Raw genomic sequence first — 72089 nt, forward strand, 5'->3', positions numbered from 1 at the left:
ACCTTTACCATGCAAGATCTATTACAATTTGTAAGATCCTCAGGGCAGGAATTTGTCAATGTTAGTTATCTGTAAAGTACCAAAGGCTCCTGGGGCACTATATAGAACAGAAATCATCCCTTGTAACTTAGGGTAACAGTAAAAAATGGGAGTGGATAGAGAAAGCCCTTTTTCTCCCTCATGCATACCTACAAACATTTTGCATGTGAAATGGGATGCCAGTCCGGACAAATAGCATGAAGGACACAGTGTTCCTTAAATGCAGTTCACAGATATTTATTTTTGGCAACTTGGGTTTTGACATTATTAAACAAGGAAAACAAAATCCCACTGCTTGGCCTTTGCAAAAACTCCATTTGATGCTAAGTAAAGCCTTAGCAGTTCCTTCCTGACAAAATCTGGAGGCAAAAATACCTGCTATTTATGGGAACAAAAACCTCCCCAGCATAATCACAAAAGATTTTTTTTCAAGCTGAATTGCCCATTATCCCCCCCAAAAGGGTCTGGTTTTATTTCCTGAACTATTTACCTACAGAATATAATTTAGTTTTTGTCTAAGGATGAACCAAACTAGGAACCAAACCAGGGAAATGAAAAGGAGAATAATGAATGCAAAAATGTACTGATTATGCTAAGGACTATCTCCCTAATGAAAGATACGCATACTACTAAAATAATAACAGGCTAAATTTTAGAGTACTTACGTTTAAGATTTTGATCCTTTAAAGGGAACTATGAAAGCAGAATCTCTGCACCTCATGGAGATCCAGTGACCCGCGTAGTTTCCTTCGCAGGGCCAGGACCTTAATTCTTACACAGGTAAAAAAGCCACTTGAACCAGGGGCTTAGCAAAATAATATTTGAATTTTAATTTACAAATAGTATTTTAAAATGTATATTTTAAAACATTGAGCTGAGTTATAGTTGTGATGATAATTTTTAAGACTGCAGTAAGATTTGATAAAAGGTGTTTTACATGTATGTGAAGATCATTCTTAAGATCCATTGATTTTAAGAAATAAAACCCTATCCTTAAAGACTTACAAATGTGCTATACATTAGCCTCCATAAGTAGTTCCATTGATTGAATGGGTCTATTCACATTGGGTAAAATTGAGCTCATCAGAAAGTTTTTGCAGGATTGGAGCCTAAACCTACATCATATGTAAAGAATATACATACTGGGGCAGATCCTCAGTGCTGAAATTCACTCGACTTCAGTGGAACAAGGATAAATTTCACTTGGCCCAATGTGCGTGTTGTTTTCCCTGTTTTCTTTTTAAGTTGTTTCATGCATATATTTTGTGTCTGAGATCTGATCTTTAAAAAGATGTGCAAGTTTTTTCACAATAAAAGTTCAAATACAAAATAATAGTTGCTGTGAGCATTTTTTAAGGAAATGCTTGTATAGTGTTTAGAAAGCAGAAAAGTTCTGTGTTTCTGTATGTATGCATGTAGGAATTATCATTAGTGACATCATAACAATAATTCATATCTAGATTTCTCTTTTCATCCCCAATGATCCCAAGCACAATACAAGCTACAGTGCCTGCTCATATTGAAAGTATTTTTCATAGAAAGACTTTCTTCTGAACCTGATCCAAAGCCCTTTGGAGTCAATTGGAGTGTTTCCATTGACTTCAACGAACTTTGAATCAGGCCTTGTGACCAGAATTTCATTATAGAATTGCCTCTTTACTGCCCTTCCCCCTGCTTTTTTTTTTTTTTTTTTGGACTAGAGGATCAACAAGCCTGACACTTCCTCACAGCTAGCCAAGAGTTCAAAGAAGCAACAGAGAGAGCTGACTTCAGCTGTGGCTGCTGTTACTCTCTTTTTTCCCCTAACTCTGTGCTGTTTCGAAAAGGCCAGAAAACGAGGAGCAAACCAAGACCTCCTGTTGCATTTTTATTTTGCCGGTAGATGATGGTGCTTCATTACAAGGGATTAGTGTACTGGAAACCAAAGTGGGATCAGCATTCTGTCTGCTAATTTGACTTCTTATAGCCCAGTTCAAACCCCATGATTGTTATACTGTAGTTTAGACCAGCATTTGTCAGGAAACTTCATGCTAATCAGTGTGAAAGTCTGATCAAATGGAACAAGGTAATTCAGGACTTTTGATATTCTCCAGAATGGGAAGATTTTCACTACTTGTCATATCTACATTAGGGAATTTCTCTAAAAATTTCCTAACATGTCTGATACTGGCATCCATGTTAGTAACACTGAATGTTGTAGTACAGAAAGGCCTCTAACTTCCCCAATACTCCACATTATGTAGACATGCTATAAACTGTGCTGTATATCTACCCAGAACAGCTCTGCACTACAGGTCCACATGCAAATAGAGACAGCTATGCAGGCAAGTCCTGAGGCACTTTACAGATTAATGCAGATTATGCAATGAGGAGTAACAGTTAATTTGAGGGAAGGGTTTTGGATCAGACTACCGTGTCTACACGCTGCAAGTTAAATCGGGCGACCGGCATTTTAAAATGGAGACCGGCCATGAATATGCTAATCAAGCATTGGATATTTAAGTCCCGCTCTTCATTAGCAACTTCGGTACGCATCATTTGCCTCCCTAGTCCAAACTAGGGGGCAAGTATAGACATACCCTAACAGATTTATTAGGGCATAAACTTTAATGGGTAAAACTCACCTAACCAGATGAATTGGAGTGGAAGTTACAGAAGCAGGAGTATATATAAGGAAGAAGTTGATTGTGTTAATGAAGCTAATCAAGTCAGGGTGGAGGTGGGTCATTAATAGCATTTGGTCTGGAGATGTGAATATCCAGAGCAGGGAAATTGCCTATGTAATGCATTAGCCAGTTGAGATCCTTCTTCAGTGCTAAGCTGATAGTGTTGAATTTGCAAATGTATTCCAGTTCACCTGTCTCCCTTTTGGGTCTTTTTATTATTATTTATTTTTTTATCGACACACCCTATGAAATAAGATAATACTATTATTCCCATTTTCCAAATGAAGCACAGGAACACAGAGACTAGGGCTCAAATCCTTAGAGCTACTTGAGGCCTCTCTGAGAGTAAGGTGCCTAATTACTTTTGAGAATCTTGGCCCAAGTGACTTGCCCAAAGTCACTCAGGAAGTCTATAAGAACATAACAAAAGAACATAAGAAGGGCCATACTGGGTCAGACCAAAGGTCCATCTAGCCCAGTATACTGTCTACCGACAATGGCCAGCACCAGGTGCCCCAGAGAGGGTGGACCGAAGACAACGATCAAGCGATTTGTCTCCTGCCATCCTTCTCCAGCCTCTGACAGACAGAGGACAAGGACACCATTTTATCCCCTCGCTAACAGCCTTTTATGGACCTAACCTCCATGAAATTATCTAGCTTCTCTTTAAACTCTAGTATAGTCCTAGCCTTCACAGCCTCCTCTGGCAAGGAGTTCCACAGGTTGACTACACGCTGTGTGAAGAAGAACTTTCTTTTATTAGTTTTAAACCTGCTACCCATTAATTTCATTTGGTGTCCTCTAGTTCTTCTATTTAGGGAACTAATAAATAACTTTTCTTTATCGGCCCTCTCCATACCACTCATGATTTTATATACTTCTATCATATCCCCCCTCAGTCTCCTCTTTTCTAAACTGAAAAGTCCCAGTCGCTTTAACCTCTCCTCATATGGGACCCATTCCAAACCCCTAATCATTTTAGTTGCCCTTTTCTGAACCCTTTCCAAGGCCAAAATATCTTTTTTGAGGTGAGGAGACCATATCTGTACACAGTATTCAAGATGTGGGCGTACCATAGTTTTATACAGGGGCAGGAAGATATTCTGGGTCTTATTTTCTAACCCTTTCCTAATAATTCCTAGCATTCTATTTGCCTTTTTGACCGCTGCTGCACACTCTGTGGAAGTTTTCAGAGAACTGTCCACGATAACTCCAAGATTTCTTTCCTGATTTGTCATAGCCAAATTAGCCCCCATCATACTGTACGTATAGTTGGGGTTATTTTTCCCGATGTGCATTGCTTTACACTTATCCACATTAAATTTCATTTGCCATTTTGTTGCCCAATCACTCAGTTTGGTGAGATCTTTTTGGAGTCCCTCACAGTCTGCTTCTGTCTTGACTATCCTAAACAGTTTGGCATCATCCGCAAACTTTACTACCTCACTGCTTACCCCTTTCTCCAGATCATTTATGAATAAGTTGAAAAGGATTGGTCCCAGGACTGACCCTTGGGGTACACCACTAGTTACCCCTCTCCAATCTGAAAATTTACCATTTATTCCTACTCTTTGTTTCCTGTCTTTTAACCAGTTCTCAATCCAAGAAAGGACCTTCCCTCTTATCCCATGGCCATGTAATTTACACAAGAGCCTTTGGTGAGGGACCTTGTCAAAGGGTTTATGAAAATCTAAGTATACTATATCTACTGGATCCCCCTTGTCCGCATGTTTGTTAACCCCTTCAAAGAACTCTAAGGGTATGTCTACACTACCCCGCTAGTTCGAACTAGCGGGGTAATGTATGCATACCGCACTTGCTAATGAAGCCCGGGATTTGAATTTCCCGGGCTTCATTAGCATAAGCGGGGAGCCGCCATTTTTAAATCCCCGCTGCTTCGAACCCCGTGCAGCGCGGCTACACGGGGCTCGAACTAGGTAGTTCGGACTAGGTTCCTATTCCGAACTACCGTTACTCCTCGTGAAATGAGGTGTACCGGTAGTTCGGAATAGGCACCCTAGTCCGAACTACCTGGTTCGAGCCCCGTGTAGCCGCGCTGCACGGGGTTCGAAGCAGCGGGGATTTAAAAATGGCGGCTCCCCGCTTATGCTAATGAAGCCCGGGAAATTCAAATCCCGGGCTTCATTAGCAAGTGCAGTATGCATACATTACCCCGCTAGTTCGAACTAGCGGGGTAGTGTAGACATACCCTAACAGATTAGTAAGACAGGATTTCCCTTTACAGAAACCATGTTGACTTTTGTCCAACAAATTATGTTCTTCTACATGCTTCACAATTTTATTCTTTACTATTGTTTGGACTAATTTGCCCGGTACTGAAGTTAGACTTACCGGTCTGTAAGTGCCAGGATCGCCTCTAGAGCCCTTTTTAAATATTGGTGTCACGTTGGCTACCTTCCAGTCATTAGATACGGAAGCCGATTTAAAGGATAGGTTACAAACCACAGATAATAGCTCAGCAATTTCCCATTTGAGTTCTTTTAGAACCCTTGGATGAATGCCATCCGGTTCTGGAGATTTGTTAACATTACGTTTTTCTATTTGTTCTAAAACCTCCTCTAATGACACTTCAATCAGGGACAGTTCCTCAAATTCATCACCCACAAAGGACGGTGCAGATTCAGGAATCTCCCCAATGTCCTCAGCCGTGAAGACTGAAGCAAAGAAATCATTTAGTTTCTCTGCAATGGCTTTATCGTCCTTGATTGCTCCTTTTATAGCTCGATCATCTAGGGGACCCACAGGTTTTTTGGCAGGCTTCCTGCTTCTAATGTACTTAAAAAACATATTATTTCTTTTTGAGTTTTTGGCTAGCTGTTCCTCAAAATCTTGTTTTGCTTTTCTTATTACATTTTCACACTTGATTTGACAGTGTGTATGTTCCTTTCTATTTATCTCACTAGGATTGGACTTCCACTTCTTAAACGATACCTTTTTGTCCCTCACTGCTTCTTTTACATGGTGGTTAAGCCACGGTGACTCTTTTTTAGGTCTCTTGCTATGTTTTTTAATTTGGGGTATATATTTAAGTTGGGCCTCTATTATGGTGTCTTTAAAAAGTTTCCATGCAGCTTTCAGGGATTTGGCTCTAGTCACTGTGCTTTTTAATTTCTGTTTAACTAACCTCCTCATTTTTGTGTAATTCCCCTTTTTGAAATTAAATGCCAGGGTGCTGGACTGCTGAGGTGTTCTTCCCACCACAGGAATGTTGAATGTTATTATATTATGGTCACTACTCCCAAGCGGTCCTGTAACGGTTATATCCTGGACCTGATCCTGCGCTCCACTCAGGACTAAATCAAGAATTGCCTCTCCCCTTGTGGGTTCCTGCACTAGCTGCTCCAAGAAGCAGTCATTTAAGCCATTGAGAAATTTTATCTCTGCTTCTCTTCCTGAGGTGACAGGTATCCAGTCAATATGGGGGTAATTAAAATCCCCCATTATTACAGAGTTCTTTATTTTGGTAGCCTCTCTAATCTTAGCATTTCAATGTCAGTATCGCTGTCCTGGTTAGGTGGTTGGTAATATATCCCTACTGCTAATTTCTTATTATTGGAGTATGGAATTACTATCCATAGCGATTCTATTGAACATGTTGATTCACTTAATATTTTTATTTCATTTTATTCTACATTATCTTTCACATACAGTGCCACTCCTCCACCCAGCCGGCCTGCTCTATCCTTTCTATATATTTTATATCCCGGTATGCTTCTGTCCCACAGATTTTCCTCATTCCACCAGGATTCAGTGATGCCTATTATGTCAATCTCCACATTTAATACGAGGTACTCTAGCTCACCCATCTTATTAGTCAGACTCCTAGCATTTGCGTACAAGCACTTTAAAAATTTGCCAGTGCTTATTTGTCTGCCCTTCCCTGATGCATTGGATTCCTTTGTATGTGGTTGTTTGTCTGCTCTGGCCCATGGTTTGCCCTCTCCCCTCCTCTCTTTCTGACTACAGATTAGAGAATCTCTATCAATGGATTCTCCTCTAAGAGAAGTCTCCCTCCGATTTACGTGCATCTCCGCACCAATCGGCTTTCCCCCATCTCTTAGTATAAAACTGCTCTACCGCCTTTTTAATGTTTAGTGCCAGCAGTCTGGTTCCATCCTGGTTTAGGTGGAGCCCATCCTTCCTGTATAGGCTCCCCCTCTCCCAAAAGGGTCCTCAGTTCCTAATAAATCTAAACCCCTCTTTCCTACACCATTGTTTCATCCACGCATTGAGACTCTGAAGCTCCGCCTGCCTACCTGGCCCTGCGCATGGAACTAGAAGCATTTCTGCGAATTCCACCATAGAGGTCCTGGATTTCAGTCTCTTTCCTAGCAGCCTAAATTTGGCCTCCAGGACATCTCTCCTACCCTTCCCTATGTCATTGGTACCTACATGTACCATGACCACCGGCTCCTCCCCAGCACTACACATAAGTCTGTCTAGATGCCTCGAGAAATCCGCAACCTTCTCACCAGGCAGGCAAGTGACCATACGGTTCTCCCGGTCATCACAAACCCAACTATCTATGTTTCTAACGATCGAATCACCCACTACTAACACCTGCCTCTTCCTAACTGTTATTTCCTCCCCCTCAGAGGTATCCTCAGTGCGAGAGGATACCGCAACATCCTCTGGGAGGAGGGTCCCAACTACAGGATGGTTTCCCCCTGCTCTCACTGAATGCTCTGTTCCCTTGAGACTTTCATCCTCCTTAAGTGCACTGGGGCTCTTAGACTGGAGGTTGGACAGTACTACAGTGTCCCGGAAAGTCTCATCAACATAGCTCTCTACCTCCCTTAGCTCCTCCAGTTCAGCCACCCTGGCCTCCAAAGCCCGAACTCCTTGCAACGGGTGCACACATACGCCACCCGCCCACAGGGCAGGTAATCATACATGTTACACTCGACACAATAAACAGGATAGCCCCCACTCTGCTCTGGGCTTCTGTCTCCATTTTTCTAATGAATAAGTTTAAGTATAAACTGGGATTCTTTTTAAACCTCTGGAATATAGATTATTCTAAGAGTTATGTTTTAAAGAAGGTCAGAAGTCACTAGTGCCCTCTAAACTCCCTCTCCAAACTCTCCTGTTAGCTGTTCCTGGTCGTGCTCTCCCTGGTCGCTGAGTCACAGGCTTATATAGCTCTGGTAGCCCCTCCCCCTGACTGAGGCTCAGCCAATTAACAGAGGCTTTTAGATTTCAAACCTTTTAGAAGCTCCTTCAAACAAGCAAAGCAAACAAACAAACAAACCAAACAGACAAACACAAGCTCAGCACACTGCAAATAACTCCCCCACACACAAACACACACTCCAGACAGCCACTTACCACAAGGGTCCTGTTTTTACTCCTCTTTTACCTGGAGAACTCCCTCTCCAAACTCTCCTGTTAGCTATTCCTAAAGCAGACAATTGTACAGGAATATGCCAAATCCCAGGTTAGCACTAAACCATTCTTCCTTCCATTAATTCAAGATGAATCATGTGGTGAACATGAGACGACGCTGGAGGACGGAAGGACTTACTGCTTATCATAGAATCATAGAACATGCTTCCTCATGGACATCCCCAAAGAGTTATGTGCTCCACAAGTCCTGTGCTATAACAGTCCACCATCAGACCGAAGCTAGGAGGATAAGGCTGTCTTGTTTCTCAAGTTTCCAGAGAACTATTTTGCACAGATCTCGTCCCATGTCTGATCATTTTGTTTTCATAGGGCTTTTCCCCCCCTTTTCTTTTTGTTTAATTTCTTCCTTCAAAATGAAAATATATAATCTTTATGGAAATAAACTGTGATGGTTTTCCTTCCCTGTATATATACATTCACCTTACAAATGGATATGCAGATATACACATATGTGTTATAAACACACACAAACATGCACATAAGTAGAAACATAAACCAAAACGTTATAAAGCAAGCAAGGTGAAAATGGATTTGAAGATACTGTTTTAAATAGCTCTCAAATGCAGGGCACACTTCATAAACTGCAGATTGGCTTCCTGAATAAAATATGAGGACTTGTAGCTCTATGACTATCTATCTCAGCTAGTTTTAAAAAAAACTGAGGAAAATTTCTAAATAGGCCATATACTCTCTGCAAAGAAATAAACAAAATAGCCAGCAGTGACAGTGTTTGCTTTTCATGCGGTGGAACTGTGTGCAAATACAAGGCATAACAAATGTCAGTTCCTCATTTGCAAATTAAGATGTAAAGGAAATGTCTGTGACAGTACATGCAACAGTTCATATTTGAAGTTTGGCACAGTGAACAGACAGTCACAGAGGAACTGCAGTTGCCTAATCCTTTCTTTCTGCCTTCCAGCTACTAGGGAGGAGGGTGGAATTTAATAAATATGTGATGAGGAAAGGCTGTGAAAGGCTGGCATATCTTCTCTTCTGCAAGAACTCATCTTCAGAGATAATTAACTAGGTGACAATATACAATGTGCCATTAACAAGAGCATTCAAGTCATTTCTGGACTTAAGTACAATTTTAAGCCGCTTATCAGATTTTCATTTCTGAATCCATTCAGCTGTCAGGCTTACATTCTGGCTCTTTATTGAAGCTCACATGGGAATCCAAACCTTCTAATTTTCTATACAGATTCATTTCAGAATCAATTAGAGTTGGTGGCAGCCTTGTCCCTGTGTGCTAAGGGGATTAGCTGGGCACTTGCTCAGCTGATGCTACCTTTGAATGCACATTCAACCCTCCATCAAGAATGAGCTTTTTTTTTTTTTTTTTTTTTTTTCCAGAGGACTCTGAGTCAGTTGAAGCACTGAAACCAACAGATGGCAGATAATCACTGGAACAGTCTCCAGTTTTGTCAGGAAGGAAAAAGTGATATTGCAAAATCTCTCCCTGGTAAAAAATTGTGGCCTGCCCAGCTTAAAAATAACACGAAAATCAACACATGTCCCATCAGGACTCTCAGCCCCAACTCAGATCTATATATTGGGAGTGACTAATCTCTCTTTAGCTACCACCAGAACTTCCTAGTGCTCCTTTTTATTTTCCCTGCTCTAAGTCCCTTTAAACTGAATCTCTGTATCTGACCTTTGGCCATCCTTCCACCCCTGGATTATTCACTTCTCCATTACTTATTTTAGCAGGTTCAGCTTGTCTTCCCTAAACACATGGCTTTTCTTTTCGAGCAAACACTTCAGAGCTAGAAACCATCTGGAACTGTTGTCCACTCTGTTTAGTTTCCAGCCAGTTGAATCTTTATTCAGTGCCTCAGATCATCGAGGAAATGTTTTAATAAAGTTTGTACAGTGGATTTGCTGTGCTGAGTCTTTCAGCTCAAAGAGCATGGGTACAAAATGTTCCTCATACGCTTCTGTTATGGCCTAGTTTTATAAGATGCTGAGCACCAATTAAGAAGTATTGAAAATCACTCCATTACTTACCTACTAGATTTCAGTACAGTTTTCTATGTTTCATCTGTATGATCCTACTGCTACTGACTTCTGGGAAAGTAGCATTGGACATTCACTGACTTATGTGAGAAATACAATTCTAGCTAACTGAAAAATAGAGTGCATTTTCAAAATAGCTGTCAGGCTTTCCTTTCTGAGGATATTCTGAACTCTATTTTTGAATATACATCCTTTCTGTTTTTACTTTCCTGACACATTCTTTTTGACTAGCATGCATTTCAAATGAATAATGGAGAGGTCATTACTTGCAGGCATAAAGTTAGGGATTTTCCTGAATCAAAAAAGCATGAAATATACTGCTTAAGTCTACATACTTAAGGGGAAAAAATTGTGAACAAAATCAGCTTAAATGATATGGATATGCAATGGCCTAAATGTTCAAGGAAAATAAAATCACATAGTGAATTGTATTTTTATTATCTTTTGCAGGCTCAAAAGCCCCCTTCAATTCTCAGCTGGAATCCATGTGGCTCAGTAGGTTTGCATGACTGTCATATTGCTAAACTAATCATATTTAATGTGCACAGTCCAAACGTGAATAGATCTAGAGGTGAGCTTTTGTGAAATAGCTTTTAGAACAAGGAGAGGTAAAGAAAATAATGTTTGTGTTTTATTATTTGTAATGATACTTGATTATTACTACAATTGAAATTGATGGCTCTGTTCTTTTATAAATATATGCATGTGAACATGCACACACTCACAGCCACAGTCTTTCTTACTAAGACTATACAGGAAATATATGTTAATTTGGAAATGATCGTATTTCACATACACTACTTTTAAATAGGGTGTGTGATTTATAGAATTTAGATCTGCTTGTATTAGATTAAGTTTTAGATCACTATTAGATCACTGTTTGCCTACTATTTTACATAGATAAAAATGTATAATAATGTGTAAGCCTTTTAGCATGGGAAGAATGTGTTATTATTACACTCACTTGCAAATCACTGTCAGTTTAAAGTGAAAGAACAATATTCTCAGGACAATATTGTACAGAATGATGTTACCGAGATAGAAATTGTAGGTCCCAGATCACACAGAAATGGGAGGCAGAACTTACGGATTGCTTTTATTTTCCTTGTCATACATATCTATAGGTTAGAATCTCAGTCAGTGTAATCAGACCTGGCTCTGTTGGCTTCAGTGAAGCTACACTGGTTCATACAACTGAGAAATTGGCTCATAATGATCATCATAGGAGCTAGAGTGACAGCCCTTGAGGCTGAAGCCTGTCATAAACCAAGAAGAGCCAAGCAATCTAACTCATGCTGCCCCACCAACGTACAAAAAACTTGATCTGAATAGCACTGCGGACCAATTCTTTGCTGCACCTTAAGAGTACCTCTGACAGTGGTGCTGGAACTTTTTTAAGAGTGGGTGTGCTGAAACCCGGTCAGTTTTCCATTGAAGGAGTGCTGCTGAAAGGGTCTAGGTGTCATAGTGAACCACAAGTTAAAAATGAGTCAAAAGTGTCACTGTTACACTGTTGTAAAAAAAGCAAACATGATTCTGAGATACATTAACAGGAGTGCTGTGAGCAAGACACAAGAAGTCATTTTTCTGCTCTACTTTGTACTGATTAGGCCTCAGTTGAAGTATTGTGTCCAGTTCTGGGTACCACATTTTAAGAAAGATGAACCCCATCTTGGTTTCTGCCCCCCATCCCCAGAGAGCAAGAGAAAGGCAGTCAGCCTTTGATGCCCTGGGAACGCAGGTGTGCTGCCTGTCCCTGACTCTACCATAAACAGAAACCAGACAGTAAATGGGCTAGCTGATGACCCGGGGCCTCCCGTCGTCCTGATGGCTAGTACCAGTAATTGACACGCCTGCACTGTCCCAGGAGAGGAATCTTCGCCCATCACATACCAGAGGTGCCCATTGTCTGCATTTTCCCAGGTGTGAATTATGCTTTGCACCCTTTGGGGGAAACTTGGTGTTCAAAGCCATTTTTCCTAATTGGCCACTTGTGACCAGGAAGAAGCCTACCTGACCCAAGGGGTATAAAGAGGGGTTTAGTAGCCCACCCCATTTGAGCTCCAAACATCTATACCTGCTGGCAGGTATTGATTGTCTCCCGAGGTCTGTGGGACGCCCAACCTCATCCAACTTCTTCTGAGGGATTGAGAGAAAGACGCTGGCCACGCCAAGTCTGGAACGCAGGGGTGAGAATTATACCTGCTAGGTGTCCATTTTGCATGCATTTAATAAGAACTCAGAGAACCAAAAGGGTTTCATGGTACCTGTAAGTGAATTATTAGTGTAATTTCCGTCCTGTCCTTTGTAGTGGCTGTGATATCTGTAACACAGCAGTAGCATTTAACAGCTAAGTTTACCCTGTAACAATAAAATAGTAACTGTTTAAGCTTTAACCTGACTCCTTCAGTTGCTGTAACAGAACCAAGCACAATTTAAAAGAACTTCAGCAGATCGTAAGGGACAGATATAGGGAGAGCTTGAGCGTTGGATTGTGTCGCTTCCAGGGGACAGATCCGTTGGGGCATCTCTCAGCCTTCCCAGGCTGCCCGCTGCGAAGGGATCGTGTATCCTAGCAGTAAAAAACTGAGGTGTAATAAGCTCTCCCTGTAAACTTGTTGGGGTGCCCATCAACCTCCTCCAGGTTGCCTGCTGCGAAGGGACCCCGGTCTCAGCAGTTGAAGTCTCGGGTGTATAACACACACACATACCACTCACTGCCCTGAGCGTTGGCTGACAGATGTGGAGAAATTGGAGAAGATCCAGAGAAGAGCAGCAAAAATGATTAAAGGTCTAGAAAACATGAGCTATGAGGGAAGACTGAAAAATTAGCCCATTTTGTTAAGAAAATAGAAGACTGAAAGGGGACATGATAGCAGTTTTCAAGTATCTAAAAGAGTATTACAAGACAGGAGGTAGAAAAATTACTTTCCTTGGCCTCTGATGTTAGGACAAGAAGCAATGGTCTTAAACTGCAGCAAGCGAGGTTTAAGTTGGACATTAGGGCCGTGTCCAGACTCAGGGGTTTTTTCGGGAAAAGTAGCCTTTTCCCGAAAAAACTTCCCCTGCGTCCAGACTCAAGCCGCGTTCTTTCGAAATTATTTCGAAAGAACGCGGCTTTTCTTTCGATGGCGGTAAACCTCATTTCACGAGGAAGAATGCCTTCTTTCGAAAGTTCCTCTTTCGAAAGAAGGAGTTCTTCAATGTAAAGAGGCCGTCTTCGAAAGAGAGCATCCAGACTCGCTGGGTGCTCTCTTTCGAAAAAGATCCACCTGCAGTCTAGACATAGCCTAGGAAAAACTTCTTAACTGTCAGGGTGGTTAAATACTGGAATAACTTGCCTAGGGAGGTTGTGGAATCTCATCACTGGAGATATTTAGAATAGGTTAGACAGACATCTAGACAGTGCTTGGTCCTCCCATGAGAGCAGCGTACTCGACTCGATGACCTCTTGAAGTCCCTTCCAGTTCTAGCATTCTAGTATTCTATGATTTTATGATTCTATGTCTATGTCCCCTCCCCCAGAGTTGGGGTCAAGAGCATTTCTCCAGGAGTTAGGGTCTAGGAAAAGGGGTAAAGAAGCCAAGGCTGGGGCCAGCAGGTAGGACCCTAGGTGTGACTGGCAGTTGAGACCTCAGATGTGGGCCTGGCAGCATGCACATTAGGGCCAGGAGCTGGGACCCTATGTGGGAGAAGGCAGAAGCAGAGTCCTGTGTACAGGGCTAGGACCCTGCATTTGAGGACAGGAGTGGAGTATGGTCATGGTCTGGCAGTCAGGACCCCATGTGTATGGCTGGGAGTGGAGTCGCACATAAAACCTGGAAATGATGCACCCTTCACCCCCCACCCATAATTCCTGTGCCTATGACTCTACACAGAAATTGGTAGCCCATGGCAGTGAGTCTCAGATTCTGAGTCTACAGATTTGGGCTCATGAGAAGATGCTAAAATTAGCCATGTAGACATTTGGCCTAAGAGTCTAGGCAAAGGGAGGGGATGAGGGCTATAGAGTCCTCATTACTGTTCAATAAGAAGTAGTTCATCTGGCTAACAAAATTTGCAGTTGAAAGGAGCCTGTCTACCTGAACATTTATTTTGCCACAATCTGGAGTGTGCATCTGCCCCCTGCTAGCCTGCCATGGGGAGGTGGACCTTGCTGAAGTGTATCAGCACTTCATTAATGTGCTTAGAAGCAAAAGGAAGTAAGAAATTAATTAGGTGGAGAGAAAAATTCAGTGAGATTTAGATTCAAAAAATGAAAGCTAATACATCTGTGAGAAGACAAGCCTTGAGGGCGGGGGGCTGGACTCGATGACCTCTCGAGGTCCCTTCCAGTCCTATTATTCTATGATTCTATGATTCTAAGCCTCTTTTCCCCCCTCCCCCCCGCAAAAAAAACCGAAATACTCAATGGGATGGAAAAACCTAGAAAGCAGAAATGCTGGTACCTCTAAGGAATCAATTAGACATCATTTTCCCATATATATTGTGGCAGGAAAATTAAAAGGACAATGCAATTCTGGACTATATGTGCAGAGGTATTTAGAATAGGTATTTAGAACTGGAAAGTAATAGTTCTTCTCACTCTATAGTTGTGGTGTGATCACATCTGGAATATTGTATTCTATTCTGAGCATCTCATTTCCAGTACCATATTGACAAAGTAGAGGGAGTTCAGTGAACGGCCACAAAAATGATCAGGCGTTAATGTGATTGATTTAGGATGAAAGATTAAAGGAAGTGAATTAAGTCCTCTGGCCACCAATAAGGCCAAATTCTCTGCCATGGGAAACATCAAGGATCTGGAGGAATTTTTTAAGTTAGCTAAAGAATAATTGCATGAAACTCAGGAAAGAAAAAATAAGGTTTAATAGATGAAAAAATTAGGAGATTTTGTCCTCAAACACATCCTTGTGGTAAAGGCATTGGACAAACAACATAAATGGCACCACCTCTGGAGTACCTCTTCTGAGGCATAATCATCTGGGGCGGATGGGAGAAATAAGCTATATTTACTGTTTATATGATGCAACACTTGCCTCACCATTTTGTCAAATCAGTTCCACTGTCCAGCACATGGAAGGGAGGAGTCATGCAGCACAATAACTTTCCCTCTATACTCTCCCCACAGCTGCTTCCCATATATTTACCACCAATTATATGTGAACAACTTGCATCAGCCTAGACTTTGGGGGATCTTTTATTTAAGACACATCCACAGGTTTAGCTTGAAAAATATGTATTCTATGCAAAAATACAACACAAGAACTTTAATAAAGGTGCAAAAGTGAAGCATTCAGGAAATGCCAGACATATGGCTGACTGTTTAGCCTCAGGTTTAATGCCTTTCTATTCATGCATCATGGTAGTCTTTAATTACATGGTCACAAACTTTTTTTTCCCATCCCACATAGCTCCAGTCTTAATGTATATGACAGCTGTCACTTAGGGGCTTCTTGCCAAGCCAAGGTCAATATTTCTTCCCCACCCTGGGTCTCCCAGCTTCAAGTTTCAGTGCCCCCTTTCATGTTTCTTGCTCTAATCCATTCCCTTCAGACCCCAGGTCCAGCTCTAGGTCCCTCTGCTTTTGAATCAGGGAGCTCCTCCTCACTGCCTAGACACCAACAAAGGGAGGATTGAGATCACATGAGAGACAAGTTTCCATACTCTCAGTTACAGTAACTAGTGCCACATCAGCCCCTAGCCACTGGTAAGAGTATTGGCTCAACTTCCCCTACCATATTTGAAATTTAAGTCCTCGCTAACAGAAAGCATTGAGTTACATTACTTTTAAACCTCTTCTTTTGATGTGAATTAATGTAAAATTGGATTTTTCATTGATCCTTTAAAATTGAAAAATAGCAACTTTTCAAAACAGATATTGCCTTGGAAAAGAGTCAGGTTCAACGAACTTACAAAGTTGAAAAAGACTGAGAAAAAAGCTTCCAAACTGATGAAATGTTTTGTTTTGACTTTTCAAAATAAAAAATTCCCGTTCCAGCCCAATATTTCTTTTGGTTTCAAAAGTTAAGATGATTAGACTAAAAAAGGTTATGAGCAAAAAAGATCAAAGTTGAAATATTTGTGACTATCAAACAAAATGTTTCAACTGACCTTGAATTTGTTTGGTATTTCAAGATCATAGATATTTCTGAGATCCTAATTTTTTGTCCAATGCAAAGGGGAAAAAAATCACACTCTTCTATATATCTGCAGGATGAGAAAACTGGTTCACATGCTACTGTGAATCCTTAAAATAATGTCTTAGGTTCAAAACTCTTCAGCTTCTCTCAGCACTCTCGAATGATATAGAAAGAGAAAATTAAATGTGCAAATAGATTTTTGATGCTCTCAGTCTTTTTACTTTAAGCGAAAATAACTTTGCTTTTTTAAAATACCAATTTAGCTATCCAATATCCTGACACTGATTTATACTTCAAATAGTTCACACCTTAAAGAGGCAATAATGGAAGAGAAAATATCCCAATTTGTTAAAGAAAGACCAATGAGACTATTGAAACAAGAAAAGATCCTCTTTTTCTTTTTTTTTTCTTTTTTGGAGAAAAAGTACAATTATTTGAACTACATTTTCTTCATTTCTTGGGTACATCTGAACTAACTGTGCTCATGTGGATAGGATTAAAATTATCCTGTGGTGGCAGCTCATTGAAATTAGCACATTGAGTGGCCATAGCTAAAGAATTTCTTCCTCACAGTGAAAAGATTGATAAAAAATGACAGATACATCTCACTTGTAAAACTTTGAATGTGTTATAGTATAAAAAAACACAGAAATAAATGCAGTGTTTTCCAGTTTTAGCTATGTGGAACTAACTGATTTTGTTTCGCAAGGATCAGGTGAAAGTTTTCCTTGGTTCAATTCTATCTGGACTCACACCTGCTATTCCACTTTAACTTGAGGATTGGAAAAAAATCTAGAAACTGAAAAAATAGAGTTATTGGTCAATCAGAGACAAAAAAACAATATCAAAGTTTATCCCGGTGGAGCAAGGTATAAAGATGTCCTTAACTCCCAGAACCCAATGCAAGTTTGAGTATCCCTGTCAGTGATTTCCCATACACCTCAACCACTGTCCCTAAATAACTACAACTTAGACATCCCTTTCCTCACCTGATATGGCCACTAGACAATGTAAATGAGCTCTGGCATGGTAAACCTGTTCTTTGCTATCTATAACACTCCCAGCCAGGGAAGTGGGCTACTTTTCATCTCCATTTATGTCTCAGAAGCGTCATGAAGGGTTCAGAATGCAGCCCAAGATTTGTCCCCACATGATATCAAAATTGTGAAATTCTTTCTCTCTTTTATATGCTTGAAGAGTTGACATGTCATTTAATCCAATGAACCAGTTTTCTAATTCCACTGCTGTTGATTCACTATCACTAAAGCTCAGAGGAGCCAAAGTTCTTGTGAATCAGCATGGGACTGCTTTGAGTGATGAACATTGATATAAAGAATCCTAGCTGACACCAAACACAAGTCTCTAATATTAAGTGAATTCTTAAAGAGTGCCTTTTCTCCATGCCTCCTAAGTTATTGACTGCTCCATGACATATGTTGAAAAAAACAGGGCCTCCACTGTTTCAACCCAAAACCAACACACTATTCATAGAATAATTGCATGCATCTTTTCCCCTGTTGTTGCTCTCATTAATTGTCTTCAATGTTTGTAGAATATTTTGAAAAGTTACAGTTTTCTAACATTTCAATTGTATTATCTTATTTGTTTATAGTTTCATGTCATAATGCTGAATGTTTATACTCTGTTATTCTGTCTATATTTAAGAGCCATTTTTCAGGTACTTTCTTCATGTGCAAAAAATCCATACTTCTGCTGTTCCAGTCAGGGTGAGATTCCTGTCTATTTCTCCTTCTTCTGGTATGGAAAAGTTAGATCAAGGCATATTTCTAGTTTCACACACTAACACCTGTTGAATGGTCCAGTAGGACATAAGCCATGTTGGTTTAAAAAAATTATAATGTTCTAGTTGATACCACTGTAATTGGTCTGAGTTTGTGACCTTTTTTCTCCAGTAGCAATTTATCTAGCTGTGGTCAAAAAATGAGTTAATGCATATAATCTGTAACATTCACTGATTTCATTTTGGCAGGTTGAAAGGAGAATCCTCTTGGAGATGATAGTCCTATAAATTAGTCACTCTTAGTGACATGATGCTTTGTATGAACGTTCTATTTAATTTACACTGTTGAATTTACTCTGACATTTATAAATATCTGTAAATCTCACATACTTCTCAGAGAGAAATATTTTTGTATTGCAGAGCTTGTTTAATTATTTTCCAAAGGCCTTTTTAGTGTGACTTTAACATCATATCTCAGTCTATTTATAGCAGATATTAAATAAAGGCACTTCTATTTAAATAAAAATATTACCCACTGCTTTAGCAGAATCACTTTTCATCTGAAATTAACAATTGCACCACTTATCACAGCAAGGAATCCATTTTGCTAAAAATAATAGAAAGGGACATGTTGTATTCCAACATTGTATATTGGTTCATTTGAAACAAATGAATCCAAAGTGTTTGCAATGCAGACTTATACTAATTACATTCTGTGCTTTAGTCATAGATCATTATTTTTTAAACTTAGAAAATAAATCCTAGCATTAGGTGGCATTTCTGACAATTTCCTAGTGTGTTTCCACATAGTTCAAGAAAGAAAGGAATAAATGGAAAATATATACAATATTTAGATTCAAATAGAATCTTTAAAAATAGGCAACAATTACACCAACAGATACTAATTTTTTTTTTAAATTTAGAGGTCATTTATTTTTGCTACAAAATGCACATTTCCTCCCAACTCAAGAAAGTCGAGCACTGATCCAGAAAAGCCCTTTATCATATGTTTAACTTTATACAAGTGTGTAGTTCAAATGAAGACATTGATATTAGTAAGAGTGCACACATAGTCAAATTTAATTTTTCTGACTTTCCCTGTCCGTGATTAGCTAATGAAAAATTGATGGAAAGTTTAGATGTTTTAAATGACATGTTAAGTGTTGCATGAGAAATTATGAAATCTAAAAAATGCAGGAAAGTATGCATGCTCACATATAATTCTGACCAGATCTAGGTGAATTCTGGGAAAATTGATCTTCGAATAGTTCCACAGATTCCATCTAGCAATTTGATTCCACCATGTTCACGCCCCTTTTTGTTTGTTTGTAGAGAATGAACAAGACTATTAGTAATTGAACCAAAAGGGATTTCAATCTGAGTCCTCTCATTCTAAAACCACAATCCTCTATCATGTCAGCTATTATTGCATCCATTAGCTAGTTGCTACAGTATGTTACAGCTTTTCTGTAAATCAATCACAAGAGAGGAGGGAAGACCTACATTCTTCTAGAGTTGGTTACACACTTCTCATTTGCCATTTACTAAGTTATAATAATTCCATCAGGAAGCAAAAACAATATGTACAGTAGGTACCCAGTAACACAACATGACAGAATAGGATCAAATTTCCAAGTGTAACCTTCATTGACTCCAGTGCCAGAAATGACTGTTTGTGTAATCTAGTCTGACTTCCTACATCCCACATTACATAGAACTTCCACAAAATAATTACTTGATCCTATATTTTAGAAAGACGTCCAGTCCTGATGCAAAAAGTGTCTGTGAAGGAAAATCCATGACAGCTCTTGGTAAATTGTTCCAGTGGTTAATTACTTTCATTGTAACAAATGTATACTTTATTTCCAGTCTGAATGGCTACGTCTACACTGGCCCCTTTTCCGAAAGGGGCATGCTAATTTTACAGGACGTAATAGGGAAATCCGCGGGGGATTTAAATATCCCCCGCGGCATTTAAATAAAAATGTCCGCCGCTTTTTTCCGGCTTTTAGAAAATCCAGAAAAGAGCGTCTACACTGGCCCCGATCTTCCGGAATAAAGTGTAGACGTAGCCAATTTGTCTATCACTATAAGGCATTGTTTTCTAATGCTTTAATCATTCTTGGGGACTCTCCAACTTTCAACATTCTTGAATTGTGGATACCATACCATCTCAAAGAGCTGGAAGGGACCTTGAGAGGTTATCAAGTCCAGTCTCCTACCCTCACAGCAGGACCAAGTACCATCCCTGACAGATTTGCCCCAGATCCCTAAATGGCCCCCTCAAGGATTGAATTCACAGCCATAGGTTTTGCAGGCCAATGCTCAAACCACTGAGCTATCTCTCCCCTAACATTTAAATTTAGCATAGTAAAATTCAAATTATTTGTTTACATCCAGCTCAACAATCAATTCAGATCACTCTACTTGTCTTCATTATTTACCACTCATTAGTTTTCATGTTTTCTGCAAATTTTATAAATGATTTCTTTAAATTTTATTCCAAAACATTGATAAAAAAACATTAAATAGTGTAGGACCAAAAATCAATTCCTGTGGGACCCCTCTAGAAACACACATGGTCTTAAATTCTCCATTTACAATTACATTTTAAGCCCTATCATAATGATTTTTAATATGCTCTTATGTTCTCATGTAATATACTAAATATAAGCTATATTAATTTTCATTGTTTCAGTTTTTAATCAAAATGTCATGAAGTACCAAGTTAAATACCTTATAGAAATCTATGTATATTATATCAACACTATAATCTTTATTAACCTAACTTGGAATCCTATATTTAAAAATATCAGTTTAGTTAGATAACATCTGCTTTCCATAAATCCATGTTGGTTGTCATTAAATATATTACTTTCCTTCAATTCTTGATTAATCAAGTCTCACATTAGCTTCTCCATTATCTTGCCTGGGATTCATGCCAAACTAAAATCAGTTGGTCATTTGTTTATCCTTTTTAAATATTGGCATAGCATTAACCTTTCTTCAATGTTCTGGAACTTCCTCGGTGCTTGAAAACGTATTGAAAATCAACATTAAAGCTTCCAGTTAGTTCATCAGCTAGCTATTTAAAAACAGTTAAGGGCAAGTTATTTGGGCCTACTGATCTTAAAATGTCTAATGGTAGTAGATGCTGTTGAACATCCTGAGCTACTAGTGGAATGAAAAAACTGTTCGTATCATCATATTATGAGACTTACATAATCTTATTTCAACCTTCAACTTCCTAATCAGCTTTCTCTTTCTTTAGACCCCTGCCTCATTCGTTACACTCTCCAACATCTGTAATATGTGAGGCAGGGGTCCTTCAGACCTATTTTCTTCAAAAATATAATGCATTCCCAGAATATAGCTCATCGTGCAATGAATGCTGAATCCCATGGAAAAAATAATATATTATCATGTAAATTAAAGATTCTAATAATACATACATGCAACGGGAATGAATTAAGGTTATCAATCGGGACAACTTTAATTTTGGCTTTACCTAACTTTTCAAACGTAAAGACTTTTTAACATATATCTATCAAATACCACAGCAAGTTCATATCTGACAGATAAAGGACAGCTATAAAGGACTTTATTGTTTAATTAACACTTTTATTATTTTATTCAGGAGAAGAGATTGAATGTAAATACAGTTAAGGTTTTACTTAGGAAGAATTTATTAGCAGATAATTTGCATACATTGTGGATTTTGTCTTGTTTTACCTCATTTGATGTGTTCTTTGAAATGCTGGGATATGTATTACCCTAAGATTAAACTCTCTGTCTAGGTGATATTTTTACGTCAGTCAACAGACTGATGCTTAATAGTTGAGTAGTTATTTTTAAAGTCATAATTATGCTTTTTTATATTACTTGTGGTGATTTTTCTTTAACGGTCATGTTACTTTGTTATTTCTCATCAATATATATAATGAAGAACTCCTAATTGTACAGCACAAGGTTGCTATTCTTGTCATTCCTGCTGCATAGGAATATCCAAGTATTTGAAAGCCAATTGCAATGGCTAAGTGAGATGTCCACAGTTCCAAGGTATTCAGTTTTTTGACTTAGCTAAAGAAACATGGGATAATGCACCAGAATACTTCTTTGACTCCTCTAATCCTCATTAGAGATTTTAAGAGCAGGTTAGATAAACATCTACCAGGGATGATGGTTGGTCCCACCATGAGAGTAGGGGACTGAACTAGTTGGCTTCTTGAGTTCCCTTCCAGTCCAATGATTCTGTGGTACAATATAAACACACTTGGCAGTATTACCAGTGCCAGGTCTTGTGCCTTCCATGATTAATCCCATGCCTCTGTTGCCATAGTCTCTATGACTGTGGCAGCAGAAATAAATAGGTAGGGTGAAGGGAACCCCTAGCATCACCTCCTGTCCCTGACATTCCTGAAATACCTGCTGCAATGCAGGTATGCAGGGACCATCAGGTGTGGCAGGATTTATTATCCTGTTCTTCAGTTAATTTGCATTTGTTTGGCTGATTCAAAGGAACCATAGGTCAAAATGAGTCCATATTCTCTAGAGGAAAAACACAAGGGCTGTGTCTACATTTGCACCCCTTTCCAGAAAAGGGATGCTAATGAGACACTTCGGAATTGCAAATGCCGAGGGGGATTTAAATATCCCCCACGGCAGTTGCATGAATATGGCTGCCGCTTTTTTCCGGCTCGGGGTTTTGCCGGAGAAAAGTGCCAGTCTAGACGGGATCTTGCGGAAAATAAGCCCTTTTCCGGAAGATCCCTACTTTCAAGTAAGAATAAGGGATCTTCCGGAAAAGGGCTTATTTTCTGCAAGATCCCGTCTACACTGGTGCTTTTCTCCGGCAAAACCCCGAGCCAGAAAAAAGTGGCAGCCATGTTCATGCAAATGCCGCGGGGGATATTAAATCCCCCGTGGCATTTGCAATTCCGAAGTATCTCATTAGCATCCCTTTTCCAGAAAGGGGTGCCAATGTAGACACAGCCAAGGAGAAAATAAAATGCTGCTTTGGGGTTGGTGAGACCACTGAGCTGTGGTTCAGTGGACACCACCTCAGAAAGGAAGATTTTAATTTTTCCCACTGGTCACTTTTTATTTTATGGGACTCTCCTGTCTTCTCATTAATTCCATTGCATGATTAATTTATTTGAGGCCACTATGTATTTTGGGTGGGAGAGAGAAGATATAATCATCCTCTACTTTCCACACTGAAACATGTCCCTTCACTGTCAAGACAGAAAATTCATTTTCATGAAGATGAATCATCCCCAAACAATTGAAAACATCAAAAAGCATGAACTCAAGTAAAATTAAGAGATCTACTTCCTAACCAAAGATTTACTTCCTCCCTCAAATCTTTGTCCCATGAATTCTAAGATGGTATGATCATCTGCTGTTTACAATTTTATTCCTGCTTATCTTTTTGTTGTTGATTTTCCTCAAGATTACCCCCACTGACTCCCTATTTAATTTCTCAGGTCTTCTTTGTGTGACCATAAACCTGGTGGAGACTGTGTATAACAGTGTAGACTCAACAAATGCAATAAGCTTTATTCCAGCATTCAATATCCACCTTCAAGCATTTTGCAAAAATATTGTTCTTCACATCTTTCTGAGACTGGTAAAAGCCACCAGAGGCAAAAAGCAAATTTTTCCTACCAGTGCTCTCTACAGCAGACAGGGCAAGTCATTTTTCTGGTTTTACTTTATATGTGAATTTTTTCAGACAACTTTATTATTAAGGCTACTTCATTTACACTGAGAGTTATAACCATTTAAAACATCTGTGCTTTTTAATCCTATAACACTTGAGTGCTTTTTTCCTAAAGCAAGCAATCTCTTCAGGATGTCACTGGAACATGGGAAAATATTAACTGCTTGAATACAGCCCTAGGTACAACACATTTGTCTTACTTTGGAGCATACAATAATATCCAAATTTGTTCCTTATTATGTATTCCTTGACCCTCAGCTCTATCAAACAACCAGACTCACTACACAATATATTTAGTTATTTATTTCCCTTCCATTACCACTGTTCCATTACTCTGTTCCACTGTATATGAAATGGCAGTTGTCTCAGACCTGGTGCACTGTGCCAACCTCCCCTCACTCAAATCCCTCCAACAGGGTGTATCTGCCCAGCAAAAAACAAACAAACGAACAAAATATCCCTGGCTGTGATTCTTAGAGCTTCGGTAAACTGGCTTGGGCTAGCAGGGCTCACAATGCTTGCTAGGGTGAATACAGTTGTGTAGATGCTCAGGCTTGAGCTGGAGTGAGAGCTCTAAGACTCTCCCCCTTGCTATGATTCCTCTCAAACTGAATGGGAATTGGAAGACATCTCATTGCTGCACTCAGCACCTTGCTGGATGAAGCCATATTTAAGAAAGTCTCCAACATTACTTTTCTGTCATTTACAGCTTGCTCAAAGTTCCATGATTTTTCATTTCTTTATGCATGCAGCCTATAAAAGGTTGAATTTAAGATGTGCTGTTAATTTTTTTAATTCTCTCTGTATGCTTCCTAAAAGTATCATAAATTTCCACATACCCCAACTTTAATGGTGTTTTTCTTATGATCACTTATGATGACCCGTTACTTACTATAGTAGTCAGGAATCACTCTGGGCTGAAAACACTTCAAAGAGATATGAGAAATAGTACATAATCATGCAGTCATTAATATGTACCAAAGGAAAGAGTTGCGCATATTCATCTAACCAACATATTCTTTTTAATTTTGCCTTTTAAAATGACTTTTTTTTCTCATGTTGCACTTCCCTGAACACTTTGACAAGGTGTGGGTGGCACTTGATAAATAAAATGATTACCATATTTCCTTCTTCATCTCTTCATTTCCCTTCCCTTTTTTAACTTCTGTCCCTCTCCACAGGTTCATGGAAGCATCAGACGATGACATTGAGTGCCAAGACATTCAGACCAATTGTCACGTATGAATCTATAAGACTACAACCAACCCCTTACCTACAATTAGGATTAGAAGAAGTAGATCGGTATTATTTTTTTCAGAATTTGGCACTAAATAGATAGACCTTGAAATCAGAAAAACATACCACATACATTATGTATCAGAGATAAGGATACACATAAAACTTGAATGCACAGCATGTCAATCCCAATTGAAAGGAAGTGTCTCTGAAACATACATTATTGTGTATCCATAAAACTATATATTGAATTAAACACAGACCACATTTAGAAGATTAATAAAATGTCAGATTTTATCTTCTTTATTTCTAAAGCCTTCAGACAAAACAATAAGATTAACTTTCTGGACTCTGTCTCTCATCAATGAGTATTTGTATCAACCTGCCTTCATAAATTTGTGTAGTTGCTCTGAGGAGCTGGACTGGTATTCAAATATCAGAAAGATTGACACTCAATTAACACATCTGGAAACTGTGCGCTGATTAGAAGTAAGTGTGCATGAATAGCTTGGAAGTGATCAAGAACAAAAATAGACAAAAGTAAGATCCAATCCAGTTAAGTGCTGAATACCTTCAACTTCTGAAGTCAATGAGAGTTAAGGGCTTTCAGCACAGTACCTTGTGGGGTCTAGCCTTCCAGCTTGTGAGTGGATTACTTTGACAAGTAGAAAGCACATTTAAACTGTCAATACACAGCTATAGAATGCAGAAACTCTTGCAATAAAAAGCTGAACTCTACATGAGGGAGAAAATGGGAACAAAAATCCAAAATGAAGTAATAATAAAATATGTATAATCTATGCTGTTTTAAAAGATAGGGTTCAGGAGTACACACATTGCAACTATAACATTTCCTATCACTTCATTTTTATGATTTAAAATGGCTTAGTTAAACAATGTTATATAATGAAAATCACACAAGGCAGGTTTGTGTGGAACAGAAGAGAATATGAATCTGAAGTAGTAAGGAGACACTATAATAACAATGTGTAGGAAAACTATGGGAATACTTTTCCAATATTTACAAAATTTGTTCCTTTTTTATATTTTCTATAGTTTATGATATCAATTCAACAAAGTATCTTTAAAGCATGTGGGATATCCCATTTATTTCAATTGAGAATTTAAGCCTTGATCTAAATTACATTGAAGTCATCAGAAAGAGCTCCACTGAGTTCCATAAGCACTGGATCAGGTCCTAAATCAACAAAACTTAGGTACGTCTCATATATATCATCTTCAACTGTATATGGAAATGATTACAATTCATTTTACAAAAGCAGGATGCATGCTTGGTACTAGTTAAACAACAGGCCCTGACAAAACTATGGTAATCATCATTTTATTGTCCCCGGCTCCATTATTTGGGTGATTCAGAACGTTAGGGCTTTTTAATCTTTAAGGTGCTACAGTCCTCGTCATTGATTTTGCTGAAACAGACTAACATGGTTACTCCTTTGAAACTTGACTAAAAAAGATTGACTTTAGTGGAGCTCAATGTTTTTCCAATGTTTGTATTGCCGTATGAATTTCAATGCAGGGCAAGGCTTTTAGTGTCCTCTGAGACACTGGCAGACCAGGCACCAATCCATGCCAAGGCCCCTGGATATCAAGTGACTAATGACTAATGCATAGCTGAAAATCAGTCTCATGTATGGTCAACCAATGTCACATTTGAATCAATAAAATGGGAATAATAATTAGTCATCTCATAAAAACATAAGAACATAAGAACAGCCATACTAGGTTAGACTAATGGTCCATCCAGCCCAGTATCCTGCCTGCTGACAGTGGCCAACACCAGATGCCCCAGAGAGAGGGGACACAACAGGTAATCCTCACATGATCCCCTGTTACCCATCTCCAGAGAAAGAGAGACTAGGGACACCATTCCTACTCATCCTGGCTAATAGCTGTTGATGGACCTAACTTCCATGAATCTATCTAGCTCTTATTTGAATCCTGTTAAAGTTCTAGCCTTCACCACATCCTCTGGCAAGGAGTCCCACAGGTTGACTTTGTGCTGCATGAAGAAAAAAATCCTTCTGTTTGTTTTAAATCTGCTGCCTATTAATTTCATTTGGTGACTCTTAGTTCTTATATTGTAGGAATATGTAAATAACTTTTCCTTATTCACTTTTTCCACATCAGTCATGATTTTATAGACCTCTATCATATCCCCCCCTTAGTCTCCTCTTTTCTAAGCTGAAAAGTCTAAGTCTTTTTAATCTTTCTTCATATGGGACCACTAATAATTTTGGTTGACCTTTTCTGAACTTTTTCCAATGTCAATATATGTTTTTTGAGATGAGGCAACAACAGTATTCAAGATGTGGGCGTGCCATGGTTTTATAGAGAAGCATTCTATTATTTTCTGTCTTATTCTCTATCCCTTTTTAAATTATGCCTAACATTCTATTTGCTTTTTTGATTACCACTGCACACTGAGTACGGATTATATAAATTCTAAAATTCAACAGACTATATGCACAAAACCACCTATTAACCATGCTTTATTTGGACAGTTGCTCCATGCAACTTTTGTAAGATGTTGCAACTGGACCCCAAGGGAACAGTTCCTGCCTGCATCTGGCTGCAGATCAGGCCTGTATGCTGCTATCCTCTGTGCTGTAATGATGCTTGCCAAATTAATTGTGCATGGCATGGGAAAACGTTCTACCATGGTGGAAGAAATAAGCCAGCCCTCTTTAGAAACGATTGCAGGATACCTCCAGGAAATGTTCCTCAATGGAGGATATACTGGACATCCCGGTGTAGATAAACAAACTGTTCTGCAGCATTCCCTCTGTCTAACTGTGCTAAGCAATGAAAAGTAGATAGTGATTCTACCTCCTGTACCATGAATAAAACAAGTAATTAACAAGATGTGTCCCTGCAATATTAACACAAACTGCAAAACTCACAGACATTCCTTCCCCGACCTCACACTCTCCCATGCTGGAGAGTTGCAGCTGACTGAACTGCTCTGGGGTTACAAACAGCTCCTTTCTCACAGCAACAATGGATCTTCCAGTTGCTTGTCCCCGATTCTCATCCTCATACAACAAATACCTCATCCTCAGGGTTGCCTTTGGTGGCCCATGATTCCCCCTCCTCTAATGTATCCCTGGGATGCTTGGGAATAGTGATGGGGTCTCCTTGTAAAAGTGGCATGTTAGTGATGCTATTTGCCTCGGATATGGCTGCTGCAGCTCCTTCTCTTTCATATAGCAATTCTGTGGTTCACCCTTGTAGCCCTTCTCCATGCCCATGGTATTTCTATGGCTGACTCAGAACTGTGCCTGTATAGTCTCTTTCCCTACATCCATCATCTCTGGTACTCCAGGCAGGAGATGAAGCATGGAGTTCGCATGCTCAGCTGGGCAATTGCTAGGTGAGCTCTCCACACCAAGCAAACAGGAAATGGAATTTCAAAAATTCACAGGCCTTTAAAACAGGAATTGCATGTTCCTATGTACCTGGCCACTGAGCAATGGAGTCCAAAACAATGATCACAGGAGTCCTTGTGAGGCTCTGTTCAACACTTCCTAGGGCTCACTAAAGTCAACATAAGTAGCATAGTGTCTATAGTAAAACTGCCACAACTTAACCTTGTTGACCTTATTTCTATGCCTCCTGCAGAGGTAGAATTATTATGTTGACATACCAAATCATTTACTTTGGTGGGAACAACCCTATAGTGTAGATGCTAATTAGCTTGACATAATATGAAAGGTATCCTCTTTCATTATTTTCCTATTATATTTTAGGGTACTATTGTAGCCTTCATCAAAACAATCAACTCTAGTTCTAATCAGAATGATCATAACAAAACCTACAACACAATAAAAAACCCAAACAATGACAAGCATATTTTAAAATTTATCACTCTTGCTTATGAAATTCTTAAAAATTTTAAATAATCTGAAATTTAGTCAAATTAAAAAAATGATTGAAATTTTCTTGTCTCTCTCACCCTCCCCCCCCCCCCCAATTTTGCTGAATATTGGAATTGAAATAATTTAAATCAGGATAATTATGCTGTCTCTCTTTATTTTTAATCTAACCTGGTAAAGAGGAAGGATGGTTGTATGCATGTTAGTGGATTTTACAAAATTTAGGTTCAGTTCTGCTGGTTACACAAACTTCCTCTATCACCTTGGACAAGTTACTTTTTTCTGCATCACAACTTCTCAACTGTAAACTGGGTTTAATAATATTTATTTTACCTATGTTATCTACTTAAATAATAAACTCTTGAGAGTCAACTATCTCTTGCTATGTATAATGAACAAGAAGATGCCCCAATATCTAAATGTTACTGTAATACAAATACACTACAATAACACATTTGTGAGTGTTTGAAATAGCACTTCCCACTTGCTAAAATAAAATAGATTTACCTACATAATATAGATTTACCTACCTATGCATATATGTATTTCTTGTTCCCCAGTCTCAGTGGTGTCTATACTTCCAGAAAAAAAAGAGGAGTAAATACTTAACACATGAATTCTGAAATATATTTGTTTCTTCTGCATATTTCTTATGATCCATTTTCAGACTCAAACCTTCCTGCTCAGACATACAAATTTTATATTGCTTATTAGAATTAAAATGCCTGCTGGTTTGAAATTTTAACAACCACAAGCAAGTATATGGAACAGTATTTAATGAAATGTTCAGCATCTTTTATAGTGAATTAGGAGCACCACTATTATTATTAACAAGTGCTGCATATTTAATCCAACATGGACATCACTAAAAGTTTACTCCCTATAGGTGCGTCTAGACTGGCAAGATTTTGCTCAAAAGTGACCACTTTTGCACAAAATCTTGCCACCTCTCTACACTGGCTGCGAGTATTTGCACAAGAACACTGACTTTGTACTGTACAAAATCAGTGGTTCTTGCACAAATACTCCGACGCTCCCACTCAGGGATAAGCCCTCTTGTGCAAGTATTCTTGCCAAGTTAATTTCTTGTGCAAGAAAGCCCAATGGCTAAAATGGCCATCAGAGCTTTCTTGCGCAAGAGAGCATCTACACTGGCACTGATGCTTTTGCGTGAAAGCAAATCTTTTGCGCAAAGGCACATGCCAGTATAGACGCTCTCTTGCGCAAATACTTTTAACAGAAAAACTTTTCCATTAAAAGTATTTGCGCAAAATCATGCCAGTCTAGATGCAGCCTATGTGTATTTCAAATGATTAGTTTGTTTCTAGTTAATAACCCAGGTTTGGAGCTCCTGTTCTCCTTAAATACTGTATAGTAGTAATAAACTGTATATGAACTTTGAACTGTACATGATACCGTTCACATTGAAACCTACCTGAAGTTTAGCACCTGAGCCAATGGGAGCTTCTTCTCTGATTTCAAAGTTTTAGCTCAAGCTGTTAAAGAGCACTGGTGGCTTTGATTCTTTTTGTAAACTAATACAATAAAGTCACTATTGACAACACATACTGTGTTGAAAGAGAGTCAAAGGATAGTCAAGCTGATTGTTCTGAAAATCTTTTGGCCAAAATACAAATTTGACTTTTCTCTATTTTAGGTTACTACATTTAAGAAATGATTTTGAGAAGGAATTCATCAAACTGAATTTTAATTTACTGGCATTGTGGGGGACTGACATACATAAACATAGTTACTTCCCTTGCTAATGGCTTTCAAAAGTATCCAATGTTTCAACCTAACAACTAATTTAAAATTACTTTTATCTGTTTAGGATAAAAATCCTTTCAGTGAATATTTCATCTGGTAGATCAGCAATTAAAGAGTTAGATTATTTTATTTTATTCTCCTGACTGAAGAAGATAAAAATCACAGAGAGGCTATGACTATTTTTAAATGGTCTAGACCATGTGTTATCAACTTCAATGCACTGCTCTTACTAATTTTAAAAAATCTTGAAAAACACTAATGGATAAACCCAGAGGGATTGCAATTTCACAGTTCTGATTTATTAATTATTTTGGGCCAGAGCATAAATGGCCCTTTTGACAACATATAAGGAAGTAAGTGGGAGTCAGAAGCTTTCCATCCCTTTGTGGGGTCTGGATCAATAGTCTGTTCACAGTGAAAATGCACTTTCTCCCTGGACAGATGGATAGGATGGGCCACACTGAGAATGCCACTTTCAGAGACAGGGAAGATTGCAAGAAATAGGGCAGACAATACTCCCAACCAGTGGTTTATTCTGTAATTAGATTCACCAAGCCAGTAATAAGATAATTTCTTCAGTACTACACTGATTAACCAAAATCCCCCTTAGGCATTCCTGCCCTTAGCTCCCATCCAGATAAATGGATCTAATAAGGTGGAGGGATAGTTCTGCATATGTGAGGCTCTTGAAAAACCCAGAGGATCAGATAAATCCTCAGATCAATATGAATCTCAGATATTATCCAAATATCATAGTCAGACAAGCCTTAGTAAACTAACTAAATTATGTTATAACTAAAGAAAAGAGTGTCTTGTTATATCCTCTTCCATGTGCATTGGATTTTGTTGTCCCAAACAAAGCCTACAGCCCATTTGTAGAAAGTTACTGGCTCAAGATGGAATCTAGGGTGATATGAATATATCACATCTACTTGCATAGTTTGCTGACTTTTGGGGGGTGGTCTTTGGCCCTTCGCTATCCATGTGCATGGGATGAGTTTCTTCACTGGTCCATTGTGAGAGTTGAGTGTCCTTGTTGGACCATCAACAGGAAATTGTGTAATAATGAGATTTATAAATGGTCACCTTTCTTATATACAGCATGATACCTGTATTGCCCCCCTTTCCACACACAGTTCTCCAGCTATAGCACCTGAGTTAATACAATGGGAAAAGTAATCTGAACCCAGTAAAGAAATGATGCAGATTTCTCCATAGATACTAAAACCTGTGCGCCTTAGTTCTGTTGTTAATTTCTCTGTCTTAGACTTTCAGGAATCAGTTCTCAGATTGAAGAGCCCTTTGGTATCAGTATTTTCTCCTTGAGAAGGTATTTATACACTATGCTCAAGTAACCTTCTGCAGTAATATGCTACCTGAAAGCAAAGAAAGAGCTGTTACTCTGAATCTGAGTCCTTAAGTCAATTGGTACTGATCTACAGCATTAAAAAAAAATTAAATGGGAAACATTATTCAAAGCTGACAAGAAAGTCAAGAACTTAAGAAATACACAAATCTCTTAGAGGTCTTGAATTTCACTTTCTATAACTATGTTCTCTGAAGACAACACAAAAACAAAACATCAGCAACCCTGAACTTCCTTCTGCTCTCAGAGGGATGCTCAGACTTGATGAGCTGCTGTAAATAAATCAAAAAAATCAATGTCAAAGTGATTTTGTTTTTACACCAGTTGATCATTTCAGTCTATAAAACAAATTGTTATTAATGTCTGTGCAGGCACCATATGACAGTTTTACTAAATATGATAGAATTGATTTTACATATAATAGAACTGATTGTACACTGTACCAGAAAAAAATATTAATACAATGGCACAGGCCAACTTCATTTCTTAAATGTTCATGACCCATTTTTTCTTTATGAAACTAGTGTCTGCTTAACTCAGCCTAACATACAGTTTTTGCCTTTTCCTTCACCTCTCTCATGGCTGCAGTTTTTTCTTTGTGCTGCAGCATGAAAGGAAGAAAAAATGGGCCTACTCAGTTATATCTCAAAAGGGCAGAGGGGAATACATGGGGGAAGATATGGTGGGCATGGTTCTTTATTCTCAAGAACTAAGACAAGAGTAACTAACTGGTCCTAAGCCATCTCTGATTTCCTTTGGAGACCATTGGAGGTAAACCTGTATATACCTGCATATACCTTTAGAATGTGAACCAAATGTAACTCATATATGACATCCATCTGAATCTGCAGACAGCATGAAATATCAGCTCAAATGTGGGCACGGCCTCTGTTTGTCTGAATGGGAGCCTGACTCTGAACTCCTAACTCTGAAGCACCTCTGAGATGGAAGCAGTTTATAAAAGGCATCACAGGCTGAGAGACAGAGAACAGGCAAACTGTCCTAAGCCCAGAGATCAGCTGGCATCAGTAGAACTTATTTGGACTTTTATTTACACAGGGACTGTATGACTTTTCGGTGGGCATTAGCAAAACCCACAGGGGGTGGGGAAGGGAGACTAAAGTTTGGACTCTGTGACCTATGGGGAGGGAGCCTTGATTTTGCTACTTTTTTTAATGTGGATAAATTAATGTGGGAAGCAGCAGAGAGAATAGAAAAAGCAAGGACAATTAAAATGCTCATAATAGATACAATAAAAGCAATGAAATAAGAACAAACAACTCCACTCCCAAGAAAGAAAGAAAGAAAGAAAGAAAGAAAGAAAGAAAGAAAGAAAGAAAGAAAATGCAGACTATATAAGATCCTTCTGTGTCAACTGAAATTTACAAGTTTTGTTTCAGCATTAGACCAAAAAGTGGTATTTGCTGTGCGAAAACTTTCTTAAAACCATAGCTGTGGGGTGAAGCTGCCATGAGCAACTCAGGGGAAAAACAGAAGCCTTTGGAGGAGGAAGGATGGGAGGAGAAACTTCTCTATTCTAGTCACAACTAACTATAAGTCAAAACTTGTCTGTGAGTGGAAAGGGAAGTTTTATTTTTCAAACTACCATTTCTCCCTCGAGTTGTTCAGATCAGCTTCAGCCGAAGCAGCGGCTTCTTCAAAGCTTCCACACAGAAGAGATGTAGCAGCTCAGCCTGAGGCTGAAAGTGAAATTGAAGCTGCTGGTTTCAGCTGGTGTTGGGAGTTTGGGGTTCCTAATGCTTTCAGTGATTATTGGTTCAATTTAAACTTATTAAAATGGTGGGAGTTAAAATTATTAAAATGTATACTCAGTGGATTTTTATGAACCATTATATAAATCCAATGTATACATTCCTTCTTTCCATCTCCCCATATACATATATAGGGCTATGTCTAGACTGCAGGCTTCTTGAGCAAGAAGCTTTTATCGGAAGAGATCTTCCACAAAAGCTTCTTGCACAAGAGCAAATCCACAATGCAAAAGTGCATTGATAAAGCAATATGCTTTTTTGAAAGAGAGCATCCAGACTACATGGACGCTCTCTTGAAAGTAAGCTCTGATTGGTATGCACAGAATGGCCACCAGGGCACATGTGCTTTTTCCTTTTTCCTCTTTTTTGCATGAAAAAACCCTTCTTCCCTGTCCACACACATCTTTTAGTGAAAGAGCTCTTTTTCAAAAAGGTGTTCTTCCTCATAGAATGAGGAATACCTAAGCTGAAAAAAACCCTTTGTTCTTTCGATTTTTTTATGCAAAAACGCGCTTGAGGTGTGGACGCTCCGCGAGTTTTGTCGAAAAAACTCTGTAGTGTAGACATAGGCTAGGAGACTTGGCCATTTTTCTTAGACATAGGTAGATTTATTCAGAGCACAGAGCAATATTTGTGAGAGAAGTGTGAGCCACACTCCCTTGTACTGTAAACATTTAAGAGAACTTGAACTTCAAATAAAGTGCATAAAGCATAGATTTTTTTTCCATTTTACCATGGTCTGCCCATTATCTGTCTTCCATATTTACAAAGCAATCAGAGGTGAGTCCAAAATGATACTCCATGTTCTTTCCTTGTTCATGGGTTTAGAAGATGCCCTGTTCACAGCCACCATAGTTTCCACCAGGTTCCATTCTCTACAGGGTTTCACTTACCTCCCCTTTGCCAGGAGTTCTTTACCAGCATAACCGTCCCCTGCCAATTACCATTTGCCTTCTGGTCTCCCATCATCAGGCTGTTGAATTTTTTAATGAATTCTGTCCCTTTATCTCAAAAGGACATTTTTATGAAAACTAAGGAATTTTAATATTCAAACATTTGAAAAAAATATAATTCTTTGGGCCATTTCTAGGGCTTAGAGATCCTAGGAGATATTACAAAGTTCTGATCCCGTCTGAAGAATGATGATCTCTCTCTGGGGACAGTTGATACTATTCAGGTGTGCTCACCTGAACCAGACTTTACAAAAGATGTACCCATCTTTTTATATATAAATGTATGTGGACTATGGAATGCGTATAGTGTGATGATAATTTCATATTATGATGATTTAATGGCTTGCAAGTGCTTATCTCAAATGGTTAACTGATTACTAATCATTAATATCTGAATAGTACCTACAATGTACTGCAGGGCTTATAATGCTGCTGCTGCTGCTGCTGCTGCTGCTGATGATGATGATGATGACGATGATGACTGCAATCACGCATTGCCAAGTATCATCATCTTCCATGGGAGTTGTGGACCTTCATGTGGCTGATAAGGTCAATCCTTGAACCATAAGTTCTATTAGAGTGAGGACAGATGTTTCCAGGTACAGCAGGAGGCTGTTGACCATGACTAGAGGCCAATCTCTCCTTCCTCCTGTGCCTCTTCTCTTCTTCAGCATGTCAGTTCCACAATAGATGTGGTGGAAATCTCACTCTTAGCTTTCAGCCTGCTAAGCCTAAAACAACTTTCCATCCATTCTGTAGATTATTTCAATACCAGTTGGGAGCTTCCCAGCAATTAAGTAAAAAGTGATGGCAATAAAGACTGTGAGCATGGTTGGGGCAATGAGACAGCTCTGTTTGATTCCTTTTTGTACTTTGAAAGGTTCTCTTTGAGAGCCAGTGTTGCTCAGAACAGTCACTTCCGTGTTGTCATTAAGCCGCTTTAGGACACTGAGGTATTTATCAGAACATCCAATCTTCAAAAGTACAGTCCAAAGGGCATGACGACTCACTGAGTCAAAGGCTCTAGTTCAATTAATAAAAGCCATGTATAGTGGTCAGTTTTGCTCCCAACACTTTCCTTGCAACTGCCATGTATTGAAGATCATATCTGCAGTTCTGCAACGTGATTGGAAGCCATTCTGTGACTCCTGTAAAATTTCTTCTGATGGGGCAGAAGATAGGTTTCAAGGATTTGTGCCAGAACTTTGCCCACAACAGCAAGGAAAGAGATACCACGATAGTTTCCATAGTCTGCTTCATCCCTTTCTTAAAGAGGGTTACAATCAAGGTGTCCCTCATTTCACTGGGTACCTCCTGTATCATCCAGATTTTAAAGAGAAGCAGACTAAGCTGCCAAATTAACTCTGGTTCACTGTCTTTAAAGATTCAGTAAAATATGTTGTTATATTTATTAAATTCTGTTCTGCTTTGATTTATGATGAGCCAACATTAGTATCCTCTAGCTCAGGGCTGGGCAAAATCTGGTCCAGGGGCCAGGTTCGGCCCACCAAGCCACTGGATCTGGCCCATGGACCACCCTGCCAGGACTCTTGGGCACACAGCTGCCGCGGTTTAAAGTTCATTCTGTGCAGCTCTCTGCTCTGCAGGCAGATGAGGCTTTTGTGACCTTCCCACCCCCAGCCCAATCCTCAGCTCTTACTGGCTGGAAACAACCAGACAATAGTAACTGATCCCAGTCAATCTTTCAGTTCCTATTGGCTGGTAACAGTTCCTATTGGCCAGGGATGGGGACAATGCCAGCCTCTTCCCCCTCCTGGAGCTGAGAGCCATATGGAGGGAGAAGCCTGCAGTTTCAAACAGTCTGGGGATGCAGCAAGCAGGGAGTCCAGCCTACTTTGGGGGTGCTGGAGGGCTGCTAGCCAGGAGACACTTTGGTAAGTGCCTCCCACAAAAAATTATTGACCACCCCTGCTCTAGCTCTTGCAATCAGACGTGGGGCACAAATTATACTGAGGGTATATTATAGTTATTGACAGAACACTATAATACTAAATTGTTTATAAAAGGTTAATAAATATTATAAGCATGTAACAGACATGGATACTATGGAAAGCACATCAGGAGAAATTTGTATATGTGGTTACAAGCAACTTATTGACATGCTGGGTTATCTTAAAACGTATAATAATGTATAATCTACTAATCATTTATTAAAACTATATAAACAATGCATAAAATTTGCCCTTAATATAAAGAATGATAATCATGTGAAGCTACTTCTCAGGAAGGTCTAACTGGTCATTGTCATTTCAAACTTCTGTGATTCACATGTTGTAAAAACTTTGGGTTTAATATAAGAGCAAAAACAAGCAATTTAATATCACACTCCATTGAACTACACTGCATGGCTGGTTTCATTATGTTACACTATGCTAATTTTACCCTTGAATTACTATCATTGTTCATTTATAAAAACCTCTATACAAAGTTATTTTTATAAAAGGTACCAGGAGCCTTTATTCTTTCCTTACATTCAAGCCCAGAAAAAAAGTCTGTCAGGGTCATGCATGTTTACAAAAAAAAAAAAAAAAAAAAAGGCCCACAGAAATTTTCCCTACAAACCATTTTGCAGGCAACAGTTAGAATTTAATATACTGAATTTTAATCAAAGCATCTGGAGAGAATACATATTTTCTAAAGTTTTTTTGTCCTTTGATTCCATTGGTGGCACAAATGTGGCTCTTAGCAATATGCCTCTGGAAATCACAAAGAAGGTCTTGAAGAACATGTTATTTAATGTAGTTAAAGAGATAACAGGTATAGCAGGAAAATAAATGGAACTGGTTGGTTGAGTAAACAGAAAATGTACTATTATTGTTTTGTACTGCAGCACAGAACTATAGACTGGTCCAGTAGGTGGAAGCAGGTTTATAGTCCCTAACATCACTGTAACTGCTCATCCATAATTTCTAATGATGTCTGTTGGACTTTACACTGGGGATCATATATCTGTTTAAAAATGAATTTGAAAGCTTCAAGGGTTTTTTTGATCTAAAGAAATTGTAGATTCATATTCATTATGCATATTTGACCTCTGCCCCTCTGTTCTCAATGAAAAAGGACATAAAGGCTGGATTTTTTTTCTGTCAAAGTGAGTAAAACTGTCATTCCTTGCATTAATGAGAGTTTCAGGTATTGATTTGATCTTTGCTCCATTGTCATTGATTTCTGCTCTTTTTTGCCATTTAGACATAGATCTGTCAATAACATATTGACTGCAGAATGGAAAATCAATCATTTGTATTCTCCTGAGACCTCATGAAAATTAAATTTATCTTCATATTTGCAGACACTTTATAATATAATTCTGAGCCAATAATGAGGCTATTTTCAGTTATTCTGGGCTTGAAAAGTTTATGATTATGAAAGATATTCTGTAGTATTCATTTAAATATTAATGGTTCCAAAATGACAGTAGAGAATGATTTAGTATTAAACATCTATAACTCTGATTATCAAATATATCCTTGACCGGGATTAAAATAATAGCCCCACTGGAAGCTCATGATATAACACTTTACATCAGTTCATCAATATCCAATTTGTTATTAAGTTATAATACTCTGAGTTCCTTTAATATGGGGAAGGACTATCCCAGGCTAACACCAAAACTATCGGGGTACGTCTAAACTACATGGCTCCGTCGACGGAGCCATGTAGATTTGTTTTTTTGGCAAAGGCAAATGAAGCCACGATTTAAATGATCGCGGCTTCATTTAAATTTACATGGCTGCCGCGCTGAGCCGACAAACAGCTGATCAGCTGTTTGTCCACTCAGCACGCTAGTCTGGACGCTCTCCTGCCGACATCAAAGCCCTTTGTCGGCAGCCCCGGTAAACCTCATCCCACGAGGAATAACAGGGCTGCCGACAAAGGGCTTTGATGTCAGCAGGGGAGCATCCAGACTAGCGCGCTGAGCAGACAAACAGCTGATGCTGTTTCGGCTCAGCATGACAGCCATGTAAATTTAAATGAAGCTGCAATCATTTAAATCGCGGCTTCATTTGCCTTTGCCTATCTGTCTAATCTACATGGCTCCATTGATGGAGCCATGTAGTCTAGACACAGCCTAGGAGACTATAGAAAATATTTGTAGGAAGCTGAGTCAACAGCTGACTTCAGTGAGCTATAGGAAAAATGCTTGAAAGGGGAGAGATCACTGCAGAGTCTTTTTTATTTATAGATTTTTTTTAAAAAAATCACTGTTATGATTTAATCTTCTCCTTGGATCAGTAGTTACATGTTCAGTTTAAGGCCTGTGGTCTATGCTAGATGCTCTCAGATTTAGAGGCATTCCTAGGTCATTAGTTTTTCAAATAGCATTTTTTAGGTCACTAGATAGTGAGAGGATGGGGTTTAATGATATGTTTTGCTTGCTACTTCTGTACATGATCCCTTTACAAAGTCCTCTGGGTAAACTAACAAAGTGAAGTAAAGGCCAAAATATGTAGGCAGTTGCATATTGCCAAAGAACATTAAGTACCCTTTCATTGGACCAAATTACTAAATGTGTCAAATTTAGACTTTAGTGAAAGATAGTCTGCTCAGGATATGTATAAAGGGAAGTAGTCCCTTCCTCTAACATTTTAAGCAGCTGCCTTCTTACAGGTTAGGAGTGCAAGGAGGAAGAAAACAGTAAAAAGAACAAAAACTGAAAATGAAAGAATAAAGCTGTCTTGTCCTTGTCTAAAACCAGACATGATAAAAATGATTACAGAGCTAATTTTTATCGGCAGTTATAAACTTTTTGGGACTAGGATTTAGTCTAGGAAAAGTTAATGGAACAACTAGGTACAACTTCAATAAAATATTATTCCAGACACAAAAAGGCCACTGAAATAAAGCCCACTGTGGTCAAAGATGGTTTTGGATCAGACTCTTTGTTTTTTATTATTACATAAAATCATTTCCATTCTATCTCTATTTTAAGCAGATATTGTCTTTTCTTCAAACTTTTCAGCTGTTTTTGCCCGAGTTTCTCTCTCTTAGGGGCTACGTCTAGACTACATCCCTTTTTCGGAAATAAGGGATAAGGGATCTTCTGGAAAAGGCTTTATTTTCCACAAGATCAGCGTCTAGACTGGCGCTTTTCTCCAGCAAAGCTCTGTGCTGAAAAAAAGTGGCAACCATTTTTATGCTAATGAAGTGGGGGAGATTTAAATCCCCGCTTCATTAGCAATTGTGATACGTCTAATTTACATCCCTTTTACGAAAAAGGGATGTAGTCTAGACGTAGCCTAAGTGTTTGTTGGTGGTGGTTGTGATTTTTTAAATATTTGAACAAAACAGCTCAGACTTTTTGGACACAGGAGAGTGAAAAATATACTTTTCCATTTATATAAGGTTAGCTAGCATTAGAATGGGTAAAGGAAATAAAGTTGTAATTTGACAATGAGACAGTCATCATTGTGAAGAAGTGCCTTTGAGTGTTCTCTTGAACATTGTTATTGATTTGACTGATATCTTTTTGAAAATCTGACTCGCTCTATTAAAGATTCTTCACTAATGCCCGATTCTGCAAAATAGACTATATGGATGGACCCCTGAACTCTACAGCTCTGATCATACAAACAAGAGAGTAACTTTTTGCATGAGTAATTCCATGGAATTTACTGTGTTTGCATGATTAGGGCTTAAGATTGTTAAGTGTATAGCTAGTGAAGACCATGATGTACATGAAGGCTAAGCTAATTTAGCTGTGCAATGAACACATTCGAGAAGGTGCACAGTAAATGAGGGTGAGTGTGTGTGTTTAAGGTTGTAGTCAATTAGTTCATTTCTTATTGTGAAGTATGATATTATGGTCAATTTACATATTATTTCATATACGATCTATGTATGTGAAATAAATTTAAGTTGTAGGATTATAGAAGTATAGAATTGATAAATGTTCAGTAGTGATGATTGTGTATTAGGTATGTAAGTAAATCATCTCTGGAATGCAAAACCTATATAGTGAGATGTATAAGACCTTAGATTAGCCATACTAGACTATAGGCATAAGAAGTCTTGCCATGATTGGGAAAAATACTGTGCCAGGAAGTCACAAGGTCTGCATAAGTTGTGTTCTGGCAAATGAAGCATAAAAATATAATTAGGTAGTCCAAAAAATAATTTGAAGAACAGCTAACCAAAAACTCAAAAAATAATAGAAAAAAATGTAAGTACAGGTGGGACGTCCCTGGTCTGGCACCCTGGGGACCTGACAATCTCAGATGAAGGATTTTGCCGGACCAGCCACTGGCCCCTCGATCTGGCTGCTGGCCTCCCGGCTGGCTCCCCAACTACTGCCAATCCCAAGGGGTAGCCATCACTCTTGTGGCTCCTGGGCAACTCTGAGTTGGAACTCTGGGACCCGCTGGGCAGCTATGCACTGAACTGGGGCTCTGGGACCTGCAGGGTGGCCGTGTGTGCTGCGCTGGGGTCTGGGACCTGCCAGACATCCACATATGCTGAGCTGGGGCTCTGGGACCTGCTGGGCAGCTGTGTGCCACAGCTCCCCACTCCACCTAGCTACCATGGCTCCCAGTCCCACCGGGCAGCCATGCACTAGGTCTCCCAACCCTTCTGGGCAGCCCCGCTGCCACGCACTGGGCAGCTCTGCCATCAGCTTGGTGTGGGCAGCCCACTGCTTTGCCAGCCCCTTGAGTCCTCCAATGGGACTCTCTGGTCCTGCATAATCTGTGTCGGACCATGGATGTTGCTGGACAAGAGAATCCCAATAAAGAGAGTTTTTACCTGTATATCAGAAGCAGGAAGCCTGCCAAACAACCAGAAGGGCCACTGGATGATCGAGATGTTAAAAGAACACTTAAGGTCATTGTGGAGAAACTAAATGAATATTTTGCCTCATTCTTCAGGTAAGGGAGATTCTCAAACCTGAGACATTCTTTTTAGATGACAAATCTGAGAAACTGTCCCAGATTGTGGTGTCAGCGGAGGAGGTTTTTTTGGGGGAAAAAGGTAAACTAAACAGTAACAAGTTACCAGGACCAGATGACATTCACCCAAGAGTTCTGAAGAAACTCAAATGTGAAATTGCAGAACTACTAATTGTGGTTTGTAAACTATCCTTTAAATCAGCTTCTGTACCAAATGACTAGAGAATAGCTAATGTGATGCCAATTTTTAAAAAGGGCCCTAGAGGGGATGCTGACAATTACAGGCTGGTAAGTGTAACTTCAGTAACAGGCAAACTAGTGGAAACTACAGCTGGTCACTGAGTTACGAATGGTCAATTTACGACCATTAGCATTTACGACCAAACCTCCCATTAAGCGGTCGTAAAGGTGGTCCCTGAGTTACGCATGCGACCTGCGCTTATGAACAGCGCGGTCGCAATGTAACTCGATGGGGTCCGACTTATGAACATTTCGAGATACGTGTTTGGTCCGTAACCCATTCGTAACTTGGGGACCAGCTGTATAGTAAAGAACAGAATTGTCAGACACATAGAGGAACATAATCCACCTAAAAGTGAACCTCGCTAGCTAAGCAGGGACTATTGATGCCAAATCCAAGGGAAAGGCAGAGGAGGTAGGGACAGGTTCCTACTTCGTGGAGTAAACTCTAGTTAAAATGTCCTAGACAAACTTTCCCCTTTCCTTCCAGTGCTTGAAGAGACACAGTTGATCAAATTCAATTGAAAATATTTTTTTCTACTCAGTGATGACTAAAGTTGAAATCACGTATAAGCAGACTACGCTTTAGACGTGGTGTGCAGACCATGTTCCAATGAACACAGAAACACAGTGGCTGCAGTCACAGTAAGGTTCCCTGGTTAAACACCAGTGGCTGACGTGTGTCAGCTGACTTGGCCTCATGGGCTTTCAGGACAATAAAACTAAAATATAGATGTCCAAGCCCAGGCTCTGGGATGCTGCTGGGGGAAGAGGAAGCTTAGAATGTGGCATTGTGACAGCAGCAGTGGTGAGCAGCAGCAACCGGAAAGGTGGAAGCAAGCGGAGATCAGAGGCAGAGTTAAAACCAAGAGCGGTGAGAGTGGCAAGGGCAAGTAGCAAGCAGTGGCAGTGATAACAACTGCAGCAGAGAGTTGTAGCAAACAGCAGCAGAGACAGCAAGTGGAGTTTTTGCTCAACTTTCCTGCTTTGATGGATGAGCAGTGAACCCATGTGAACACACTCCAGGACTTCAATGACTCTGGATGTACTAGGGCGAATTGTAAGTGGGGGGACGAGGGGATCTGCAGGACCAGGAAGGTCCCTCTCCCTGTGGCCGTGCTGCCACTGGACTTGGGCTCCAGCCTTCCCCCACTGCTGCCTCATCCCACTGGGGCTATCCCCAACCCCCTTACTGCCAGGGCTGGAGCACCAGGGCCAGACCTGTGCAGGGGCAGCTGCCTGCTTCTGCAGCCAAGGCAGAGTTCTGCAGCCACCTGGTTCCGTGGCTGGGGCTGGAGCTATGTAAATGGGGCAGAGGGACACGGCCAGAGCTGCGCGCCCTGGGAAAGAGTTCCCTGGCTGCTGCTGTGGCTGGAACTCCCCACCATGCTATCCATTCCCCAGCCCCTCACATGCATACTCTGGGCTCCTAGCTCAGTCACCGGTGACCCTTTTGATGCTCCTACCTTGCCACCAGCCTTTCCTCTTCCTGGGTTCTGTGGTCCAGGAACATCAGTGGTCCATGCTGGACAATAGATGTTGACAGACCAGGGAATCCCGGTTAAGGTGCAACCTGTACAAGAAGGAAAAGAGGATTCCCTGGTTGGTTAAAGTGGAAAGACCCAAGGAATGACCCCACACAAAACTTCAGCAAGAACCATCTTTCTAATGGTCCATCAGATGCTAGAATATTTTTGAGGATATGAGTATGACTATAGTTATAATTATAGGATAGGTATTTGTACGAATTCTGTATGCATAGGTATTTGTAACATTACTCATTGCTTTAATAACACTTTTAATGCAGATAAGTTTTTGTACTTTTGATTTTATGTATGGTCTCTAGCTGTACAATCAATGTGTGTTCCTAGAGGTTTCAAATTTGAGAGAAGCACCAGAGGCAATTTTACTTTGTGGGGCTTGGAACTTTAGCAACTGGAACAAACATATAGTGGTGTATTAGAATGCCACTAAACTCTCCCTAAACCAAAGTAAAGGCTACAAAGTACACTATTCCTAAGGTTCATGAATGAGAGTTTCCACATGGCCCTTTACAAATGGTTTGACAAAAATTGTATGACCTTATGGCCTTGATTTATTTAATATACAACTAATAAATCATATTGTACATGTTTTCAAACATTTAAAAATGGTCTATTTAGCCTTCGTATAGGAGTTGCAATAGGTGATGCAATAGATCATCACAATCATTTATTGAATAACACTTCCATTTATTTTACGTACACATGCATACAAAGTGCTATTATAACACTGATCTACGGTAGTCAGGACTGAATTTTGTCTATGTGCAGCCTTGCACTGATAAAGACCCATTCCTTCCTTGAATTCAGCATAACTGGCCACTAGGTTGATGCAAGCAACAGAGTCAATTATAACATCAATAAGTCAGTGTGTGTGTGTACGCATGTATGTGTAAATGAATATGTTTTCTTCTTTTGTATTCTTAATAAACATGGTGTGTTACCTGTTCCCCTAAAAAGATCCTGTGTGCTTCTTATAAGCATGAAAATCTGGGTGCAGGAGAAAACATTTCTCTGTTTGTTTGTCTGGTTTTTAATTGCATCTGTTTGTAGCTGCTCAGAGAAGCAGAATATTAGATTGCATCCTGGTAACCTGAATCAATGGGCTGAAGGTAGGTGAGTTCAAAGATGTATGTTAAATACATTTATCATGTCTTAGTCAATGTATTAAATGGATATCACCTCACCACAAAGATGAATAAGTAGATATAAATGTGTGTGTGTACCCACATGCACACTGTGCAATTTATGTAGATATATATTCATGAGGGAACCCTATAGCCATGTGATCCATTGCATAAAGTGTGTGTGTGCATACATTTATAAACATTTATATATACCCTAAGTGTATATATGACTATGACTTTATATATACACACACATTGTATCTTAATAACTAAATATGACCCTTAATAGAACTTAAATAAGTGGCATTTTTATATCCATATAGCAATAATAAAAAGCATTGATTATGATTCTCTCAGTTCATTTCACTCTTTTCACCCTGCAGACCTCATATAAAAGGAAAATGAGATCCAAAGTGAACTCTACAATGTCACTGCCCCTGAAGGACTTGGAGATCCATTGGGGTTTAATGATGCTTATTGCTTGCATGATAGTTTAACCCACACACTGGTGTATGGGTTACAATAGGAACTGATATAAACTTGAAAAACAATGAATAGTTCTGCACCTTAGAGACAACAAAAAATGTGCATGGTATCATAAGAAAACTCATGATACCATCTACATTTTTTGTTAGTCTCTAAGGTGCTGCAGATGTATTCATTGTTTTTTAAGTATTTTTCAGTTGCAAACTACCACAGCTACCACCTGAGACTTAGGAACTGGTTTGTTCTACAAAAGGAGACATGCAGTCCTTTGTTTTGGAAATTTAAAAAGATATATTATTTTCTATATTATTATGTTAACCATGTATTCAAATATACAAGCTAATTGTAAAATGCCAGATTTATAGAGAAGCAAAAAAAATCTCCTTGTAGCAAAAAATCATCAACATTTACATATCAAATCCTGAATATTATTTTAATTGATTAGTTTATTCAATCTTCTTCTCTACAATAGTAACATTCATAAATAATTATATAAACAAGTTATTGCAAAAGCAACTTTCATAAAATGTCAGAGCTAAAGGAGTCTCTGGCTTACACAAGATAAATCCTTACCCATTTGGCCCACACACCCCGGTGCCATACTAAAAACTGAAGTAAATAAAACATTTTGCCACATGTTTAGAAGATTAACAAATATGGGTTCTGATAGAAGTCCATGACCCTGTCATTGACAGAAACATTAACTGAAGCATTCTGGCTGATTTCAGTTGCTTGCATGAAGCAAAAGGAGAAAGACAGTCTCTAATATTATGTCAATATGGCAAACAACAACAAGAAACATGTCAGTGAGTGTCAGAGCTTTGGTCAACAGACCTGGACTTTTGGGGTCATGGTACAGAACTAAAACCTAGAGGCATAGAGAGTGTTATGTGCCTGGGGTCAAAGGAAAAATCCCCCCACTACTCCTGCGTGGTGGGGCCCCAAACCTGTCACACAGCTGAGTCTGACCCTGGGATGGGGTGAGCATGTATCACATCTTCCCCCGCCCCTCCAGTTTGGGGCTGGACCCCCGCACGCACTAAACCGCCGGCGGATGAGGAGGGACGAGCTAGAGGTGGAGAGGCGAGGAGGAGACTCCAGCCAGAGGGGGTGGAAGGAAGAGTAGCAGGCGAGCTGAGGGATGACAGGGAGAGTGGAGGGGGACTAAATTGGTGCCCCCCTAGTGTGGCACCCAGGATCAACTGCTCCCCCACTTTCCCTCACTACACCACTGCTAAAACCAACTGTTTAGCCATCAGGCTCAGGCTGGAGCTCGAGCTGTGAAGCCCAGGGAGGAGGGTAGCTTTCAGAGGCTGAACTCCAGTCCAAACCCAATTTTATACTCAGTTTTTTTAGTGCTATAGATCTGGAATCTAAGACCAACAGTCATGAGGAATTTTTCGTTATGTATTCATACCCATGAACACAGAGGGCTTAAATCATAAACAACATTTTCTCTTTCTTAGGTAATGATATTATTTCTGGACCTCTGGATGCCAAAGGGGTTGTAGCAATTAGTTACTTTGGAAATTTGGCCACTAAAAAATGATGGAATATATAGATTCATTTGTAGCATGTATCTCTGGAAACAAATTTACTCCTTAGGATAGAACAAGGGCTCTCAGTAAATCTTTAAAACTTGAACCAAATCCCTCTAGAGATTAGTAAGGTTTGGGTATTACTTTTCACAGCTCTTTCGTGGTTTGGTTTTTTTTTCATATTTCTGAACTTCTGGATTCTGTCTTTGAGTGGAAGCAATATAATACTATCGGATTTGAACAGTATTTCTGACTTAACTGGAAGCCTTATGAACATACCCAGGGATTTAACAAAATCACTCTTCTTCTGAGAGTTGTAGCCTTATTTTTCAGATCTAAGACTTTTGGAGTAGCTTTGGTTGTGAATCCAACCTCTACCCACTATTTGGACACTTACCTGCCTTACTCTGTTGAACAATTTAAAAATCTGTAATTCCAGAAATATCATTCAGCACAGCTGAATATTACACTGATTGCAGATCTTTTATGTATTCAGAACTTTTTTCTCTTTTTTCCAACTCTACTATTTTGGGAGGGATCTTAAAAGCTAAGAGGAAAATGGAATTATGAAACCTATTATTAAATGTAAAGATTATCCTAAAACAAACATATAAGTGAAGTTTAACCAGCCTGATTGTCTAAATATTATGCACAGCTGTCAAAGAATAACCATAAAAATTAATCAACTTTTTATTAGTTTCTGCATTGATTGATAGTGACAAAACACTCTTTATATGATAGCTTTATTTTTCACAATTACAATGTTCAAGTGTGAAGAGATCATCAAGCTTTAAACCCTTTCAGTTTCATAAGCAAAATAATGTTTGTTTGTTCAGCCATTTTATATGAAATTCACGGAATGTTGTAACAGAAGAATGTCTTGAAGGACACAAAGAGTGTGTTTCTCTAACATGTTAGCTCATCAAGCTAGCTTAATAGGATTGAAGATCTTTGGTTTCATCATGGACAGTTAACATATTTCCAAGTGCGCAAGTCAGTATCTTAACAGGGCTTTTCAATCATGCCACACTCTTTTTAACCCCTGCCCCTAAGGCAGAGCCTAGGAGCCATCAAGTAAATCGTGATCATGCTTAGTCAATTTTAATATGAAACATTACACCTGCTTTCAAACTGCTTGTAAACTCTTCTCAATGTTTATTAAATCCTGGAAAGCTCAAACAACTATTGGGGGGGGGGGGGTTAAAATCATTTTAACTAGATACTATTTATGATCAATAGCCTACCATTTGTTGTTATACCCATGTGCTCTGTTCCAGACATGAATATGTTTTTCCTATCTACTCATCTTGCTTTTAGTACGATGTATGGAACAGATAAAGTGGGATGAGATCATCCTTCGCATGCTTTTCATGATTTCATGTAATTATATTTTAGTTAAACAGATAGGACATAATTTCTTAGGACAACCATTAGTTATTTTACGCTTAGAAAAAAAACAACAAACAAGCAAATAAAAGATTTCAGACAGAAATGTCTCTTGCATGAGGTCAGAGGAGTTGCTACTATCAAAAATTTGTATGCAATGTTTCAATAATTGTGATTTTACATGGCAATTTTTAAAATAAAAATGCCATAATGAAAGCTAGCCTGCTACACTGAAGTAATAATATACACTGTTGTTATTTAGCAAAGCTTATTGTGAATGAAAGAATTTGATTTATTTATGTGATTTAAGGTTTCTCAGAAAAAGATTGAAACCTTTCATATTTGTTATTTTCTTCATATAATAACACATAATATTTCTATAGTGCCATTAATCCCAAATGATCCAAATGTACTTCACAAAAGACTGTGCACAGGAATCATTTCTACAAACCATTAAAATATAATCAGCTTAGGAGGCAAAAGTGCCAACAACACATCACAAAAATGCCTAATAATATCAGGAAAAGACCTTGTCCAGGTTTAACCACTTAGGGGACATCTACGCAGCAGGGCTAATGCCAAAATAAACTATGCACTTTGAGCTACATTAATTGCATAGCTTACGTCAAAATACTTTATTAAGACTTTTGGCGCTGTCTACACATCAGGAAGTCCAAGAAAGAGAATTTCCCTTACTCCTCGTAAAATGAGGGTTTACAGGAGACAGAATAAGAATTCCTCCAGCTTGACATTATTTTGACATTATGTCGAGATAACTGCTTGTAGTGTAGATATAGACTGTGTTATTTCAGAATAACTGGTGTTATTTTGAAATAACACTACTGTATAGATGTACCCTTAGAGAATTTTTTTTAGCTAGGAAAAACAACTACCCAAATTAGAATTTGATCAAGACATTGAAATTACCAGCTACACTGTTAATAAAAATGTTCAGGAATCTTTCAAAAAAGGAGAAGTAGTCAGAATATCAGTTTTACTCCTTATATGAAAATTGTCACAATTAGCAACAAGGTGCCAACCCTCTATCTCCCAATACCATGCTGGGACATTCGTTCAGCATTATCTTTGACAGAATTGTGTGTCACCTGTCAAAGCTATACTAATTCATCAGCACTGGAACCTCTTCCCAAATTCAAATTGTGTACTTTTGGTAAACTAAGTCTTTGAATCTGTCTATACTGTCTACACAGTAATTTAAAAGCGGGGGGGGGGGGGGGAAGGGGGGGGGGAAGGAAAAAAACCTGTCAATTAAAATGTCCATGCTAAATGAGACTAATAGAGTATGCTGTAAGTGCCTGATATTTTTGCTTTTGATGTCATTTGGTTGTTGAATATAATGGAACATCCAGTTCATGTCATTGTTTATATTCAACACCCAAATGACATCAAAAGCTAAGTATCAGGCACTTATAGTCTACTCTGTTAGACTCATTGATCATAAACACCTTAACTGACAGGTTTTTTAATTTTCTTTCTCCTTTCCCTCTCCCCTCTTTTCCTGCTTTATATTTCAAACTCTAATTCCCTTGCTCCATATTTGTCATCTGAAGAAGTGGGTTGTGTCCGTGAAAGCTCATGATACTATTTATATATTTTTATTAGTCTTTAAGGTGCTAAAGGATCATTGTTGTTTTTAAAGATTTTGGTTACAGACTAACACAGCTACCCCTCTGAGACTTTTATACAGAAATTAAATACCCATGGCTGGCCCTGGTCTCCCTAAACTTAACTTGGGTTTACGTGACTTCAGCTGTGCAGCTGTGAAATTCCAGAGTGGACTCTTAGGTTCAGCTGGAACACAAGCTCTGGATTTTGCAAGCATGCGGGAGTCCAGAGCCCAGGATCCAGCACAAGCCCAAACATTTACTGTACAGTTTTGAAGCCCAAGCCCACAAGCCTGATTCAGCTGACAAAGGGGCATCTACCGATGTCTAACTGCTGAATAGACATACCCTTTGTTCCTCAGACATACCTAGAATATTGTTACATTTCTTCAATTACATTTTCTTAGCATTTATGTGTGAAATAGGATACTGAAGTTCTGAAATACATCAGTATATTTGGTATGCTTGTTTGCAGACTTAGGGTATGTCTACACTACAATGTTAGTTCGAACTAACAGACGTTAGTTCGAACTAACATTCATAGCCGCTACACTAGCGCTCCGCTACTTCGAATTTGAATCGAACTAGTGGAGCGCTTAGTTCGAACTAGGAAAACCTCATTTTACGAGGATTAAGCCTAGTTCGAACTTACTAGTTTGAATTAAGGGCTGTGTAGCCGCTTAATTCGAACTAGTGGGAGGCTAGCCCTCCCCAGGTTTCCCTGGTGGCCACTCTGGCCAACACCAAGGAAACTCTATGCCCCCCTCCCGGCCCCGGACCCCTTAAAGGGGCACGGGCTGGCTACGGTGCCCGTGCCAGGTGCAAGCCTGCCAGCACCCAGCCAGCAGACCCAGCACCTGGCACGGCACAGAGCCACCCACCCGATGTCCCCCTGCCCACCTCCTCTTCCCGGGACCAGGCTGACGGCTCCCGGGAGCTTGCCCGGGACCGCAAGAGGCGGGCACCTTCCTGGGCTAGTGCGGACATCGTGGACCTCGTCCACGATCTCCGCACTAGGCACAGGAAAGTGGCCGTCTAGGGCAGGAGAGCTGCCAGCCTGGCCACCCAGGAGCAGGTGTGCATTAAAATCAAGGGGGTCCACTGAGACCCCCGACCCTGAGCCCTGAGCTTACAGCGGCCGTCCTGGGTCAGACCAAAGGTCCATCTAGCCCAGTAGCCTGTCTGCCGACAGCGGCCAACCCTAGGGACCCTGGAGGGGATGGACCAAATACAGTGACCAAGCCATTTGTCTCGTGCCATCCGTCTCCAGCCTTCCACAAACTTTGGGCAGGGACACCACTCCTACCCCCTGGCTAAGACTACTCCATGGACCCAACCTCCATGACTTGATCTCACTTCCCTTTAAACTCTGTTCTAGTTGTAGCCTTCACAGCCTCCTGCAGCAAGGAGTTCCACAGGTTGACTCTTTGCTTTGTGAAGAACAACTTTCTCTTACTAGTTTGAAGCCTGCTACCCATTCCTTTCCTTTGGTGTCCTCTAGTCCTTCTTTATGGGAACTCATGAAGAACTTTTCTGTGTGCACACTCTCCACCCAACCCCTGCTTTTAGAGACCTCTATCCTGTCCCCGCTCCATCTCCTCTTTTCTAAGTTGAACAGTCCCAGTCTCTGTAGCCTTTCTTCATCTGGGACCTGTTCCCAACCCCTGATCATGTTAGTTGCCCTCCCCTCTCCCAGCCTTTCTCTTCCCCTCTCCCACCTCCTTTTCCCAGTCTCCCCCAGTTTTGTTCAATAAAGACAGAGTCAATGTTGGAAGAAACGTTATCTTTATTTTGTACATCAATAAGAAGGGGGGCTAGGGAAGGGTAAGTGGAAGGAGGTGAGGGAGGAATGGGGTACGAGCCCCCGATGGGGAGGACTGGGCTGGCTCTGTGGGTTCTGGGGGTGGAAGCTCTCCTGCAGCCCCCCGATTGTCCCCTCACCCCAGATGGCAGCCTGCGGCAAGTGCAGCCGGGCTGATGGCCGAATGCTGTGATGTGCCCAGTGTGGGTACTCCGGACAATCCAAGCCAGGACTGCTTTGCAAGCGGGGCACCCCTTAGAACTGTCTGTCCGGGGTGGGGGTTGGAACCCTTTAAGCGCAGCCCTCGGCTAGCCTGAGATAGCATCTCCACGCTCTAAGTCCTACTCTGATGCCCTGTCGGCACTGCTTCCGGCCATCCTTAAGCCCTGTTCAGGGTCCACTCAATGTGGACTTGCTAGTTCGAATTAGCAAAACGCTAATTCGAACTAGTTTTTAGTTCTAGACGTGTTAGTTCGAATTAGCTTAGTTCGAATTAACTAATTCGAACTAAGTTAGTTCGAACTAACTTTGTAGTGTAGACATACCCTAATATACAAAATGCTTTCTCTCTCTCTCAAGATAGTCCTGCAAACAACAACATGGCATTAAAAGAACATTATTGTGGTTGCAAAGTCAAACACTCAAACTTAGGAAATGCAATGAGAATGAGTGAGTGTTTTTAGGTGAAAGTTATGTGAAACAGAAGGGAAGTGTCCCTCTGACAAGTTGCCACAGTGTGAGAGGTATGGGAGACAGACAATACCAATGCTCAAGATGTATAATGCTTGACGGTGTGGAATGGAATCAGTTGGTTTCTTTGTAAAAGCTAGGATTGTTCTGGACTGTTAATCAAGGGTGTGATTTTAGGAGGGTAGCTGGGGCAGCAGCTGTGCGTGCGGCTTGCTTTTCATTCTGTTCCCTGGACTATCAGGGAGTGAGGGGAAAGTACTTAGATTCTGTGCATGCCTCTCACACCTAACTGCTGAGCTCCCTTCTCCAGCCAGGTGTGAGAGATATGTAAGGAATGCAAGTACTTTCCTCTCGCTCCCTGGTGAACAAGAAGAAAACCAAGCCACATCCCAGAGCACACAGCTGCTGCCCCCCAGTCCTCCCAAAATGGAGCCCTCGCTGTTGGTCACAAAAATATTTGTTAACCTCTGAACTCAGTGCTTAAAGTGGACTGAAAAAAGCATGCTAAAGGTTTGTGTGTGTGAGAGAGATAATTCCAGCTGAAATAAATGTTCATGCACTTGATAATGCCATACCTAAAATGCAACCCTCAGTGACCTAACTAAATAATTTTTTGCCAGGACTGTGATCCGTTGCAACTCTGCCCATTTTAAGCTTTGCCTCAGCTGGACCCACAAAAAGTTGTAGTGTCAACAGTGTGTCCTCCTCTGAGCTGCTGTGCTAAAGTGCAAGGGGGGCAGCATGCATGGTGTGTGGCACACAGCAGCTCTGCATCTGTGGCAGAGGTAGATTCATGCTGGAATCTCCCCAGCTGTTGTCTCTGTGTGTGAGTGAGTGGGCACTGACCCCAACTGGTGGTAGTGACTAAAATAGAGAGGGATGCTCTGAGCCCAGAGCAGCAAGCACCAAAAGCATGCACACATTCCCAGGGAAGATCAACACTGTGGTGCTGTCCAGAGAGGGTCATTGTTGTGGAAGGCAGTAGAGGTATTCCCTGGAGCAGAAATTGCACAGGAGGGAGAAGGACTCCTCATCCTGCCTGTTGTGATTACCTGTTTGTACACAGAACCCTCCATATCTGCTCCCAGATAGTCAGCAGCAAGGGAGACCCCAGCCACTGAGCCATGGGGGATCCTAGCTGGGAAGCCCAGGCAATTGGACAAATATTTGTCTTGCACTAGCAAGATGGGCAGGTGGATGCTATCTGCTGCAGCCAGTACAGGGCTGGATGGATAGAGAGAGTACTGAAACTCAGAACATGTTCATACAATGAGGCAAGGCTAGGAGCACTCCTGTAGGGCTCCATGGTGCAGTCTCCCCCTCAGTCATCCCCAAACCTGCTCCTGATAGGGAGCAATGCACACAGCAATCTTTAATTGTTTTCAGCAAGACATCACATGGCCACACCTGTGTGCTAATTGGGCTGCAAGAGACACTCAGGCCATGGATTGGGAACCTCGATCTAGATGGATTCACTCTACTTTATTCAATTACATTTTTAACTGTTTTAAAAACAGAATATTAAGTGTCATATTTGTCAGCAGATGCCTACTTTTTATTTTGTTGTGTGCAATTAGCGTCACACATATTTTGTTACCTCTTTAATTCCAAGCACACATCTTAGCAATTAGATCTCTACACTTGTCTACACTTGAAAATTATTTTGCATTAAGATAGAGTGAGAATGTTATGGCTATTCTGGAATACTTCTCCAATAGATTAGGCTAAATTGGAAAAAGGCTGTCCACCTGGGGATCTATTCTGCAATAGCTATTCTGGTCAATTTATCTGTGCAGACAACTCCTTAAAGTTCCTGCATGATATAACTGGTGCTTGTCAAAAAAACGAAAAACAAAACAGCATTTCCATCAAGGCCTCTTTAAAAATCAAGTTTTGGGTATTTAATGAAAGGATCCGTAGATATCTTTTCCTTACTCAACATAGTACCAATCCTGCGTTCAATTTTTGTATGCTACAATATTGTTCCAACATTTGCTATGGATACGTGCTGATCCCTTCAACAACAATTAGAAACCTCGTTTTGAGACTGTCACCTTCTTTACAAAATGTACTATTTGAATGTGCAATTAGTCTGAACAATATTCTTTGTTTGACCAGCTGCTAAAGCATCCAGGTGCTGAGCATACTTCATTCCTAAAGTACAGGACTCATGCCAATAGCATCACAGTTTGTTGCTGATGTGTTTCTGTCACTGGCCAGCTGTTGCAGCTATAGTTAGCTGTTTGCCAAAGCAAAATCTATAGAAAACAATGAATCAGAGTCTCAGCTGGTGTAAACTGGGTAACTGAAGACAGTGGGTCTATCCTGGTTTATGCCAGCTGAGAATCTGATCATTTTTAAAACATTTGCATCTTGTCCAAATGTTATCAGTGATGTCACCCATCTCTGAACTATTGCCAGTCTCCTTCAGAGCTCCAGCAAATTCATCCAAGATTTTTTATTTTGCACACACAACCACATAACTGTTGTCCATCAGCTGTGATAGTAGGTGAAATGTAACTGAATTTTTTGTTATAAATTTGATTTCTGGGTGTTTAGATACAGTCTGAAAATTATTATTTCTTTAAGATGCCTGTAGGCTCTTTCTCTCCACTACATGCACATTTAACTTTACTCCTACAGCTAGACACTTGCACGTAATCCTTGTATTTCATTCTGAAATTCCTCTACAGTTATCATCTCAGAAGAGAAGTAACAATGCTGTCATATATGGGTATGTCTACACTACAGGATAAGGTTGAATTAAGATTCACAACTTCAGCTACATTAATTGCATAGCTGAAGTCGAAATATCTTAACTCAACTTTTGGTGCTGTCCACACTGTAGGAAGTCAAAGGGAGAACACTATCCCTTCAACTTCTCTTACTTCTCATGGAAGCAGGATTACCAGCATCAACTGGAGTGCTCCTCTCAGTTCGAATTACTGTGTCTTCACTAGACCCACTAATTCAAACCCGGAAAGTTGACGAGGCAGCTTTGATTTTCTCTGTAGTGTATTCATACCCATAATGAGTTTACTCTTTCTTATGCCAAAATTTGATATCACATTAATTCCTTACTTTTGTTGTTATTGCAGTTTCTGTCTTCTTGCGTTATGTATCAATCCAAGTCATGAAGAAAACCCAAATTTAGAAATAGAGGGACCCAAAATATCAGACACTTCAATTCAATTCAAATAAGCATGGTGTATCTCTGATGTTTATGAGAAATTTATGCATAAAATCCAAGCTCTTGGGGATTACACTCTTATAAAGAAGTGTCTATGGCATATACACTTTATTTTCACTACAATTATTTATACATTTAAAATTGCTTTCATTGTCATGACTGTGAAAATGTCATACTAAAATAGGACTGTTTTCATTGTAAGAGAGTCCATTTTCAAGTAGAATTATTTTAACTGCAAAAACATAATGGTTTGCTCTTATATAGTCTTGAAACTACATTTTTATAATTGCTAAATTTCAGGAAAAAAATTTTTAAGGTGGTAAAAACAGCCAGAACTTTCCTTCACACAGACACAAAACCTTACAGTTTTGCACAGCTGTCGTATTATGACTTTATAAAGACTGGAAGTTCATTATTATTCATAAGAAGTCTGGAACATTTCTTTTTCTTCTAATACATTTGTTCTGTAATCAGCTTCTTCACCTGTTTGTTTTGGGTGTAATCAGAATGGCACTCAATGAATTTTAACAGAATGTAGTACTAGCTTCTTTTACATTCACCTTAATTCTTCACAGCCATCCCCTCTCCCCCTCATCCATATTTCCTGTTCATTCCCTTTTTGCCTCTGTCATACACACAATCAACTTATTTAAGACATTCATTTAATTTTCATGAAACCAGAAGATTTTTTAAAAGGAATGTGCCTTTTCTGCTCTTACACCACAGCACCAATCTATATCTATGGAGTTTCTCAAATTGCTGTCTGAACTGGATTACCTACCGTATATACTCGAGTATAAGTCGACCCGAATATAAGCCGAGGCACCTAATTTTACCCCAAAAAACTGGGAAAAAGTATTGACTCGAGTATAAGCCTAGGGTAGGAAATGAGGCAGCTACTGGTAAATGTAAAAAATGAAGAGAGATACCAATAAAATTACATGAATATTTATTTCAAAGAAAAACAATAACCTAGCTCTGTAAGTGCAAAAGGGGGTCAACAAAAACAATATGGTATCAAAAATACCATAACTTTAAAAGTACAACAACCTTAGCTCAATCAGCAACCAAGCTAACACACAAGAGCTAAAATCCTTCAAAACTGGAGTTCTCCTCCTCATCATCTGTATGTCCAAACAGTGCTTCAGCTGGTGTGAGGTTATCAGCATAGACATTGTCATCATCACTGAGTTCACAGTCATCACCATCACTGCTGTCGTTCTCATACAAAGCGCTGTCTTCACGGCCATCCATAGTATTACTAATGCCACATTTCTTGAAGGCGCGTTGCACCAGGTCCTCTGGAATCTCTTCCCATGCATCACGAACCCACTGTGCTATCAATTCTATGTCTGGCTTCCTCAGATTTCCAACTTTTGTCAGTCGAGCTTGACCAGATGACATCCATTCATGCCACATCTTTCGCACACGGTCTTTGAAAGGTTTATTTAAACACACATCTAGGGGGCTGCAATACAGATGTAAGCCCACCTGGAATAACTGCCAAAGTAACTTGAGAAGACTTTGCCAATTTTTTTATGTCATCAGATGTGTGGGCTCTGAACATATCCCAAACTAGCAATGATGGTTTTTTCTTTAAGGTTGCTCCTGGTCGTCCGTTCCAAATTTCTTCCAGCCATTTTTTTGTTCTGTCTTCATCCATCCAGCCTTTAATATGTGCACGCACTATAATTCGTGGTGGGAATTTGACCTTTTTAGGCAAGGTCTTTCTTTTAAAAATAATGACAGGCCGCAGCTTTGTTCCATTAGCCAAACATGACAGAACGACTGTGAAATGGTTTTTTTCATTTCCTATGGTTCTTAGTAAAATAGTTTTGTCTCCCAAACTTGCCACAGTTCTGTTGCTTGGAAGATCAAAGGTCATAGGCGTTTCATCCATATTCCCAATATCTCCCAGGTCATAGTTATGGATCCTTCTTTGTTTTATGATGAATGAATGGAATGACACCACTTTTTCATCAAGGTCTTTTGGCAGCTTCTGTGAAATCTTCGTTCTTTGCCGCAAACATAGGACAAACCTCTTCATGAAGCGGGTACACCATCCTGCTGATGCAACAAAATTTCCAATGCCTGGTGCTTTAAATTTGTCATCTTTAGCCATTTGAAGGGCACGTAAGCGAATTCCCATGCGTGTTACACAGTAACCATTTTGACGACACTCCATAACCCATTTATGCAATTCAGTCTCTAGAGCCCCATATGAAGTCGTTAAACCACGTCGAGCTTTTTTTGCCTTTGGAATCTTTTCCAAGTCAGCTTTCATTTTCTGCCACTCCCTTACTTGTTATTTCGTCAACACTAAATTCCCTACTTGCAATACTGTTATTGCTTTCTTCTGCTCTTGACACAACCTTAAGTTTTAAACCAGCTTCGTATGACCTGCGTTTTTGTTTTGGTCCAGGATTAGAAGTACCAATATTGGGATCCATTTCTAACAGGATAAAAAAAAGAATTTTTAGGATGGGGGGGCGCCAGGCCCCGTCCCTCCTTTTTGACCCCTCTTACTTCTCATAAGCCCCACTCCTTATAGAATCCACCCACTCCATCCCCTGTATTCCACATATTGTATAAGGAGTATACAGCTCAGCGTCATAAGTTGAGAGAGATTGTATATTAATTAATGATCATCTAATAGATCTCACTGGACAATAAACTTTACATGCAGGGTTTTACCTTTTAGGACAAATTCAGTGCAAGTGCTTAAGATTTCTTGGTAGGAGAAATAAATAAATAAATACCGGTAATGTTAAATATTAGAAGATCACAACACAGTCCTCAAAGTCCTCCCGCCAATCCAATGAGCCCCTGAAGGGCCGCCTGCAAGAAAGCGCCCAGCACCAGCTCACGCGGCTAGACCCGGGGCGAGGCCACTGGCTCCGAGCAGCACGTGCGGGCGCACCCGCAACCCAAGCAGCCGGCAGAGGCTCCGAGTGCCCCGCGCAGCAACGGCCCCCGACACACGGAGCCCAGCCCGCTCCCGGCAGCGCCCCCCACCCCGAGCGCCTCGGTTACCGGGGCCGGAGCTCCGGGCTCACGCGGCTAGACCCGGGGCGAGGCCGCTGGCTCCGATCAGCACGTGCGGGCGCACCCGCAACCCAAGCGGCCGGCAGAGGCTCCGAGCGCCCCGCGCAGCACCGGCCCCCGACACATGGAGCCCAGCCCGCTCCCGGCAGCGCCCCCCCACCCCGAGTGCCTCGGTTACCGGGGCCGGAGCTCCGGGCTCACGTGGCTAGACCTGGCCGGCGGCAGAGACGCGCTGAGCCCGCCCGCCTCAGTTCTCGAGATGCTGACTCGAGTATAAGCCGAGGGGGGCATTTTTCAGCACAAAAACTGTGCTGAAAAACTCAGCTTATACTCGGGTATATACGGTATCTATATTTTTGCCTGCCATTTTGCATATGTCTGTTGTGATAGAATGGGATGTAACTGTATAGACTGTTTTGTACCCATATGGTGGCCACATTCCTTTAAAGTTGCCTAGGGACCACCTGTTATGCAACATTCTTGACACTGCCCTGCTCAGAAAGTAAAGAGACAAAGTAGGTGAAGTTAATATCTTTGATTGGACTAACATCTATTGGTGAGAAAGAAAAGCTTCTGAGGTTACATAAGACTGAAAGCTTGTCTCTGTTACAAGATGATCCAATAGAAGATCATCTCACCTGACTTGTCTTTCTAATATCCTGGGACAGACACAGCTGTGACAGTTCTGCCCAGGAAAAGTGTTTGACACATTGCTGAAAGTCCTTCACCCAGAGCCATGAAGGTTGCAGTCTGGTGTTATCAGCTATGATTGATTCTCATCTATTGGCCCACTCCAGTGGAACAATGTTTTTTCTGTTGGGAATGGGGGAGACAGGCAGGTCTACAGCTTCTCAATTTAAGCACATGGCACAGAGACAGAGGTCCTTTTTAAGGATGAGGTTCTGTTCTAGGGCTGGGAATGTGCTTTGTATCCCAGAGCTGGAAACAGTGACTACACTTTACCCAGTCCCAGCTGGTTTGAAGCATGTGGTACCCAGTAACTGGGTTCAGCCTCAATGGATTGGCAACTGTACAGTGGGTTATGGGAACAATTCGTAACATCTGCCATTTTATCTCTCATAACAGTTATTCAATACAACACTTTCCTTTGTTGTGGGGTGGGAAGTTTTGAGTGGGCCAGTAGGGTAACGACATATGTGGGGTCCTGGATTGCAGCAGTAGGAGTAGAGATGCCTCTTGCCAGTTTGCATCCTAATGCACAGATGGAGGCTTTTTTTCAGTATGCTGTTTGATAGGTCCAGTCTGGGCTGGAAGAATACGTCACTAGCCCAATGGAGGAGAAGGAGGCAGCTTACATTGCTCCTACTTGGACAACCCACTATTTGCATTCATTTCCTTTGCCCTACCTGTCTTTTCCTTATGTGTTTTTCCTGTTTCAAAATGTGAGATACCTCATTGGCTCTGAGTTTTGTTCAATACATCTTAAGGGATTAGGAAGTACTTTTGCCACATCACAAATTGATACTAGTGATACAGGTATCTTCCTCAGGGAAATTAGGCTACTGAAGGAGATATTTTAGTTCTGATAATTACAGGAATCAGAATGATAGAAATCAGTACTTTCCCAACTACTCACGGGTTTGTGAAGGCTGGAAATGTTTGTGAAACCCTTATTAAATCTTTGTTGTCTTTCCCATTTATAAAAGTTTGGTCATCCAAGAAGGAAGCAAAAATAATACCATTGGATCTGTGACACACAACAAATAATGGTCAAAATGAAGAGCTTCCAAGCAATTCAATAGTGGAACTCTGTTAAAGTGTACCTCAAGCAAGTAAATGGGATAGATTCATAAAAATCAAAATATCATTAGTTTAAAGAAAATAGTTGTTGAATAATTTAATGTGTTTTAAATATGTCCAGCTCCATTCATCATTATCAGTCAAACATGTGGCTCACAGCTGGATGCCAATTGCATAAGTGGTCTGAGCACTAATATGTATGGTATTGGCCGTGCCTGATTTGCATGTACCTCAAAGTATAAAACTGCCATATTTATTTATACAGAAGATACATTCCAATCAAGTTTACTGTAAAAAAATATTCAAATGAACTTTTAAACTTTATGTTCCTCCTAATTGTCCTGCAGTTTGAATAGGAGGTATTGACCAACAGAATTGGGAATACACTCTATAGCCAATTAATAATGAAACATTTGTGAATTCCTGTGTCATTCAGTGTTTGTTCTGTAAGCAATTCCCTAATGATTTCTCTGTTGGCTTATTGTTTTTTCTAATAAACATTATTTATAAAAATTCAAATTGCTTAATCTTACTATATATTTTAGAAATGTTCATCTGTTTGTCTGTGTGTGAGTTCATTTGCAAAAGAACTATTCTTAAACCGTAAGAACCAGGACCACCAACTTTGGTATGCAGCTTCCTCTTATAATATTTTAAAGCAAGCTGAGGGCTTGGTTGTGCCAGGACAATGGGTTATGTCCTGGAATTTGATTGTTTCTCATAAAATGGAAAAGTAGGGGTCTAGTAGGAGGAACCATTATACTGTAGAATGTCCACAGAGGGCATCAAAGGGCCAGGGATGGGGACTAGGACAGCTATAGCCCCATTGGGCCAGCAGGGGCAGGGGTGGAAATAGGGACAGCTATCTACGCTATATTTCAGAGAGTTTGTGTGTCTGTATGTTCTCCAGCTTGGGGGACATGCAGCCCTCCCCCAGCTGTGCCTGCTGCAGCTGCAGTGGCCATGGAAAGGTGTTTCTCACCTGGCCCCTCAAGCTGCTGCAGTGAGAGAGGGCTGGGAGTATTCTCTCTCCCTAGGGCAGCCTGCATACTGAACTGCTCAGCCGACCCCAGAACAATGTTTTAAATAAAGAAAAACAAAACTTATTTGAGTTATCGACCTGAGCAACACTGGGCAAATCTAATATTCCTAAAACAGGCTCCCAATATACCTCTGCTATAGTTAGTCCATACAAACAACTAAACAATACAGCATACCTTAGAGGTCAAGAAAGTTAGGCTTTGTTTGGGAGAGGATGTAATAAATTTCAGGACAGCAGATTCCTCACTGAAAGCAACCTACCTCTTGTTTAAATTAGAAGGCTGTTTTCTTTGGTACTCGTTTAGCTGCCACCACATCATATGAAGACAGAGCACGGGTGAAGCCATGAATCCAGCCTTGTTTCTCATACAGTTCTTTCCAAAGACTTCTGCTATTTTCATGTCACTAAGTTGGGTTTTCTTCATTCCTGCCAGAAGAGAGATTTTTAGTTAGTTCTGTAACAATGGGGAGAACAGCAGCTTGCCAGTTTCAGTACTCTAATACCCACGCTTTCTCAGTAGATTACAGTAGTATGCTTCCCTTTCATATTCAAATTCTTCCTCATTTTTATTTCAAGGTTCATCTTCATTTTCCTCATCTGCGACCTGTAACTTTTCCATATTGTTTCTTTATTCCAGCCTTATCACGTCAGTATTTATTATTTTCAAACACTATCAGGTACAGCACAGTAGACCCTCGTTAGATTTTGGTTTTAATCGAAACAAATTAATTACAATTCAAAATGCTTGTTAACTTTATAGTTTTTATTGATTCTTATCAAAGTCAATTTTCATATGCAGATTTAGTCTTCTGCTTGATATTTCCCAGAGACAAGAAAGAAAGAAAGAAAGAAAGAAAGAAAGAAAGAAAGAAAGAAAGAAAGAAAGAAAGAAAGAAAGAAAGAAAGAAAGAAAGAAAGCCTTACAAGCTGATATTTTCTACTGAAATTTGCTCCTGGTAAAATGTTTGATTTCCTGTAGCAGAAGATTGGAATGATTTGAATATTTTGAAGGAGAAAATCTACCTTAAAGAGCTATGTTTTATAGCTTCACTTATCTTTAAACTTGCACATCCTGCACAACTGGCAGTGTGAAGTATCAGCAGACCGCTTCTTGCTACTCTGTTTCTTTCCAAAGTGAATATTAATTGCCAGCTTCAAGCAAAAACAGTTTTCTTATTTCTGTGCCTTGTGTGTTTTGAATCAGAAAATGTGGGGGGTTTCGAAAATAGAACTCTTGGCTATAGGAACTCATGGAGGAGTTGCATATACTTAAAAAAAAATCAGGAACATCCTAAATCTAAAGCTTCCAAGCTTCAGTCTCAATTTTCCTTTCTACTCTGCTATGTCTTTTTGACATTTGCAGTTTCAGTGCACAGAATGATTTATTCTTAATTGTTAGTGATAACTAGGGGCCTGTGCCTCTTGCTCACTACTCTTTCTGCAGCCACATGGTCTTTCCTGCTCCCATACCTGTGCTTCAGTGGTGGGGGCAGCCACCCTTTCTGCAACCAGTTGGGGGCTGGACCCATACAGCCTGCCCTAGGATCAAGGTCAGGGACAGGACACTGCACCTGACTGGGGCCTTGCTGGCTACACTTCATTTTAAATAAAGTAAAATATTATGTCCAACACAAAAAGGTTTCAACATTTATTGTTAGGGGCCACTGACCCACAGAAAAATCAATTGGGGCCCACACAAAGGAGAAGGGGAAAAAAAGCCCCTACAAAAAAACCCAACCCTCACTAGTGTGGGCCCCAACAGAAACACCTCACTCCCCTGGTGCTCCAGTTCCATGGGGTGTGGCAGGACTGAAGTTCAAGGCCTCAGGCCAGATGAACTCCTCTAGGGTTTCAGCGTGAGTGAATTTTGTGGGCCCCCTAGGATCCGGGATGGGGCCAAATATGAGGGGTTCAATGTGTAGGACACGGATGCCAATGAATGGAATAGGGATGGGGGAGCAGGATATGGGTAGAAGGTGGAGTGCAGGAATGATTGAGGGTGTGAGATCTGGGAAGTAGGATGCAGGAGCAACCTGGGGGTAGGGTGTCTGGCCAGGAGGGAGGGGGGCAGGAGCAGGGAGGATTCAGGAACAGGCTAGGGGTAGAGTGTCTAGGTAGGAGGGAGGGTGCAGGAGCAAGGGAGGGTGAAGGACCAGGCTGGGGGTAAGGTATCTGGCCAGGGAAGAGGTGAAGGAGCAAGTATGGAGACAGGGTGTCTGGTCCGGGGTAAAGCAGCAGGAGTGGGCTTGGAGGCAGTGTATCTGGCCATGGGGGAGGGGGAAGGAGTGGGCTTCAAGGCAGGGTGTCTGGGCAGGAGGGAGGGGGGCCAGACTAGGTTGGGAGCAGGGTGTCTGGAAGGAGTAGAGGGGCAGGAGCGTGATGGGGGTGCAGGGTCTCAGCAGGGGGGGTGAGTAAGGGGGCTGGGATGCAGGGTCTAGACTTGAGGGGGTGGAGAGCACTTGGTCTTCAGGCTCTGCGCTAGTCCAAGGTTCAGCCTCCCACTGCTCCCATTAGTCAGATTCTGGACAATGGGAGCTCAGGGAAAGCCTCCAGACAGTGTTGCTGTTTTCTCCATACAGGGAGGGGTAGCGCTTTTTCCTGCGCAGTGAGGCTTGGGGATTTCTGTCTCCCACCTTCCCTTCCACAGCGGAAAGCCAGCACTGGTGCTCCAACCAGGCAGTTGCAGGAGGGAGGGCAAGACTGCAGCCCTCTCGCATGTTAGCTGTGATTACTGTGGATGGAGCGGCCACTAGGGCACCTGTGCTTTTTCCTCTTTCCTCTTCTTCAGAAAGAACTCCCTCTTCCTCATCCATACGCACCTTATTCTAAAAGAGCTCTTTCACAAAAAGGCTTCTTCCTCATAGAATGAGGATTACCAATACTGGAAAATGCCCTCTGTTTTTTCAATTTTCTTGAGAAAGAATGCAATTGCAGTGTGGACGTTCCTCAAGTTTTGTCTGAAAAACAGCTGTTTTTCTGATGAAACTCTATAGTGTAGACATACTCGAAGTGATGTGATGATGTCCCTCTGTCATCCCATAGGAAAAATGTTTTTATAGAGAGAGAGAGACAATCGTGTTTTTTCAGACTTCTTTCAGGAATGCAAAGTTAATAGGATTTTGTTTAATACATAAGAAAAGTATTTGTCTAATTTGATTCTGGAGGGGAGAGAGGACAGGAAATTTTAGTATTTGAAAAAATATTTTTAGAAAAAAGTAAAAAATAAAACAATCAGGTTCAAGACTAAAACTAAATCTCTCTGATTATAATATTCTGATATTTTTTTCACTGCAGTACTTTATTATTTGGCCTCTTTATAATGTACACTAATACAGTATACTAAAAATAACATTTTAAGAAGGAAAATATCTAAGAAAGGCAATTTAATCCACTGATGTTCTGCAATATGCCTCCCAGTAAGAACCATATTAATTTTGTTCTAAATTAATCCCCCAACTAGTGGTCCTTCTGAGACAGAGACACTGACAGATGGTTATCAGTGGTCTAAGAGCAAGGAAGATTTCTCATATAGATAGATTATAAAAAGGTAATATTTTTGAAAGTTTTTCATTGTTTATCCAGGATTATTAAACATTAAAACAAGCTGTTGAAAAAAAATCCTATCTATTGAAAAATATGCCAATCTATTTAAGTATGCAGCAGAAGCAGCAGACGATTTAGATGGCTATAGCATGTCAAACGGTCCTTTGCAAGTCTTCATTTGTCGTCAGTTAGTATGGTATTTAAATCCCTCAGAACTGTACTTTTCATTTGTGGCCAACGTCATCCTTTTCTTTCTTCCTCCTCTGCTCTGTACACTCTGTAACTATGTTCCAAAAGTGAAGTAGATATCAAATTAGATGGATTTAAATCAGAGTAATTTAGATCATAGATACTATTATAATTTAAATAAGCAAGCTAAAATCCTGGAGTCAAATAACTGATTTTAATCATGTTTTGCAGTTGTATTTTTTGGTTACTGTCCTAAAAAACACCTAATTTTCATTAGTTGGTATCCATTAAAACATGTTGATTTGTAATTAAATAAAACTTTTACATTACATTTTGTGATTCTATTTGCTAATCATGAGGATAAACTACATCTATATACTTGTATAGATAATAGATTGCTTATATAAATTTAGATTCTTAGAATCATAGAATCATAGAATACTAGGACTGGAAGGGACCTTGAGAGGTCATCGAGTCCAGTCCCCTGCCCTCATAGCAGGACCCAGTACTGTCTAGACCATCCCTGATAGACATTTATCTAACCTATTTTTAAAGATCATCCAGAGATGGAGATTCCACAACCTCCCTAGGCAATTATTCCAGTGCTTAACCACCCTGACAGTTAGGAAGTTTTTCCTAATGTCCAACCTAAACCTCCCTCTCTGCAGTTTAAGCCCATTGCTTTTTGTTCTATCCTCAGAGGCCAGGAAGAACAAGTTTTCTCCCTCCTTCTTGTGACACCATTTTAGATACCTGAAAACTTCTATCTTGTCCCTTCTCAATCTTCTCTATTCCAAGCTAAACAAGCCCAATTCTTTCACTCTTCTTTCATGGGTTATGTTCTCGAGACCTTTAATCATTCTTGTTGCTCTTCTCTGGACCTTCTCCAATTTCTCCACATCTTTCTTGAAATGTGATGCCCAGAACTGGACACAATACTTCAACTGAGGCCTAATCAGTGCAGAGTAGAGTGGAAGAATGACTTCTCGTGTCTTGCTCACAACACGCCTGTTAATGCATCCTAGAATCATGTTTACTTTTTTCACAACAGCGTCACACTTTTGACCATATTTAGCCTGTGGTCCACTATAACCCCTAGATCCCTTTCTGCCCTTTTGTTCCTAGACAGTCGCTTCCCATTCTGTATGTGTGAAACTGATTGTTCCTTCCTAAGTGGAGCACTCTGCATTTCATCCTGTTTACCTCAGACCATTTCTCCAGTTTGTCCAGATTGTTTTGAATTATGACCCTGTCCTCCAAAACAGATGCAACCCCTTCAAGCTTCTTAATCTTTACAGTTTTATTATATTTGAAAATAGTAAATGATACATTGTTTGTTTACTAAATGATGATTAATTTACTTGTGACTGGTGTTAAATTATATTTGGACAGAAATTACAATATAATTTAAATTACTAAACCTACGATTTTAAAAAATTAAATAAAACTACCTTCAATGTGCTAGATTCATATGGAGAAAAATATCAAAACATGTTTCACGTTTAAATCTGATTTATTACACAGGAAGTATTATCTGTAGTTATTGTACATTTTATATATATAGATATATAAATATATACACACATACATGGTAGCATGAGTTTTCATGAGCAAAACCTACTTAATCAAATATCAGAGGGGTAGCCGTGTTAGTCTGAATCTGCAAAAGTGGCGAGGAGTCCTGTGACACTTTATAGACTAACTGAAGTGTAGGAGCATAAGCTTTCGTGGGCAAAGACCCACTTCGTCAGATGCATATGCATCTGACGAAGTGGGTCTTTGCCCACGAAAGCTTATGCTCCTACACTTCAGTTAGTCTATAAAGTGTCACAGGACTCCTCGCTACTTTATCAAACTTATTGTTTCTGGTTGTTCAGGATTTTAGAAGTAATGGGCCTCATACTCTCATGATTAATTTTTATTTCATGATTGATAAAGAAAACAAGTTTTCCTGCTCCTACTTGGTTAACATTGTATGAACAACTCATTGAACAGCATCTATAAAAGAGTCTCCTCTCAAAAGTTGACTTAGCACTTTAGCAAATTCTATTTTCAGCTGCTTAGCCAGTTACTTCCACCACTTCTGTGGTTTGACTTGCTTTAAAATTTGGCAGCAAACATGTACTGTTTAATGGGTTTTGTTGTTGTACATTTAATTTAAATAATTGTATTAGTTTATAAAAAGTTTAAGCCTCAGCATAAATTGTCAATTTAAAATTTAATTATAAATTTATAATTCAAAAATAAACATGTATTGAATTTAAATGTATATATAATTTGCATAAAATATTTTTATTATTAAAAATCAATCATTCTATGCACCTTGGTAGACATAACATGGAAAAATCTCAGGTCACAAATTAAAGTTGGAATGACTAGAACATGCTTCGTTTTGATTTTTGCAAGATCATTACAAGAGGATGATTTGTATCCATACACATATTTTTTTCTGGACATCTGAAATGGAGATAAATGGTTCTAATTCATGAAATATCTCTAAATAGATGAGGTAAATAGGAAAGATGGAGAAAGTGACATAGCAACATCCTTGTCAACACTATTTAATTAGTTTAGGATACTTGAAATAAAATGATAAAAATGTGTCTAAGGAGATAGAAGAAAACAGGTAATAGAAAAGGCCTGAGACATAACCAGTAAAAGGAACAAAAGAGGTAAAAAGTAGAGCAGAAGATAAAGGAGTAATTACTGAGTAAAAAGGAACCTGTATATTTTGAACAAAGGAGAAAATGAAAGCAGTGATAACGTTTTTTTAACAGCTGATCAAATAATATTCATCAGATAGTTTAAAAATTTTATTTTTTTACTCAAAATTCCAGAGTAATTCTTCTGCACTAAGCAAATCTAGCATTAATTGAATAGTATTCAATAAGTAAATGTAAAGATTCCGTTGCATCATTTGTCAAATGAATTTTGATTTTTTAAAATTTTTATATTATTATAATATTCAAGCCATTCTAATATTTACCAGAGACCTGGAAGTATCTTACACTTTCTTCCTAGGGAAATCTAGTTGTTCTCATTGCTCATTGTTCCTTGAATTTTGGCTTCTAGTACTTCTCTGTTTCTCCTTTGTTTATATCAAAAAATTGATATTCAACAATATAATATCAAAATAGCAGAAGTCTGCAACAGCAGTCAGCTGAGTATTACTAATGGTGACATCAGCTTTGTGAATTTCTTGAGCTGCAACAGCTCATTTAGAATCGATCATTTTGTATGTGTAGTTTGAATTTATTTTTTCCAGTGTGCATTACTTTTCATTTATCAGCATTGAATTCTATTTGCTATATTGTTCCCCCGTCACCCAGTTTTGTGAGATCTTTTGTAACTCAGAATATTTATAAGAAGGCTGGATATTTAATGGAACTCTGAACTTTAAAAGCTCTGTCAAGTCCCAGCCCTTCCCCATCTTCTTAGATGTCAGTGCTCATCTAAGTGTTTGTGGCTATTTCTATTCCTAAAATAACCTTGCAAATAAAAATGGTCTTTAAAGCTGAACGTTTGTCATGATTGTTTTTCCTAAACACCATCAGTTTTTTATGGTCCTCCCCAAAGGTGAGAGATGTCTAATTGATGTAAAATATTCCTAATGTTAACTACTGCACTAGAGGGTAGCCTTGCTGGGAATAAAAATATTGATGTAAAGTTCAGAGGCAGGAGTTTGGGGCCTTAGAGTCAATGACTGACAAGTTCTCAAAGCTGTTGTAATACCTATGATAAATAAACTTGTACACACCATTAATAAATTTGTGGTCCTGCTATTACTGAGAGGTACTCAGTGCACTACAAGTGGTACAAGTTCACAGCTATGGCTCTTTATGAAAATTTAACTCCAAACTTCTTGGCTTTTAAAAATGTGTGTTTTATTTTAAATAATCTTCTAATAATGCTTAAAATATATATGTAATTATTGACTTGATTCTATTTAACAATATTCTTATCATGGAAATGTAACAACTATAAAATGATGCTTCTGTATTAATTCTTATTTTTATTCCCTTGGATACAATGTATATGTTTCCATATTAGCATTCTGGTTGTGTGATTCAGCCCACCATCTTGCAGTAATTGCTATTTTTGCATACTTTTCCTCCAGCATTATTAATTCAAATTCATCCTGTTTATTACTCATGCGCTTGTACAATAGCAAACTAAAGGCAAAGAAAATCTGCTAAATCAGAGGATTTAGAGCCTACCAATGGACTTCCTGCAGATTTTGTTGTATTCACCAGACTCTAAGCTTTCATTTAAAAAAAATCTCAGAACTTCATGGTTTAGAAAGAGCCTTCACAATACAAACTGAATTACTGTCATCTTTCCTAGTGTGCAGAGTGAAACAATAGCTCTAATAGAAGACTAAACTTTTGCATTGTTAATACTGAAGCCTAAATATAACAACTTAATTGCGTGCATTCTTAACCATTTCATCACTGATTGTCATACCGGAACCAATGAACTAAGACATTTATCCACTGTGACTAATTATATCAGTCCTTTCTAATGTCCTATTCATTTGAAAATAGGTTTTATAATAACAGAGCTGAAGTTTTGAATACATAATATTGTTCTTTTGACTTGGAAAAATAAGATGTTAGCTATTTTTTTTACAAAATTACATCAAGAGAGGAGTTCAGAGTGCAGTCTAATAAAAACTGTTAGACTCCGAATGTGCTTCTTGGTTTTGTCTTTGGTCCAACAACAGAGAATGTAGATCATAGTAAAAAGATAATATATAGCTTGAATGAACCACCTACTATCTTAGGGCGCCACTACACTGCACCCAGATTCGAAATAAGCAACATAATTTCAGCTATGCAAATTGTGTAGCTTATTTCAAGTTAATTTTGAAATAGCTTATTTCAAAATTTGACGTTGTCCACAGAGCACCAAATATCGAAATAGAGTGCCATTCCAAACTGTCCCTTACTCTTCATGAAACAAGGTTTACAGGGACGTCAGAATAGCGACCCCATTGTATTTCAAAATAATGGGCTTGCTCAAAAGATGCGGAATAGTTATTTCGGGATACCAGAAGCATCCCGAAATAGCTCCACAGTGTAGATGTAGCCTCAGTATGATCTGGTCTAGTAAGAAAATATAGGTATAGAATTAAAGAAAAAGAAAAAAAATCTCTACATACATTTTAACAATTTTGGAGAAAATTCTCTACTAATTTTTTCCCAAAATTCACCCAACCAAGCACCTGGTATTTGTGTGGAGGTACCTTGGAACTTTTATGCACTCCCACATTTAGGGTACGTCTAGACAACAGGCTTCCGTTGACAGAACTTTTGTCGACAGACTCTGACGACAAAACTTCTGTCGACAGAGAACATCTAGACTACTTCGCTTTGTCGACAAAGCGATCAGCTTTGTCAACAAAGAGTGTCCAGACTTGCAGATGCTCTGTCAACAGAAAAAGGCACCCGGAAGTGTTTCTGGAAGGTCACAGGGGCAGCCAGAAGTCCCTGGAGCTTCTACATGCTCTCTGCAGAACCGTGGACTTAAAGGGACCCCTCTGGACAGCTGTTGCTCTGCTCCTGCTTCTGCCTTGCCCCCCTCCAAGAGGGAAAGCAAAGCTGCTGCAGAGTTTGTTTGCTTTGCTTGCCGAGCTTCTGTGGACACCACAGCAGTTTCTTTGCAGGTTTGCTTTTTGCCTTTGTGCTTTTTGGCTATGGAGCCCAAGCTGCCCCTAGGCAGGCGATGGCCCCACCACTATGCTATTGGAAGCCCTGCTGCCCTTGCCCCCAAACTTATTCATGGAGAGGTGAGTTTGGAGGCTGGACGATGACCAGTGGCTCTGAAACTTCCGCATGTGGAACTCCACATTCCAGGAGCTCTGTACCTGGCTCACTCCTGCCCTGCAATGCCAGGATACCTGTCTGAGGGCTGCCATCCCCCTGAAGAAGCGTGTTGCTATTGCTCTCTGGAAGCTGATCACCTCCGAGCAATTCTCCCATGGAGGCCAATGAGTTTCCCCAGGGCCTTCCAACTGAGGGGGATTGCCTCATGCCCAGAGTGCCTTCCTTCCCAAAACCCTTCCTGACCCCACATTCGCACACTGAGAACAGAGACAGGGGTTGGTGAAAACATTTGAACTGTTTATTGTACTGTTCCTCTGTTGAAAAACTAACATATAAAACTCTTTTGTTTGAGAAAATAAAATACTCTTTTGTTCAGAGACAATATAAAGTTCTTCTGTTCAAACCAAATAAAGTGTTTGTAAACAAACTAAAGTGCTTCCTTCAGTGACTGTCCCAGGTGAAAAGCAGGAATGGCAACTTGGAAGGGGGGAGGGAGGCTCAAGGCTTAGGGGGCTGCCTGGAGGAAGACCCCCCTGGCACTTTGGCTGTGGAGGCCTTCTCGCTCCTGGCTGTGCGTACGGGCTAGGACAGTAGGGGGCTGGGCAGGAGGTAGGGCTGTACTTGGGTCTGAAATGGCAGTGGCTGAGGGGGGAGTAGGCTGAGCAGGAGGATCAGGCCTAGGCACAGGACCGGGGAAGGCCATGGCCTCCCGGATAGCATTGCTGCTGGACAAATTCCTTCAGCAAGCTCCTGAGCCACTCAGCCTATGCCTCCATCTTCCGCTCCATTGAGTCCTGCATGCGTTGCAGGACTGAGATGTGCTGTCACACCAGGTTTAGATAGATGTGCCACTGCCGATGGGTTCACTGCTGCCGCCTGGCTGGTGGGGCTGGTGTGGCAACCCCTCCTGCTCAGCTGGTCCATCTGTGGAGGATAAGAGGGAAAAGTCATCAGTCATGCATGTTCACCCTTTCCCTGAGAGGGCATGCCCTCCTTCTTGTCAGCAGGCAGTGCCTGTCTTAGGGTCAGAGGATGCTCATGTGAGTCTCAGTAAGGCATGGTGTAGGCTGGCAACCATCCTGCCCCCCCTCAAACGCCCCGCATGGCCAAGCAAGCCCCTCACAGCACTCACCTGCTGTTCTAGCCCCGGGGTCCGAAGTCACCTGGGAGGCCTCCTGCATCTGGGCATCTGGCTCCTGGGTGCTCCGGGTGCTGTCCCCCTCGTCCTTGTCCTCCTCCTCCTCCTCCTCCTCCTTCTCCTCCTTTTAGAGCTCCAGGTTGTCTGGCAGGAGTTGCGGCCGCTGCTGCAGAGGAGTCCCCATGGCAGACTCCACAAGCCTCTCGGGAGGCAAGGGTTCCCCTGTCCCCAGGATCCTGTCCAGGTCATCGTAGTAGGAGCAGGAGTGTGGCCTTT

The sequence above is a fragment of the Pelodiscus sinensis genome, chromosome 3, assembly GCF_052426305.1.
Source record: "Pelodiscus sinensis isolate ZL-2025 chromosome 3, ASM5242630v1, whole genome shotgun sequence".
Taxonomy (NCBI): domain Eukaryota; kingdom Metazoa; phylum Chordata; order Testudines; family Trionychidae; genus Pelodiscus; species Pelodiscus sinensis.